The 55,000-nt window shown below is 43.9% G+C and overlaps 2 protein-coding genes across 4 annotated transcripts; both read right to left on the bottom strand.

Annotated features, from left to right (window-relative positions):
- Positions 1–8,680: 8,680 nt before the first annotated feature.
- On the bottom strand, positions 8,681–12,024 carry LOC143140048 (ADP-ribosylhydrolase ARH1-like). The gene is made up of 4 exons (XM_076300877.1): positions 11,944–12,024; positions 11,113–11,456; positions 10,434–10,797; positions 8,681–9,085 (listed from the first exon to the last, which is right to left on the bottom strand). Exons 2-4 carry the CDS (start codon positions 11,429–11,431, stop codon positions 8,683–8,685), a joined length of 1,086 nt encoding a protein of 361 aa, XP_076156992.1. The 5' UTR covers positions 11,432–11,456; positions 11,944–12,024; the 3' UTR covers positions 8,681–8,682.
- Positions 12,025–24,655: 12,631 nt separating this feature from the next.
- Positions 24,656–51,815, bottom strand: LOC143140324 (interleukin-1 receptor type 1-like). Of its 3 annotated transcripts, XM_076301116.1 has the most exons (13): positions 51,723–51,815; positions 45,954–46,035; positions 45,663–45,722; positions 44,909–45,110; positions 43,443–43,605; positions 40,622–40,769; positions 38,729–38,794; positions 35,385–35,499; positions 34,891–35,021; positions 33,694–33,834; positions 33,083–33,235; positions 30,866–30,882; positions 25,825–26,128 (listed from the first exon to the last, which is right to left on the bottom strand). In XM_076301116.1, exons 2-13 carry the CDS (start codon positions 46,024–46,026, stop codon positions 25,952–25,954), a joined length of 1,446 nt encoding a protein of 481 aa, XP_076157231.1. In that variant the 5' UTR covers positions 46,027–46,035; positions 51,723–51,815; the 3' UTR covers positions 25,825–25,951. The 3 variants fall into 3 exon arrangements, with proteins under 3 accessions (XP_076157230.1, XP_076157231.1, XP_076157232.1); XM_076301115.1 differs by lacking the exon at positions 30,866–30,882 and having other exon boundaries at positions 24,656–26,128; XM_076301117.1 differs by having other exon boundaries at positions 25,988–30,882.
- Between the last annotated feature and the right edge of the window lie 3,185 nt (positions 51,816–55,000).

Genomic DNA, 55,000 nt, shown 5'->3' with positions numbered 1-55,000 from the left:
TCTCTCTGTCTCTCTCTCCCCCCTCTCTTTCTCTCTGCCTCTCTCCCCCTCTCTCTCTCTCCCCCCTCTCTTTCTCTCTCTTTATCTATTACTTTATCTAAACTTTTTCCCACTATTCAGAGTAGCCAATAATACTACTTACTTGCTCCCTCAACCTAATAAAATGATATTTTCCGTGTAGGCTTCACGTTTACTACATTAATTACTCTGTTAGAGTTCAGTGCTTTTTGTTTAACCCTCACTAAAACGATGGTGATGATGACAAGGTTTACAGGCTGTGAAAACCATGTGGCTGCGCTAGTAAACTTTTTTGAACGAAAAAGCTGTTGGGCCTGTGACGTCAGCGTTAACAACCGAATGACAGCATGTATGTGATTCAGGGGTACCAGGAACAGTGGCTATAACAGCATGAATGTGATTCATACAGGACTATGACAGCATGAATGTGATCCATACAGGACTATGACAGCATGAATGCGATTCCTACAGGACCAGTAGCTATGACAGCATGAATGTGATCCATACAGGACTATGACAGCATGAATGTGATTCCTACAGGACTATGACAGCATGAATGTGATTCCTACAGGACCAGTAGCTATGACAGCATGAATGTGTGTCGTGGCAGATATTCAGACTCGGGCCAAAAATTAAGTCCAAACACCTTGCCTACAACGTAACAAAAATACACCATTATAAGTGCTGAAGTCAAAAACTTCTCCCAAAAAGAAAGCGCAAAAGTCCGGCAGAGTTCCGTGCAAAAATTCCTTTAATGACTACATAGCGCAAAGCCTGAGTGGATCGCACGATCGCACTCCCGAACAAAGGTAGAACTCTCTTACTTATACCCCTCCAAAATGCTGACACAACACTACCCCGAACGAACTCTTCACCTTAAGTTTACGGAAAGTTCAGGGGTGTACAGTATAGAGTGATCACAGGTCATACATTGTGCATGGGTTAAATATCGTTCGCCCCCCTGCACTCTCCAACTGGTTGTTATGCGTAGAGCTCGCCCTGTGTACGCGTTATCTTGCAGCTTCAAGGCCGACTTTGGTTTCTTCAAAAGGCCTAGGCTAAGGCAGCATGAGACACAGTGCAACAAAATGAGACACAGGGCAGCAAACAGAGACATAGGGATACAGAGCGCACGTAGGGGGAATTCTGGTAGAATAGCTTCAGTATGTTAATAGTATTAGTTAAACTTGTTATTTAAAATGTTATAAGAGTATTATGGTTAGGAATAACTTCAGTGTATTACTTGATTATGATTAAGGTTATATGAATACATGCTTTACAGTTTCAAACTCGTTCTCTAATCATGATGTCTACAACCCATAGGATAATTTTATGTGATTCCTACAGGACTATGACAGCATGAATGTGATTCGTACAGGACTATGACAGCATGAATGTGATTCCTACAGGACCAGTAGCTATGACCGCATGAATGTGATTCGTACAGGACTATGACAGCATGAATGTGATTCGTACAGGACTATGACAGCACGAATGCGATTCGTACAGGGCCAGTAGCTATGATGACAGCATGAATGTGATTCCTTCAGGACTATGACAGCATGAATGTGATTCCTACAGGACTATGACAGCATGAATGTGATTCGTACAGGGCCAGTAGCTATGATGACAGCATGAATGTGATTCCTACAGGACTATGACAGCACGAATGCGATTCGTACAGGGCCAGTAGCTATGATGACAGCATGAATGTGATTCGTACAGGGCCAGTAGCTATGATGACAGCATGAATGTGATTCCTACAGGACTATGACAGCATGAATGTGATTCCTACAGGACCAGTAGCTATGACAGCATGAATGTGATTCGTACAGGGCCAGTAGCTATGATGACAGCATGAATGTGATACCTACAGGACTATGACAGCATGAATGTGATTCCTACAGGACTATGACAGAATGAATGTGATTCGTACAGGGCCAGTAGCTAGGGTTGGGGTTATGGTACTGCAGGGCCAATAGCTAGGGTTGGGGTTATGGTTTGGCTGGTGCTCTGGGGGGTTGGGAGGGAAAGAGCCTCTACCTGCTGTTTATTTTCATTGCTACAGACGTGGAACTGAACCATCCCACTCAACAGGCGGGCTCTCTCCAAACAACACACTGCTGCGCACTGCAGACACCCCAGGAGAAGAGTGTGTGTGTGTGTGCATGTGTGTGTATGTGTACGTGTTTGTGCATGTGTGTGGGTGTGTGTGCGTGCGTTCGTGTGTGTATTTGTGTGAGAGTGGGTGTGTGTAAGTGTGTGTGTATGTGTATGTGTGTATAACAAAGAATTAAACGAGCCCACTTAGAGTCGCTGCTACTTCACCAGTGGCCGGTTGCACAAAGCACCTTAAGTTTTTTCCCTTAAGTATGACCCTTAAGACTTAATTTCTCCTCAGGTAAGGGATTTACTTAAGGGTGGTGCACAGAACACCTTAAAATGTTTCCTTAGTTAAGGAGAAACGTCAAGGGATTTACTGCGCTGAAAGGGATTTTCCGGCATGAAAATTCTATAGTTTCCACGGAGATTGTTCAACAGCTGTAGCCTACAGCTAACTGCCTTTGCCGCGATGCTGTTAGTTAACCCACCGAACACAGTGCTTATATCTTATCATTCATCTTACCTTAATAATATTAGCGGAAATTATCCAGGTAGCAAGTAAAACATGTTCATGTAAAACATGAACTGAACAATACTAGTTGGCAAGTTAGAAATGATCCTGACTGTCATCAGTGCACCAACGTTTTGCCTAGCGAACCGAACCGAAGCTCATAGGCTAACAAGACATCCACATGAATTGTTAACGTTAGCCTACGTAAACCAAACAATAACAATACGGCATGTTTCTCTATTTGACAAGCATATTAACAGAGAGGTTTTATTTTGAATGGTCAAAAGTAGTTAATAAACTTAATTTATCAGCATCAATTCAGTTAATAATATGGTTAAGGTAGAGTCAGATGTCCCTTAGGGTTTTCCCCTTAGTTAGACTACTAAGGTCTTTTGTGCAACAGTTTAAGGGATTTCTTACAAGATAAGGACAAACCCTTAAATACTAAGGGAAAATGTTAAGGAACCCTTAAGGAGAAAACTTAAGGGTGTTTGTGCAACCGTTTTTATTTTAAGGGACCCTTAAATCAGATTTTAAGGGAAAAACTTAACTTAAGGTGCTTTGTGCAACCGGCCACAGGCCCTCATCTCTCCAAACAACATCCTACTGACCCCACAGTGTGTGTGTGTGTGTGTGTGGGTGTGTCCGGAAACTAAACAAACTAAACATACATGCAAGGGTGTGTGTTTGTATGTGTGTATATGTGTGTGTGTGTTTGTGTGTGTATATGTGTGTGTGTATATGTGTGTGTGTGTGTGTATGTATATGTGTGTGTGTGTGTGTGTGTATACCCTGCTGTTCAGCCTGCACACTTTTCCCTGTGTGTGTTTACACACACACACACACACACACACACACACACACACACAGGGAAAAGTGTGCAGGCTGAACAGCAGGGAAAGACTCTTGGGCTCTGAGTTCTTCTGCTGTGCTGTGCACCCATCCATCTACTCTAATGCCATAATCATACTACGGCATCCACCAAGGGACAAATTACAGAGTGCCCCATCCCAGCCATGCCCACTTATTTTCCAGCTCCACCAAAACAGCCAGCCGCAGAGTATGCTGGGAGCCTACCCAGGATGCACCTGTGCTCTGGCCTAAACAACAATGCTTTCTGGGCTCAGTTATGTGTGTCCCGTGTGTGTGTGTGTGTGTGTGTGTGTATGTGTGTGTGTGTGTGTGTGTGTGTGTGTGTGTGTTTACTGTGAAACACAGCACCTGTCCCCCTTGGTCCGAAACTCAAAAGTGAAGCATCTCTGTAAATGTGTCAGTAGCAGCAATACAACATCATTGTACACTGTACACAACTCTTTACTCTGTGTGTGTGTGTATGTGTGTCCTGTGCTATCTGTTTGTGTACGTTCTGTATGTGCTGTGTGTTTGTGTGTGTGTGTCTGTGTGAGCGTGTGTGTGTCCTGTGCTATCTGTTTGTTTACGTTCTGTATGTGCTGTGTGTGTGTCTGTGTGAGCGTGTGTGTGTCCTGTGCTATCTGTTTGTGTACGTTCTGTATGTGCTGTGTGTGTGTCTGTGTGAGTGTATGTGTGTCCTGTGCTATCTGTTTGTGTATGTACTGTATGTGTGTGTGTGTGTACTGTGTGTCTGTCCTGTGTCACTGTATGTGTGTTTGTGTACTGTGTGTGTACTGTATGTGTTTGTGTGTGAGAGAGTGTCCTGTGCTATCTGTTTGTGTGTGTGTCCTCTGCTTTCTGTTTGTGTACCCGTATGTGCTGTGTGTGCGAGAGTGTGTGTGTGTGTGTGTGTGTGTGTGTGAGTGTGTCCTGTGCTATCTGCTTCTGTATCTTTTGCATTCATCTATCCTCTACATTGCTTTACTCTCCCTGTAGGGTACTTAACCCTGGTCATGTGTGTGTGTGTGTGTGTGTGTGTGTGTGTGTGTGTGTGAGAGAGAGTGCGTGTGTGAGTGTGTGTTTGTGTGTGTACGTGTGTGTGAAAGAGAGAGAGAGCGAGAGAGAGAGAGAGAGAGGATGTGTATTTAGAGGGCGTTTCATCTGAGCCTAATGTGTGTGTTTTGACACTTGCTGCCAATAATGGCAATAAAAAACACTTATATTTTTTCCGCATTCCAAATGAATGGAGCGTGTCTAGACAGTGAAAAGATGCAAAGCAGCAAATTGTACCGTGTGCATAATTTATTTCCACATATTGTATAAGCTTTATAGATTTGATGTGAAACTATAATTGAATATATCATATATTTTTGTTATATATTTTTTCGGTAACACTTTATTTTTATGTGTCACTGTTACAGTGTACCTACCTAATTAGGTACAGTGGTACAACCTGTGTAACAACATGTACTATCAGGTATTATCATTGTACTTGCATTATGTATTTGTGGGTACCTACATATAGTTGTTACATTGTAATACTGAGTGCTTTTACAAAACTTTGCCAATTTGCCTAAATTTTCATCAGAGGCAAAGAGCTGACCTGAGACCTGCTGGATGGGGTAAATCTGGTCATGATAGATTTGGTATACAAACCATTCTTAGCTCCAGTCAAGGCCTCACTGTCTTAAATGTACATGTAACAGCTGTGCTGCTACAACCTTGTTACTCTTTGATATAGTGGAATAAACCTATTTAAACCCAGTTAATTACTTAAATGTACATACGACATGTATGTTATGTCTTCGATGTCTTGGAACAGGTCACTATACAGTATGCCAAATGACACACATTCCACTCAGATAGCTAGGTGGCTACCAGGCTCATATATCACTTTTAATTGCAAACAGAAAATATCTAGCTAGCATCATGTCATTATATGCCATGGAGCTGGCAAAAGATAATTATGAGAGTTGTGTAGAAACAATGCACTTGAAGTGACAGTGCACCATTTATAGACTAAATGTACCGCAGAGCGGTACAAAATATGACCGCCGCCCAGTCCAGCACATTTTTTCCACAAAAAGAAATCACGCTGAAAGGCCTATATGATTCTAACTGTCTCACTAAATTGCATTATCCACACTCAATTCTTGGTATCTGCTAGACAACAAGTACCAAAACATGATTAGTTCATAGATTTCACATGTAAAATTCATTTTATACAACCCCACCTCCATCTTGCCTGTTCATAATTCTGAGAAATTCTTGATTGTTTGTGTTATGTTTATGTTATGTGTGTGGGTGTGTGTGTGTGTGAGTGTGTGTGTGTGTGTGGATATGTGTGTGTGTGTGTGCCTGCGTATGTGCATGCAAGCGTACATATGTCTACTGTGTGAGTATGTGTCATACGTATGATTACTGTGAATGTATGTGTGTGTGTGTGTATCTGTTTGTGCACATGTGTGCACATGAAATGGGTTAACATGACCCCTGGAGGCAAACATACGGAAAAAAATGGTCATCCTAGGCCCTACAGTTCTCAAGATATTCACAGAGAACTGTGTCTGCCCTACCCTCCTGTCGGGGGGTCCAGTCCAGCGGGGGGGCTACAGATCAAAACGAAAAATGACGGTTCCATGCTATCCATGTGGGGGTACATGCCCACCAAGTTTTGTGTACCCCGGTCTTTCAGTGTCCCGGGAATCCTTGTTGGTGTACGTCATTAAATGTACACATAAATTATTTTATTGTAAGGCCCCCCATGAACGAAAAGTACACAAAACTTGGCATGCATTCGGAGGGTGTCATAATGATCCTACACTTTTAATTTCGTGCAGTTTTGACCTTGTCAGCCAGAGATATTGTGATGAAAACACCTAATTTTTTGCTTTTTAATTTTTAACTAGGTGGCGCTATACATGAAATAAGTGGTAATGGGATGGGTTGACGTGCCCCCTTAAGACCAACATACATAAAAAAAGGTGGACCTCCTAGGCCCTACGGTTCTCGAGATATTCACAGAAAACTGTCTATGGCCACCTACAGGCCAGTTGGTGTATAGTAACATAAATTAATTTATTGTGTGGCCCCCCATGAACGGAATTCCACAAAATTTGGCGTGCATACAGAGGGTGTCATAATGATCCTACACTTCCAATTTCGTGCAGTTTTGACTATGTTAGGTCACAGATACCTGGGATTACAACACCTCATTTTTACTTTTTTGTGTTTAACTAGGTGGCGCTATACATGAAATGAGTGGTTATGGAATGGGTTGACATGGCCCCTTGAGATCAACATACAAAACAAAAATGGTCCTACTAAACCCTACGGTTTTCGAGATATTCACAGAAAACTGTGTCTGCCATACCCTCCTTTCGGGGGGTCCAGTCCAGCGGGGGGGCTACAGATCAAAACGAAAAACGATGGTTCCATGCTATCCATGTGGGGTTACATGCCCACCAAGTTTCGTCTACCCCGGTCTTTCAGTGTCCCGGGACTCATTGACGGAAATTTGGACATGCGAAAAAGAAAAAAAAAAAAAAAAAAAAAAATCTGACTAAACCTATATGACCGCCGCTTCGCTGCGCAAAGTTAAACTACATTAAAATTGTAGTATTTCTTAAGAAATCAACATATTAAAATAAAATGACTTAATTAATGGGGGGGGGGGCACCACAAAGCAGTTCTGCTTTGGGCACCAAAATAGCCAGCAGCGGCACTGGTTCTTACCAACATTTCAAGACCATTTACTTTATGACGGGTCGGGATATATATATCCTTGTAATCCAGACTAAAAGGTACAGAGGCATGGATTCACAAGGGGGTGGAGGATGTGATATTTTTGACCTGACACATTTGCCTACATAAAAGGCCTTACATTGGAACTATTTGGGCTGTGGTTCTCTTGTGACGCTGCAAGGTAGATCTTGCGTTTGTTAAGGGCCAAGGTCAGGGATCTTGGGCTCAAAAAGGTTGGTGAACACTGCAGTAAATGGTTGCTTGTGCTTGGCCAATAAACAAGATAATTAATCAATGACATTTTGTGAGACGTTACAATACCTTTCCCTAGCGTCTCATAATGTTATTTGCATACATTGCTCAGTCTTTGGTAAGATGACATTTATATGGTAGGTGGTAGGTGGTATTTTGATACTTATTTTGTGTTAATGTACCAAGGTTTTTTCATAATAAAAAAAAAAAAATGAAAATGAACCGCGGTAGAGTTAGCCTTAATTTAGACATTCACTTGATATTCAAGAGAGGTCTAGCTATGTTTTCAATATCAGGTGAATATCTAATTTCAGGCAAACTTTACCACAATGTTGGAGGAGACCTTGAGCAGGGTACTACAAGGTAGCATGCTATCAGGGATGTCATAGCACAGTAGTCTAGGCTAATGCATTTTCTCCCCTTGATGTCCACAGCACAGTAGTCTAGGCTAATGCATTTTCTCCCCTCGTTGTCCCTTCGAGGTATATAGCATCCGTTCCACACAGGAGTACGACACCATCAAACTATAACCAAAGTCCTTTTAGGCAAGTCCCTCCACTCGGCGGCCATATATATGTAGATGAATATGTAGATGACTCGGCGGTCATGTTGTAATATGTAGATGAATATGTAGATGACTCTGCGGTTATATTGTAATATGTAGATGAATATGTAGATGACTCGGCGGCCATATTGTAATATGTAGATGAATATGTAGATGACTGCCGTGTTGGCGTTACAAAGGTCTCTGGACGAGAGTACACATGTAATACATACCTTTGTCCACTGGTGGTTGATTTGGCGCTGTTTCAAGTTTGCCATTGAAAACGGAATGAAATGTAGGCCTACCTGCAAACAATGTAAGATAGGTCTATGCTGACTGCATCTGTGCTCAAAGTATTCTAAACATTTATCAATTAATTGTTAATAGGTTTCAAAAGGAAGGGTATGAACATCCAAGGTAAATTATACCAGGTGCTAGGTCTAAGGTGTCAGCAGTTTAAAGAAGCATAGAGACCTGCACACTGTTGTGGAAGTTCCCAGGCAACTTTTTATTATCGCAATGTTTATATCACAATAAAAAATATTTACTGACATACACCGAGTCTCTGGCCCTCTCTTAGAGCCAGGCATAGTGAGCTGGCGCTCTCAAGAAAAAGTTTGGGCACCACTGTCTTAAAGCACAATCCAGAATCCTGCCATTATGAGAGTGGCAAACCCCTCAGCTTGTAAAGCTTATCTGCCACGTTAGATAGGCGGCTGCAGTACTCGAGCTTTTGGTAGTTTTTGGGGGGCACGTTGTGAAACCCGTAGAGGGCACCCCACCAGGCAGCAGCAATGGCAGCAGTGGAGTCACTATCGCCTCCGTGGAAGAAGCCGTGATTGGCCAGCTCCGTCCACGAGTCCCCAGCTCGCAGCAGTGCGTCGTAGGCGATCATGGGTGCGTCGTGTCCGCTGGCACCGCCTGTTCCATCGAAGCTGACTGACCTGTAGAAATCCTCCCTCGCCATCACTCCATAGTCATCTGGGAACTGGGGTTCGCCGGTCCCTTCAAGGATTCCTCTACGCTGAAGGTATTTTCTCCAGCTGTCCCCAAAGTAGTCCCTAATACAAAATTAAAAATGCAAGGGTAAGATCTTACAATTAATAATAATGCATATATTATTTAGTATAACAGTACAACTGTCACAGGGTGACTAAATGGGGAAAGAACAGTGTGGGGGGAATTAAGTATGGGGTTGACACTGAGCTTATGTGGGGGACACTTTTGGGGGAACACCAAGATGGCCGCTCCCTAGCCGGGAGATTGTTTATAATGTCTTACCTTATTAGACAATCTCTGGTCTTACAGGTGTGTAGCGGGACATGTGGTGGGGGTGATTGGTGCATGGGTTCAGTGCAAGAAGAGGCCTGGACGGGGACAAGACGTGTCGCCCACAGCGGCTAAGCCGCGGACACGGATCTTTTGGAGGCCAGTTGGGAGTGTTGCTGCATTGGCTCTATGAGCCACGAACGCTACGAGCCTCGAACGCTATGAGCCACGAACGCTGAACGCTGAAATCGTTCACCCCTCGCCGAGTTTAGTAACCCTCCTGTACCTCACCCTGTAACCCTCCTGAACGCTGACCGTATTGCCTGAGAAGAGAACACTTTTAAATGATTGAGTCGTTCCTGTGGCGTCCATTGTGTTTGCTCTCCCTCCTACATAGATATATATACTGACTAGATGTCGCCTTCTGCTTCTCAGCTTGCGTCAACACCGCCGCCATCTTGGAGCGGGGATCTGAAGCTCTAAACTAGGTCTCCCTTACTGTCAGTGTTACCTATTTAGCGACGTTTGGCCATCCCCAGCGATAGAAAACCTTTTTTGTGATTAGCGACAAATTTGGGAACGTCTCACAATGATGGCAAACTCGGTTTCGTCGTTGTTGAAACATAAGAAAATCACCTTTCTCATGGCTTTGTCATTTGTGAATTAAGCTACATCTCGTTTGCCCAAAAGATATACCACCAAGAGTGGAGATGGACGAAGCGCAGTATGGAGAATGGACATTTTATGAAATTTCATGTAGCCTATGTCTGTTAATTTTCTTGCTAACCATGTGTCAGCAGCACCTAGCCGCTAATATCATTCAAAAGCACCGGTTCCAGTCTTTCATTTGACATCTGTGTGATTTATGTGAGATACCGAGAGCAGTTCAGAGGTAAATAGATGTGAATTTGGACGCATAATATTACAAATTTTTTAGGGGGCTTTTGATCATCTTAGGGTGGCTTTAACCCCCCCAAAATTAGCCTAACGACGTCTCTGATGTTTGTATCTCGGCTACATTGAAAATGAGGGCTGCCTCTAGGTCATTTTAAACTGTTATGAACTAAACTCCACATGGCACCTTCAAATATATAAAAATATACAATCTCATTAATTTCCCTTTTCAGGCTGAATTCTCACCAATGTTTCAGGTTTTCTTCAACACAATACCCCTCCTGCTGCACATACTCCTTGGCCTTCTCCAGCACCTTCATCAGACCCTGGCCCCAGGCCTCTACCCGTGGTGTGCCCCTCACCGCGTAGGCTGTGAACAGCGCAGCGGCCAGCGCCCCCAGGTAGCCCGTGGGGTGGTGGTGGGTCATGCGGCCGCTCTCCACACTCACGGCCACCAGGAGGCGCTCCTGCTCAGGCCCGGGGAAGCGCAGACCAACACACATGGCCCTCATGGCAGCACCACAGCCCCCACCAACTTTGTTGAAAGGGATCCTCCAGTCTCCCGTCTGGTTTGCTGCTAATTGGACAGTGCCACCAATGCATGTGGTACCTGGAGATGTGAGAGAGTAGAGGTAGCCTAATGGTTTTACTACAGTGAGGATGTTAAAGTAACACACTGTAGAATAATTGGCCATGACTGAGGTATAAATCGTACCAGTGGGAGGTCAAATAATATGTTTGTATAAAAAACCTTCAACAAATTGGTAAAACTCATAAAGCAAGAAGCAGCTTGGTGTCATTGTCATTTCCCAGTGATTTCAAGTGCAGCACCTAGTCTACATCTACAGGTTTCATTCTGATCTTTCCCAGTTGAGATTAAATCAGAAAAAGGGCTTAACATCATTCTTTAAATATATATTCTTACCTGGGGCCCTGCCATCCATATCATCCATACACTGTATGTACTTTTTGACCAAGGTGCCATACAAGTCTTTTAATGATGCGTCTTTTCCAGTCTCCACTAAGGCTTCAGCTGTTGCAAGGTGCATGACAGTGTCATCACTAATCGGAAACTCCTTAACATCCAGGTTCTCCAAGCCCCCTATCGCTGATACCTGCTTATGGATTGTTTCACCATTTGACTCAAACTCCCAGTTGCCGTGGTTGAACCCCAGTGCATCACCAGCTCCACTCAGGATCATGCAGGCTTGGTACCTCTTTTTGAGAGTGGGTGCCTTAGCCATGTTCAGCTTGCCTCTCGAAAATGATCTGTTTAAGGAGAGACATTCAGTAGTGAGTAATTTAGGCAGTATCTGTGGCAGTATCACATACTGCACATACTGTACGCTTTCAAACAGTAACCCCTGACTATTGATTCAAACTGTCTAATGGTGTTGCCATTTTATGAGAACAACCAAGTAAACAAGAGCAGTCAAGCAGCTGCAGATCGCTTGCAATGTGAAACAAAGTCAAACCAGATTCCAGGCTCTGCTCGCTATGGTGTGTAACACACTATACATACAACCCTGGGTGGATCATTGCAATGCTCAGGTATGGGATCACACACAAACATAGAAGTAATCTGATTTACTAAAAAAAGTTTAACTGTTGTTTAAAGTAATAATTTTCCTAAAAATGTGTAAAATGTTACACATTACATGACATTTTTAATAGATATTTAAATTAGGCTATTACTTCTCAACTCATTAATAATTCATGTCCTGTGCTGTTAAGAAAATTAACGTCTTGTTCTCACCGTTTAGAACACCAAAGCTCTTCTCCTTTGAAAATTTGCAGTAAATCACCCCAATACTTTTTTTTAATTACAATATGTACAGACATACACGCATACACACACACAGAGAGACGGACAGACCTTCTGAAGTAGGAAAATTCCAACAATTACATTTCCTGGACCAAAGTCCACACAAGTATCCTACGTCATCTCATTAACATGCCTCCTCTACTCCAAGAAAGTGATAAACACACCCAGACCAACATAAGGGGAGCAGAAGTGGGATCGTGTAGTGGTGCTAGAGCGCACACACACACACACACACACACACACACACACACACATATCAATGACTAGAAATCACACACACACACACAACACACATTCATTAGGCTATTACATGGCAAATTAGTCTATATATATGTCCTGAAAACCTCAGTCACAAACAGTACCTGACTAGAAATCAATCAACAAATTAAAATTTATGTTGTTTATTTATTTACTTACTTGACCTGGACTTGTGTGAAAATTGTGTGAAATAAGCATTCATCAGAATCAAGGTTACCATTATCACACTCAATATATTCCAATTGTGTAATTTCTTCTCCCATCTAGCGGTGAGCTGGTATATTGCAAGAGACTCCGCGAAAGGCAGAGCTAGAATTTCAGGTATGTCCCTCCTTGGCTACTGTATTCTAAAGATGGAGGCCGAAACATGGCTGCCGTCATGTGCGACTCAGTCCTATGTATTCTAAATGGCAGATTCTATGCTTACGAGAATACTTTGATTTGTTGGTGGAAGTAATTACAGATGAATGAAAAAAAATAAAGAATAAACCCAAAAAATTGCAATGTAGCTTTAACCACTGTGTTTCCAACGCCCCAATACTTTCAGTTGTGATGCGAAATGTTGGGAGTTGGAAGTTTACTTTCCGTAACTAGCTAGTTATTGTAAGATAGGCACGTCTAAAATTATTTACAGATTCAAATCCTGTTATTGTTCATGGGTGTGCGGGTGTCATTTTCCACACACAGGCCTGTGTACCCCAAAATATGTCATAATGTTCCAACATTATATGTTATTATTAATGGCTAGACGTAGGAGCACCTTGACAACTGGACAAAAGAACAGTAAAAAAACAATGTATTGGCACAAAATGCACCTTTCAGTCATTTTTATCCACAAATGGGTGTTTCTTTCAAAATCTTAACCACTTCCACGACTGATATTAGCAGAAGTATACTATGGACAGACAGTGTGACCACATCAGGCCATTCTGTAACATCATACTAAAAACAATGTGAAAAAAGTTGAGTGATCACATATTCTTAACAGACATAGTCAGTGTTGTAAGTAAAGGTAAAATTGTTAGAGAGAGCTCAAATAAATTCTTAGAGCGCAAATGACTGACCCCATTTGGCAAAGGTTATATCTTTGCTATACCTCATTCCAAGCAACAACCTCCCAACAACATGCCCAGAACCAATTTGAACATCAGAAATCACCCTAAACTTAACCACCAAAGTTTTCCGTCAAACGCTGTCCACTCCTGCACATTAGAATATGCCATATGAATTCCACATACATGTTGCCAAATGGTCTTCTTACATTATGTAGATGGTGATGCCATAAGGAACATTATATAGATGGTGATGCCATAAGGAACAACAACTTTCTTTGCACTGATGAAGGTCTGAGGACCGAAACGTTTGTCACCTCACTTGGTAGCACATTGGTTGATGGATTAAACACTTTGTTTATTTATTTTTCAACGGCAAACAATGGTGTGCGAGTTTTCTTCCATGATTGACTATAAGGAACCATAATAAACCAGAGTTTGCATCAATATTTAACCTCATACTAATGGCAAGAAATTGCCTTGTTTCTGATGTCCACTGCAACACATTTCAAGTAGTGTTTAGGATTATGCTAAACCATTCATTTTCAGAATATTGTGTAATGCTATCATGCAGTATCAATGCTAACATGCATATTTTACCAGGTGGTGCTATATACTAGCCTGGCCACACCCATCTTTCCTCTTTCAGGGAGATACTAGTCTGGAACCACATATTCAGTTTCCGTCAAACAAAAAAAAAAGTCAGGCCAATTATTATTATTATTTGTTTTATTTATTAGGGACCAAGTACAATTTTAAACATAATTGTTGTCCTTTGATGCATTGTACCAGCCAATGTAAATTTACATCTGCAGTCCCCTGGCAGGGCACAATAAAAAACATACAAACAACCCCCCCCCCCCCCCCCCCACTACACACACACACACACACACACACAAACACACTTTGTCAGCACCGTGTCAGTGGTTGCAGATTTGAGTGGTTTTCAGAAAAATGTAAAACTCTTAATGGAACTCCAGCTCTTTATGTCATCTGTTATAGACCTCTGAAGTTCGCCTACAAAAAAGCAGCCATCTTTGACATCCGGTATCTGGCGATTTTTTCTATGGGAAAATAACATGGGGATTTTGAATTATCGCATCTTTTAAACTCTCGCGGGGATGAAAAAGTCTGAAATGCAGACGTTTTCCTGAACACACTTTTGTCCTCTGCCTTCGAGTGGATACTGTGATCTTCGGTACGTGAAGGAGGCCCACTTAGATTATTGCTACCTCAGAGCTAACTTGCAATGCAACTTGCCATAGGTACTGTAGTTAGCTTCAATTAACATAGGCATCGATGTCCTTATATAGGCAAAGATGGCCGTTTTGGTTCTTTTTTGTAGGCGAATTTCAGAGGTCTATTGCATTCCACTGTGTAGTGGCTTTAAAGGAAAAGGCAGTAAAACTTTATTTTCATGTGTCGCTGTTACAATGTACCTACCTAATTAGGTACAGTGGTACAACCTGTGTAACAACATGTACTATCAGGTACTATCATTGTACTTGCATTATGTATTTGTGGGTACCTATAGTTGTTACATTGTAATACTGAGTGCTTTTACAAAACTTTGCCAATTTGCCTAAATTTTCATCAGAGGCAAAGAGCTGACCTGAGACCTGCTGGATGGGGTAAATCTGGTCATGATAGATTTGATATACAAACCATTATTAGCTCCAGTCAAGGCCTCATTGTCTTCAGTGTACATGTAACAGCTGTGCTGCTACAACCTTGTTACTCTTTGATACAGTGGAATAAACCTATTAAGAGCAGGAGAGATGGAGAGAGCAGGAGAGATGGAGAGATGGAGAGAGCAGGAGAGATGGAGAGATGGAGAGATGGAGAGATGGAGAGAGAGAGCAGGAGAGATGGAGAGAGAGTAGGAGATGGAGAGAGCAGGAGAGATGGAGAGATGGAGAGAGCAGGAGAGATGGAGAGAGAGCAGGAGAGATGGAGAGAGAGTAGGAGATGGAGAGAGCAGGAGAGATGGAGAGATGGAGAGAGCAGGAGAGATGGAGAGAGAGCAGGAGAGATGGAGAGAGAGTAGGAGATGGAGAGAGCAGGAGAGATGGAGAGATGGAGAGAGCAGGAGAGATGGAGAGAGCAGGAGAGATGGAGAGAGAGCAGGAGAGATGGAGAGAGAGCAGGAGAGATGGAGAGAGCAGGAGAGATGGAGAGAGAGCAGGAGAGATGGAGAGAGAGTAGGAGATGGAGAGATGGAGAGATGGAGAGAGCAGGAGAGATGGAGAGAGCAGGAGAGATGGAGAGAGAGTAGCAGATGGAGAGAGCAGGAGATGGAGAGAGAGTAGGAGATGGAGAGAGAGTAGGAGATGGAGAGAGCAGGAGAGATGGAGAGAGAGCAGGAGAGATGGAGAGAGAGCAGGAGAGATGGAGAGAGCAGGAGAGATGGAGAGAGAGCAGGAGAGATGGAGAGAGAGTAGGAGATGGAGAGATGGAGAGAGCAGGAGAGATGGAGAGAGCAGGAGAGATGGAGAGAGCAGGAGAGATGGAGAGAGAGCAGGAGAGATGGAGAGAGAGTAGCAGATGGAGAGAGCAGGAGATGGAGAGAGAGTAGGAGATGGAGAGAGAGTAGGAGATGGAGAGAGCAGGAGAGATGGAGAGAGCAGGAGAGATGGAGAGAGAGCAGGAGAGATGGAGAGTGACGCTGAGGGCAGGCTGGAGCATGTGGCTTGTGTTGAGCAGGGGAGCAGCATGTCACGTGGCAACAGCAACATACCCAAAAATGTCCAAAGTGTGCGTTCCCCCAGCGTGAGGTAGCAAGGCCGTGTGTATGTGTCTGTGTGTGTGTGTGCGTGTGTTCGTGTGTGCATGTGTGTGTGTGTGTGCATGTGTGCGTGTGTTCGTGTGTGCATGTGTGTGTGCGTGTGTGCATGTGTGTGTGTGTGTGTGCATGTGTGTGTGTTCGTGTGTGCATGTGTGTGTGTGTGCGTGCATGGGTGTGTGTGCCTGTGTGTGTGTGCACGTTCCCCCAGAGTGATGCAGCAAGGCCCTTTTACAGAGCAGAGCCCCAATCACACTGCAGGTCAGTAGTCGCCCACAGGACCGTCCGAAACAAATCAGACCACAGAACGGAACAAACAGAAACAGAGCACAACACAACAGTGTGTGTGTGTGTGTGTGTGTGTGTGTGTGTGTGTGCATGAATAAATTACTGAGTGAGTGTGCATGTGTGTTTGTGCGTGTGTGTCTGTGTGTGTGTATGCGTGTGCATGAATAAATTACTAAGTGTAAGTGTGTGTGTGTGTGTGTGTGTTTGTGTGTGTGTGTGTGTCCGGTTGTCTGTGAGGATTCATGACCATGGTGAGTCAAGGCTGTGGAATGAAGCTCTTTTTAGGGATGATGCCTGACTGCACATCCTCCCCACCCCCTTCTCACACACACACACACACACACACAGACACACACACACACACACACACACACACACACAGACACACACACACACGTACACACACACACACAGACACACACACACATACACACACAGGCTCTGTGCTCCGTGCAGAGTTCCAGCAACTATCCCATGAGCACTGTGGTGTGCTGTGATGGGTGTGTGTGTGTGTGTGTGTGTGTGTGTGCTGTGATGGGTGTAGATCTCCTGCAGGTTCAATAAAGTCTAGTACACTAAGTGAGATTTTAGTGGGAGTGAAGTTTCTGGGTGTGTGTGTGTGCCCCACCTTTTCCATGTCATGTGGACACACACACACACACACACCTAAAAATGTCATATGAACATGGACTCTTCCCACTTTGGGGGAAGAGTCCATGTTCACATGCCCATGTCCATGTTCCCATTGACCCTGATAATGAGGCAATGTTTGATAGTTCTTGTGTGTGTGTGTGTGTGTGCGCATGTTTAATGTTTGTATGTTCTTTTTTTAAAGGCATGAACTTTAAAAAAAAATGTTTGCATGGTAGTTCATGATAATTCCAGCATAAGGTCCTTTTTTGGTCGATCTACTAGTTTATTGACGCAAATAAATCCCTACAAACTTTTTTGAAACCGAAAGTTGACAGACGTGGGAGGGAACTTTTTACCTCGGCAGCCTTCACCAATGATCACACAATTCCGACTGCCTTCACCAATGATCACACAATTCCGACTGCCTTCACCAATGATCACACAATTCCGACTGAAACTGCTTCCACGTAGGATACTCTTGTGTTTCCTCTCGTATCGGCCCTCCCTCCTCCCTCCTCCCACCTCCCTCCTCCCTCCTCCCTCCTCTCGTATCGGCCCTTCCTCCTCCCTCCTCCCTCCTCTCGTATCGGCCCTTCCTCCTCCCTCCTCCCTCCTCCCACCTCCCTCCTCCCACCTCCCTCCTCTCGTATCGGCCCTTCCTCCTCCCTCCTCCCTCCTCCCTCCTCTCGTATCGGCCCTTCCTCCTCCCTCCTCCCTCCTCCCTCCTCCCACCTCCCTCCTCCCTCCTCCCACCTCCCTCCTCCCACCTCCCTCCTCTCGTATCGGCCCTTCCTCCTCCCTCCTCCCTCCTCCCTCCTCCCACCTCCCTCCTCTCGTATCGGGCCTTCCTCCTCCCTCCTCCCTCCTCCCTCCTCCCACCTCCCTCCTCTCGTATCGGGCCTTCCTCCTCCCTCCTCCCTCCTCTCTCCTCCCACCTCCCTCCTCTCGTATCGGGCCTCCCTCCTCCCACCTCCCTCGTCTCGTATCGGGCCTTCCTCCTCCCTCCTCTCGTATCGTATCGGGCCTTCCTCCTCCCTCCTCCCTCCTCTCGTATCGGGCCTTCCTCCTCCCTCCTCCCTCCTCTCGTATCGGGCCTTCCTCCTCCCTCCTCCCTCCTCCCTCCTCTCGTATCGGGCCTTCCTCCTCCCTCCTCTCGTATCGGGCCTTCCTCCTCCCTCCTCTCGTATCGGGCCTTCCTCCTCCCACCTCTCGTATCGGGCCTTCCTCCTCCCTCCTCTCGTATCGGGCCTTCCTCCTCCCTCCTCCCTCCTCTCGTATCGGCCCTTCCTCCTCCCTCCTCTCGTATCGGGCCTTCCTCCTCCCTCCTCTCTCCTCTCGTATCGGGCCTTCCTCCTCCCTCCTCTCTCCTCTCGTATCGGGCCTCCCTCCTCCCTCCTCCCTCCTCTCGTATCGGGCCTTCCTCCTCCCTCCTCTCTCCTCTCGTATCGGGCCTTCCACCTCCCTCGTCTCGTATCGGGCCTTCCACCTCCCTCGTCTCGTATCGGGCCTTCCTCCTCCCTCCTCTCGTATCGGGCCTTCCTCCTCCCTCCTCTCGTATCGGGCCTTCCTCCTCCCTCGTCTCGTATCGGCCCTTCCTCCTCCCTCCTCTCGTATCGGGCCTTCCACCTCCCTCCTCTCGTATCGGCCCTTCCTCCTCCCTCCTCTCGTATCGGGCCTTCCACCTCCCTCCTCTCGTATCGGGCCTTCCACCTCCCTCCTCTCGTATCGGGCCTTCCACCTCCCTCCTCTCGTATCGGGCCTTCCACCTTCCTCCTCTCTCCTCTCGTATCGGGCCTTCCTCCTCCCTCCTCTCGTATCGGGCCTTCCTCCTCCCTCCTCTCGTATCGGGCCTTCCTCCTCCCTCCTCTCGTATCGGGCCTTCCTCCTCCCTCCTCTCGTATCGGGCCTTCCACCTCCCTCCTCTCGTATCGGGCCTCCCTCCTCCCTCCTCCCTCCTCTCTCCTCCCACCTCCCTCCTCTCGTATCGGGCCTCCCTCCTCTCTCCTCCCTCCTCTCTCCCCGGTCTTGCCTCCTCTGGTTGCAATTAGATGAATGAGACGTTCTCGATGGTGTCGGGCTTTGAACGATTTCCAGGGCACGAGCTGGAGGGCCGAGGGCCGAGGAGAGAGTCCGTATGCAAATAGACGTTTGAGAAGACCCCGCATCTGTCTCTCCTTCCAGGGTCACATGCTTCTCTAACCTAGCGGTCAGATGCCCTCTGCAGGTCATCTCAAGGTCAAGTTTATTCGCCTTATTCACCCTGCGGCCATAGACCTCTGAAGTTCGCCTACAAAAAAGAACCAAAATGGCCATCTTTGCCCATATAAGGAGATCCGGTTGTTAATTGAAGCAAAGATGGCTGCTTGAAGACAAAGATGGCTGCTTTTTTGTAGGCGAACTTTAGAGGTCTATAGACCTCTGAAGTTCGCCTACAAAAAAGCTGCCATCTTTGACATCCGGTATCTGGCGATTTTTCCTATGGGAAAATAACATGGGGATTTTGAATAATCGCACCTGTTAAAGTCTCGTGGGGATGAAAAAGTCTGAAATGCAGACGTTTTCCTGAACACACTTTTGTCCTCTGCCTTCGAGTGGATACTGTTATCTCCGGTAAGTGAAGGCGGCACACTTAGATTTTTGCTACTCCAGAGCTAACTTGCAATGCAATTTGCCATAGGTAGTTAGCTTCAATTAACAACCGGATCTCCTTATATGGGCAAAGATGGCCGTTTTGGATCTTTTTTGTAGGCGAACTTCAGAGGTCTATTACGAGGCTGAGGAGTACACTTGCCATTACACCTCAGTCCAGCAGATGGTGATAGTAATACACTCCGTTTGCAAACTGCTAAAAAAAAAACTCACTGAAGAAGAGGCCAGTGCACCCTTCTTTTTCGGTGAGCTTTTTTTTGGCAGTTTGCAAACGGAGTGCATTACCACCACCATCTGCTGGACTGAGGTGTAATGGCAAGTGTACCCTTTAGCCTCGTAATGGCCGCCGGGTGAATAAGGCGAATTGTTACATAACCTACTTGATAAAGATGGCACATCAATACTAGTGATGACATGCATCGACTCATTGCCAGCTCAACAGAGTAAGATAAATCAAACTAATGCATAGAATAATGCAAAATAGTCATTCAAGTCTGAAACGCTGAAAGAAAGATGTAAGAAGATACAAACCAATAAAAGGATGATGTGTAAAGGGATGTGTAAAATCTTTAAATAAAAACTAAATCTGTGGCTGTACTGACAAAGCATTTTATCTTACCGCTTGGGGGACTCCTAAATCTCACTAATAGTTTATAAAACAGTGGCATGTGTCTTAGACACACTTCACACTCCTCAACCACAGACTTAAAAGCCCCCTTTGTTTCTTGGTAAGAAGGATGTTAGAGTAACCTGTTTGTACCTGTTAGTTATCAAGAAATGAAACAAACAAACACACACACACCACCTCTCTTTCACACTCTCACACACACACATACACTTCACCACCTGTGTGTGAAGGGCTGCCGTTTGTAACTGGGTCCGGCCAAAACAAAAACCTCAGGGCAAGGAAATGGAAATGGGAAAAAAAACAAGCAAACCACAAACACTACACTCTTAAAACGAATGTGTTGTTGTGTTGTGTTGTTTTCAACACATTCATTATAAGAGTGTACATGCTTATGGTTCTTAGCAGACGCTTTTGTCCAAAGCAACTTACAATGATGTCAATAAACATTACACTATAACATGAAGCCTTATCAAAAATACAAATATAATTGACTAAATAAAAAAAAAAATCTGAACACAGAATAATGGCAATAACCTTAAATACTGTATATACAAACCACAACACAGTGTCAAAACTGCTAGTAACTGGTTTGCTTAACATGGTATTACTGTGCTTGACCGGCCAGACAACTAGTCTGACCTGAATATATAGATGATATAGATATATGATGGTTTATTGTCAAGAGGAAAATGAGAGACACCAGACTCAACAATACAGACGACCTTAAGGCCGCTATCAAAGCAGCCTGGGCTTCCATAACACCTCAGCAGGGCCACAGGCTTGCCTCCATACCACGCCACATTGATGCAGTAAGTTGTGCAAAAGCAGCCCAAGTATTGATTGTATAAATGAACTATTTTAGATTAGTCAAATTAGTCAGATTAGTTTATTTCTTTCCAAAGGTCGACATTTCTGGATTATAACCTCTTTAGTCTAACATTTTGAGATACTAATTTTTGGTTTTCATGAGCTGTAAACCGTAACCATCAAGATTAAAACAAAAATAGCTTTAAATATTTCACTTCATATCTAATGAGTCTAGAATATATGAAAGGTTTACTTTTTGAAATAAATTAGGGAGACATTTTCATGATATTCAAATTTTTTGAGACCCAACTGTATGGTGATAGCTAGAACGTACACTATACTTATACTTTAATACAGTAACTATACTATATAATTATACTTATTTACAGTAACGCATGCAATATAACTTTGAACTTCATTTGCAGTTAATCTTTCTTTCCCAGGCCATAACATATAGCCCTTTAATCAATTACTCTAAACAAGTTGTAAGTCTAATGCCAATGTTTGAACTAACCTAAATGATGGTGCACTAGTGCTCTGTGAATGTTGACAATGTTGACATTTTTTAGTGTCATGTGGTTCTTTCATTATGTACTGAAGGTGAGTCAATATAGTATGTGGGGACTGCATTTCAAGGGTGTCTGGTAGACCTTAAGCAGCATAGCATTTGTCTGGCATGATGATGGTTGCACTTTGTGGATGTGCACAATTGGTTCAGAAACTGTTTGAAGTGGTACTCTCAACATTTTAACATGTTCATCTAGGTCAAATGTATGATATTGTATATTGGGGCCGCATTTGAGGGGTGTCTGGCAGGCCCTTTGCAGCCAGTAATTTGTCTGGCATGGTGATTTTCGGGTTCGGTGGGATGAGCTTTTTCATTTCAAAGTAGTGTCATGTGGTACCTCCTACTAACATTCATTCCAGCAGCCGCAACTGTCCGACTGTATTAACGTCATGAAACATACCCTTATCTGGGCCATAAACGTAATGTCAAAGCCCAATCCCAATTTTCTGTCTTACCCCTTCCCCTTAGTTTTGCGTGTTCACGTGAGAGGAAGGGTATCCCAATTCACCTTATTTACATGGCAGCCATTGTGTAAACCAAAATGAGGCTGCAGGGTACAGTGACTATATCATTAATACATTTTTGCCACCTACAGGCGAAAGCATAGAACACAACAGTCCAATGGTTAGTGTACCCTGTAGCCTTGTTTTGGTTTACAATGGCCGCTGCATGATAAGGCGAATTCTCTTTTGGATCAAGGGGTAGGGGCTAAGGGGAAGGGCTAGTTACCTCTTAAAGCATACCTGTCAACACTCCCGTTTTTCCCAGGTTTCTCCCGTATTTCAAGGTCATCTCCCAGCACCCTCCCGTTTTGTTATTTCTCCCGGAAAACTCCCGTAATTTGCATGGCCATCAAACTTCATTTTAAAATCATTGATCCATTCAGGTTGCCAGATTGTGTATGAAATACACCCTACACATACACGATCACTTAGTTTCAATTTCATAGGCTAAAACCTGGCAACCCAAAACCCAAATAAGGAAGTGGGTGCCGAGTCTCGTCGTAAGCAAGCGGGCTAGTTGAATGGCCTACTCCAGAACTAACTGTTGTGAAATTGTTTAACTGATTAACTGAGTTAATTGATTAACACATCACATAAACTGTTATTGAGTGTTGTTGATACACTGAACTTGTGCCCTCGGAACCAAATCTGACAGCAAGCAGCTTTGGAGTTTTGGAAGTAGGCTGCAGGCAGGCAGCTGGTGGATACATAACTGGCATGCGTAAGGTAATGGTAAGGTAAAAGCAACGACCGAAATGCAGTGTTGAAACACGTGTATGAAACGTATTAAATATGCAAACACAGATCCGGTATAAACACTGACCCCCCCCCCCCCCCCCCGAAAAAAAATCTCCCGTTTTTGGAAAGCTAAATGTTGACAGGTATGTCTTAAAGAGGCCCTACGCAACAATTTTAGCAAAAATGACCTTAATTATGCAGGTTGAGAGTCGTTCTGATTGTTCTACAACACTTTTTGGGTCGTTTGGTGGGTGCTTCGTCTCCCCCTAGTGCTTCTCCGCGGAAAAAACGAATATGCAACTTTCTGGTCCCGGACCGAAGAAATCCGGATGTGACTCGGCGGAAGGCCTCGAAAATGTAGTAAGATTGTAGTTTCTAAGAAGACCGCAAAACGGACTCTGACTTGACTTTGTTGCTGCTGAAATTGTAAGTAGCCTACCCTTGGGTGAACTTCGTTTTTGTAATGTGGTTTGATAGTCTCTTGAACAATGTGTTTGCTCGACCGTTTTATTGTGAGCCCTGTATGTTTAGCTTGGTTTCTTGATGGCTAGCTTGCTAGCTAGTGGGGGTTTAGCGTAGCAGTCACTTGCTACCGAAGCTACAGGGAGAGCTATGTCGTGAAAAATGCGAGCCAAAATCAGGCAAAAACCCAGAAACAGCGAAGGAATAACCAGACTTGCATAGGGCTTCTTTAAAAGCAAGAATTTCTGCGAGCTTACTTGAAACCTTGGGGTAAGCGAAATCAAGTGGAAATACCCAACATACACCGCTCACACTGATAAAACAAGCACACCGAGATATTCATTAATGTAAAATGTTGGCATTAATAAGGATTCTAAAATTCAAACTTTATTACATGTACATACTGTAATTACATTTATAGTCATAAAATGCTAAATGTATTACATGCACTGTAATTACACTTATACATAGCCATATTCTACTGCTCTTTATACTGTACATACTTATTTTTACTACTCTTATAATGTACCTATTACTACACAGCACATATCTGTATACTGTTCACACTGAATATCCATATGTATTCTGATTTTATAATATTACTATTAATATTGCTGTCCCTCTGCCAGGATTCCTGGCCCGTGCAGCCTAGCGACCCACTACTTGCCCTACGACAACTCCTAATCCCCCTGGACAATTCCATTTCCTACACTGGACTACTTGAACTTTCTGACACTAAATAGGATTCAGGATAATAGGATTTTGCGAACGTAAACAGCACATCATCATGGCCGATTTCTACGAAAGCATTTTACATATATCCATGTCTGATGCCCCGCAAATTTGCAGCATACATGTCCGAAATTGGCAGCAGCGAAATTCACTGCACTTTTTTACCACTCATCTGATATGAATGCTGCATAACCTACTGCTGCCGACTCCTCACAACTGCTACAGGTAGCGATTACCTCTGATGCCAAGTAACGACCATTTAGGATATGTTGTAAAATATCAAAGTTGTGGGACGTTTACATAGCTTAAACTGTACCTATGTTTATTTTGTCCCGTTTTGTGCCTGTTTTCATTCATTCTTCATTTAGAGCTGACAATGCAACGGTATTTGACAGAAGACAGATGTAGGTTGCTAGTGACAAAATATTAGCTTTCAGTGTGGTAGGCTACGTGTTGAGCCAGTTGCTTCAAACAGCCTACTGTATAGGCAGTAGCGAAATACTATTTCACTGACATAAGATTAGCAAATAAACTCAAAAGACATTTTGGTTACAATATATGTAATTAGAATGTAAACTGTCTTGTAATTGTCAATTTGTCAGTAACATTTTGAAATCAGCAAGCAGTACTTTGTGGCCAGTTGTGGTAAGTTCGCTGGCTATCATGAAAGAAAATGACTGGCAGACACCTCACAAACAACCTCAGACTTATTTTCTGGTTACAATAACTAGGTCATTAGAATATACGGTGTCTATTTCTTGATAACCTTTACAAAATCTAAGCAAGAAAAGGCCAAACAAATAACATCAATATTTCAGCGCGGCATTCTATGAAGTTCGCCATTCTGACTACCGTTTCGGTGGTGGGTGAGGCAGAACTTTGAAAGGTTCATGACGACGTCGAGGTAACGGTGTATACATTGCGCTTTCGGGACATTATCTTCCAGTTGTGCGGAAACGGGGGTCTCGGCGTCTCGAACATTTAATGGCTTTACACCATTTCCAGAACTTCTCAACATGCTTAATAGTGACAACTCAACCGTTACACTATCACGTGAATTGCCGTTTCTACATCTACAACAGCGCCAAAAACAAGCCTTCATGTCTTGGGTGAGTAACGCAGACACAGCCTATTCTAAATATCAATCACTATCTCGTTCGCCAACTTGGATACCATGATGCACCTGAATGTGGCTAGGGGGCTGCAGCTGAGTCTGTCTCAGCCATCACAGGAAGCGTGCGAATATGGAGACGGACATGTTTGTTTATGCTTAAAGTGTTATGGAGGGACCTGTAACAGTATGGGAGCCATGTAGATCTGTCAACTTGTCAATGACTCTTCCCAGAGTATTTGGAACTTGCCTGGCTGGCCTTTCGGATTCAAAGAAATGTCTGTGTCAGACAGCAGCGATGTGTGTGTGTGTGTTTTCACAAAGTGTCCTTCGTGGTGCTGGCATGCGGTATCGCAGTTCCTTCCAGAAGCGTTGTTGAGCTGGCGAGTGTGTGTGTGTGCGTGTGTGTGTGTGTGTGTGCCAGCGGAGTGGATGTGTGGAGCGTGCGAGGAGCTGCAGTGGGGGGGGCAGGCTGGACCCCCCCTCTCCCGTCTGGACGATGACCACCTTCAGCCCAGAGCTCACCAGAGCCTCATACTGACCCAACGTGCGCTCAAAACACACCTGCTCTGGGTGCAGCTCAACACACACCTGCTCTGGGTGTAGGTCCAACTGCAGGGGGGAGGCTGGGTGTGTGTGTGTGTCTGACTGTGTGTGTGCATTTGTGTGAGTTTGTGTAAATGTAAGTGCCATTCTTTCCTGGTGTGTGTTTTTGTCCCAGTGTATATCTATCTGTGTGTCAGACTGTGTGTGTATTTTTGTTTGAGCGTCTGTAAGTGGGATGGTTTCTGTGTGAGCAGGCGTATGTGTTTGTGTCTGCGTGTGTGTGTCCATGTGTGTTCCATCCAGCACGATGAGAAGTCGGCGGCTCTTCGCCAGAGCCTTGTCGATGACGTCAAACACAGCTGCAAAGGATCATGGGAAAGATAGTAAATTAATTAAAACACTTTCTTATTCCATGCCCACTGAGGGCTGGCATAGACTGCGTTTCAATTCAGGGGCTGCGTGCTTCATGGGTCACAAGCTGTCTCAATTCAGGGGCTGCGTGCTTCATGGGTCACAAGCTGTCTCAATTCAGGGGCTGCGTGCTGTGATAGAAAATTCTTCAAAAGGAAAGCAAAAATTGGCATTTTTATCTGCATTTTTATCTGCACTTGCATAACACAACAGAGTTTTGTGCTGTTTACATTGTAACAAATGTTTTGGTATTTTCTGTCAATGATGATGCACGCAGCCATGTTTTTAAGCCCAAATGAGAGGTCTAGAACGTCTCATTTACCAACACGTTGTTTGTCCTGGTTGTTTGAAGTCATAGAAGGCCCCACTTTCTTGGATTGACAGAGAGCGCCTTCTTAAAGCATGCAGCCTCTTCACAGACACAGACAGATGGTAACTCTGCACACTAGCTGTTCCTAACATACCCAACACATGCACACTAGCTGTTCCTCTATAATACCCAACACATGCACACTAGCTGTTCCTCTATAATACCCAGCACATGCACACTAGCTGTTCCTAACATACCCAACACATGCACACTAGCTGTTCCTCTATAATACCCAACACATGCACACAAGCTGTTCCTCTATAATACCCAGCACATGCACACTAGCTGTTCCTAACATACCCAACACATGCACACTAGCTGTTCCTCTATAATACCCAACACATGTACACTAGCTGTTCCTCTATAATACCCAACACATGCACACTAGCTTTTCCTCTATAATACCCAGCACATGCACACTAGCTGTTCCTAACATACCCAACACATGCACACTAGCTGTTCCTCTATAATACCCAACACATGCACACTAGCTGTTCCTAACATACCCAACACATGCACACTAGCTGTTCCTAACATACCCAACACACATGCACACTAGCTGTTCCTAACATACCCAACACATGCACACTAGCTGTTCCTATTATACCCAACACATGCACCAGGGATGGAAATTAAATATTTTTTCTACCTGCCACTGTGGCTGGTGGAATCCAAAATCTACCAGCCACTCAACTTTTTTACCAGCCAGAGAGAAACTAGAGAACTAGAGAAACGGCATGAAAATGTGATATCATGATTATAGTAGGCTACCCAAAATGATCATGGTAATCGGCATTATTGCAATACGACTAAAATGTGCTGAGTTTTGCCCTAAACCTACCAGCTGTCCTCCAAGCACAGTAGCAACAAAACTAAAGGTCAACAGGACCACATTCATATGCTATAGTGTCTTGTCATAAAAGTGGTGTGGCTCCTTTAATAAGACTCCGTTTGTGTGAGTTCTGGAGCATCCTATAATCCAACTCTCCAACTTGATATAACTATACTGTACATCATCTGATTTAAATATTTACAGGTATCAAGACTATATTTAACATTTAGCATTTATTTTCTATTTGGCCTGTTATGAAATCATGCACTGAACAATTTAAGCACAGCTCACCTTTAAGAAACGTAATATGCATAATATGCAATTTTGTGAAACTACATTGGAAAAACTCTGGTTGTACAGTTATCTAGGCGATATTGTTAACATTTATTTTGTATTTGGCCTTATCATGTATGATAAAAGCCCAAAGTTGGAGACCATGTAGACATTTGCTTCAATTTGAAAACCGGATTACTCTGGAACGGCTATAACTTGTATAACGGAATGCTTTACACCTTTGTGTTCGGTAAGTTCTGCTGTTTATTCTGATATACGGTTTGTAATTTCTTGAATTAAAAGTTTGTGAGATATTCCACCACGACGAATGGGATGTCCGTCTGTCTGCCTCATAGGTCTAAATAGCAGCGTGTCGCGGGCCGGATTGAAATAGCTACAGGCCAATTCAAAAGAGAACTATTTACGTGAGAATATTAGCCTGTGAAGATATAACGCAGATCCGCAGATCTCTCTAGATTTATGTTTATGCTGTCATCCTGAAATAATCTAGCAGTGGCATATGAAAGTATAGTGACAGTTTCTTAATGGTAGTGAAGTGAAAGTGAAGCGCTGCACCAGTGCCTATAGGCTATGCTGCGGTGGCGGCTCACTACGAGTTGTAGAACTTCAAATCAGCGCGATTTACCCTTATAGGCTGGTAACGTTAGGCTACATGATCCCTACAGACACTTTCTTATTTTTTCAATAAGTATGAAAATTAGACCGGATCTGACTATTTGTGGTATGCTAGCTCTACCCGCCACAGTGGCTGGTAAGTTGACCAAATTCACCCGCCAGCGCACAAAACTACCCGCATTTGGCGTGGGGCGGGTGGTTAATTTCCATCCCTGACATGCACACTAGCTGTTCCTAACATACCCAACTCATGCACACTAGCTGTTCCTCTATAATACCCAACACATGCACACTAGCTGTTCCTAACATACCCAACACATGCACATTTGCTGTTCCTAACATACCCAACACATGCACACTAGCTGTTCCTAACATACCCAACACATGCACACTAGCTGTTCCTCTATAATACCCAACACATGCACACTAGCTGTTCCTAACATACCCAACACATGCACACTAGCTGTTCCTCTATAATACCCAGCACATGCACACTAGCTGTTCCTCTATAATACCCAACACATGCACACTAGCTGTTCCTCTATAATACCCCGCACATGCACACTAGCTGTTACTAACATACCCAACACATGCACACTAACTGTTCCTCTGACATACCCAACACATACACACTAGCTGTTCCTAACATACTCAACACATGCACACTAGCTGTTCCTCTATAATACCCAGCACATAAACACTAGCTGTTCCTCTATAATACCCAACACATGCACACTAGCTGGTCCTCTATAATACCCAACACATGCACACTAGCTGGTCCTCTATAATACCCAACACATGCACACTAGCTGTTCCTAACATACCCAACACATGCACACTAGCTGTTCCTCTAAAATACCCAACACATGCACACTACCCGTTCCTCTAATATACCCAACACATGCACACTAGCTGTTCCTCTGACATACCCAACACATACACACTAGCTGTTCCTAACATACTCAACACATTCACACTAACTGTTCCTTTATAATACCCAACACATACACACTAGCTGTTCCTAACATACCCAACACATACACACTAGCTGTTCCTCTATAATACCCAACACATGCACACTAGCTGTTCCTAACATACCCAACACATGCACACTAGCTGTTCCTCTATTATACCCAACACATGCACACTAGCTGTTCCTAACATACCCAACACATGCACACTAGCTGTTCCTCTATAATACCCAACACATGCACACTAGCTGTTCCTCTAATATACCAACACATGCACACTAGCTGTTCCTCTAATATACCAACACATTTACACTAGCTGTTCCTAACATACCCAACACATGCACAGTAACACTAGCTGTTCCTCTAATGTACCAACACATGCACACTAGCTGTTCCTAACATACCCAACACATGCACACTAGCTGTTCCTAACATACCCAACACATGCACACTAGCTGTTCCTCTATAATACCCAACACATGCACACTAGCTGTTCCTCTGACACCACTGTTACAGTAGATGAGATGAGTAGAGTAGAGATGATTAGAGTAGAGATCGGTTGAGTAGATATGAGATGAGTACAGATGAGTAGATATGAGATGAGTAGAGATGAGATTAGAAGAGTAGAGATGAGTAGAGATGAGTAGATATGACATGAGTAGAGATTAGTAGATATGACATGAGTAGAGATGTGTATATGAGATGAGTAGAGATTAGTAGATAGGAGATGAGTAGAGATGAGATTAGATGAGTACAGATGAGTAGATATGACATGAGTTAAAATGAGATTAGAAGAGTAGAGATGAGTAGAGTAGAAATGAATTGAGTAGAGTAGATTAAAGATGAGTAGAGTAGAGATCGCTTTGGCAGATATGAGTCGAGTAGGGATGATTAAAGAAGAGTGGAGATTAGTAGAGCAGAGATAAATAGAGTAGATTAAAGACGAGTAGAGAAGGGTAGAGTAGAGATGAATAGAGTAGATTAAAGACGAGTAGAGAAGGGTAGAGTAGAGATGAATAGAGTAGATTAAAGGGCTCCTGTGTAACATTTTCAGTTGTTTGTTAACAAAATCAAAATTAAGAGCTTGTTGATTGTTAACAACCACATTAAGAGACAACTCTAAATAAGGATTTAGTTCATTAAGAACCCCGAGGTTACAGGATGGCAGGTGTGTGTTAGTGGCCAGCGTCCTGAGATGATTAGTCATTGTTCAGCGTTCTACGATGATTAGTCATGTTCAGCATCATTAGATGATTAGTCATGTTCAGCATCATTAGATGATTAGTCATTGTTCAGCATTATTAGATGATTAGTCATTATTCAGCGTCCTACGATGATTAGTCATGTTCAGCATCATTAGATGATTAGTCATTGTTCAACATTATTAGATGATTAGTCATGTTCAGCATCATGTTCAGCATCATCAGATGATTAGTCATGTTCAGCATTATTAGATGATTAGTCATGTTCAGCATCATTAGATAAAGGGGTTAATGTTTGATTCTGTGAGATTAGTTCCATCTGTTAGTTTATGTAACCAGCCAATCAGCAGGACGGATAGACGATAGAATCATATCAAGGATCAAAAGGAAATACCACAAACCTTAAAAGTTGGTCTATCTGAAATGACATGATATGAGAGTGAGTGCAATGACACACTGTGGCTCTAGATGGCGCTGTGGTACTATGGTAGTCACTGCCTTAGAGACCACAGGGGGGCTAAATAGCGTGAATCCATCATGTGGTCGTTGTGACTAGTGGATTTTTTTATTTTATTGTACAGCTGGTATTTATTATTAAAGGCACACTATGCAGGTTTTTTATGCAAGGCCAAGCCTTCAGCCTGTTTGAGTTATGTTGAGCTGAGGCCTTTGAGTTCAGCATACATGACCACAACCCCCGATCCAGACACGAAAGAAGAGGAGGGGGGATCCACAAAGTACCTCTCCCCTTCATTTCGGTGGGCGATGCTAGGCTGGCTACTTCAGGCCAAAACACACCTGAACATTTCCACACGCAAATAATGTGTTGATGAAGTGATGCACTTTACCTATGCCCACGAAACCGAGCTGCACCAATCACATCGGTGTATCTGATATAGGTGGGCCAGAGGCGAGCTAAACAGATGACGACAGCGCTGCAATGTTGAAGTCTGGAATCAGTCAGTAAACATTGGTCGCAGTGTTATCCAATTGCGTCAAAGTCCGGAATCAGTCAGTAAACATTGATCATAGTGTTATCCAATTGCGTCAAAGTCCGGAATCAGTCAGTAAACATTGGTCGTAGTGTTATCCAATTGCGTCAAAGTCCGGAATCAGCAGTGAGATTTTCAAATGCATGCTTGGTGCCGCACCTCGAGTTGGGCCATTACATTAGTCATGGCCAGACCCTTAATCTTTCTAGATCTCCAGGGTCTGGATCCAGGCTAGACAATTCTGGGTTGAAAACGTATCTGAATCTCAGAAATAATCACGTTATGCAGTCAGCTTAAGATGGCTGCAGGCGGCTACATGAAATCGAATATCCCTAATTTGTCTGGACGTCAGCACCTGGTGGTCGGGGGCCATTAAAAAATGGATGCCAACTTGGAGGCCTTCAAATCCTGACACCCTGGTTTAAACCATTAGAAAGCTAGATACCGCATTGTCCGTCGAGTTCTATTAGGTGGCATACGTGAATGCGGCCGTCATATTGTTGGGGGCAAACATCTTACTGTCTATGGACAACACTTCGGCAATCATAGACACCTGTCTCACCCGTCGGCCTCCAGTGAGTGTTGCCATGATGGTACTGCTATTTACATACATCCTGGAGCCCAATGTGGTACCTAGCTTTCTAATATCTATGGTTTAAACCATATAAAGACAGAGGGAACCCTGCTGTAGAGCGCCATCTACAGGCAGAGGGGATCTGGCACTGTAGCGCCATCTACTGGCAGAGGGAACCCTACTCTATAGGGCCATCTACAGGCAGAGGGAACCCTACACCCTACTTTGGGCAGCCGTGGCCCACTGGTTAGCACTCTGGACTTGTAACCGGAGGGTTGCCGGTTCGAGCCCCTACCAGTGGGCCGCGGCTGAAGTGCCCTTGAGCAAGGCACCTAACCCCTCACTGCTCCCCGAGCGCCGCCATTGTAGCAGGCAGCTCACTGCGCCGGGATTAGTGTGTGCTTCACCTCACTGTGTGTTCACTGTGTGCTGTTTGTGTTTCACTAATTCACGATTGGGTTAAATGCAGAGACCAAATTTCCCTTACGGGATCAAAAAAGTATATATACTTATACTTGTATACTTATACTTACACTATAGCGCCATCTACAGGCAGAGGGAACCCTGCACTATAGCATCTACAGGCAGAGGGGACCCTGCACTATAGCACTATAGCATCTACAGGCAGAGGGGACCCTGCACTATAGCGCCATCTACAGGCAGAGGGGACCCTGCACTATAGCGCCATCTACAGGCAGAGGGGACCCTGCACTGCACTATAGCGCCATCTACAGGCAGAGGGGATCTTGCACTGCACTATAGCGGCATCTACAGGCAGAGGGGACCCTGCACTGCACTATAGCGCCATCTACAGGCAGAGGGAACCCTGCACTGCACTATAGCGCTATCTACAGGCAGGACTGACAGGAGTTCAGACTACCATTGAACTGTGGAATTAATGTTTTTTCAGTCTAAAATATATAAATATAGCATTTTACATGAGTACATGCTGCCTGTCTAATCAATCAGCAAGCATATTGTACCGTCAGTATGTGTAAATTAGCATGTGTGTGTGTGTGTGTGTGTGTGTGTGTGTGAACGCATGAACGCACCTTCACCTGGGAGGTCATCTCTGCCTCTGATGAAGAGTTTGTAACCATAGTTACTCTCCAGAACCTCGGGGAGAACCCGAAGAGCAAAGGTCATTGCCATGGAAACGCTGTTCCCACTTGGGTAACTAACATATGCATCATAAAGCTTACCATCTGGGAGAGAGAGAGAGAGTGAGAGAGAGAGAGAGATAAACTGAGAAGGGATGAGAGAACTAGATGTATATATGTAACCATGTACTGTGTGTATCTGACTGACCGAGTGTGTGTGTATGTCTAACTGACTTTATGTATGTGTGTGTGTGTGTGTGTGTGTGTGTGTGTGTGTGTGTGTGTGTCTGTCTCACTGTATTGTTTTGTGCAGAGGGCAAAGTGAGCGATATAACAGCGTGTGTGTGTGTGAGAGAGAGAGAGAGAGAGAGAGAGAGAGAGAGAGTGAGTGAGTGTGTGTGTGTGTGTGTGTGTGTCTCACCGTATTGCTTGTGCAGGGGGCAGAGTGAGCGATATAACAGCGTGTGTGTGTGTGAGAGAGAGAGAGAGAGAGAGAGAGAGAGAGAGAGAGAGAGAGAGAGTGAGTGAGTGAGTGTGTGTGTGTGTGTGTGTGTGTGTCTCACCGTATTGCTTGTGCAGGGGGCAGAGTGAGCGATATAACAGCACCAGTTCCACTCGGCAGCGCCAGCACAGATACACACACACCAGCAGCAGCCCACAGGCCACCCCCAGGGCCACCACGCAGTAAAACAGCTCCTGATTGGCTACACACACCAGAGACACAACACACCATTGGTGGGAGACTGACCATGAATGTAGTGTGTGTGTGTTTGTTATGTGTATGTGTGTGTTACCTGCGTGCGTGTGTGTGTGTGTGTGTGTGTGTGTGTGTGTGTGTGTGTGTGTGTGTGGTACCTGCGTGCGTGTGTGTGTGTGTGTGTGTGGTACCTGCGTGCGCGCGTGTGTGTGTGTGTGTGTGTGTGGTACCTGCTTGGAGGAGGATCTGGCTGACGTCTGTGTGTGTGTGTGTGTGTGTGTTACCTGCGTGTGTGTGTGTGTGTGTGTGTGGTACCTGCTTGGAGGAGAATCTGGCTGACGTCTCGGCACAGGCTGTTTGTGGCCCAACACTCTGTGTGTGTGTGTGTTACCTGTGTGTGTGTGTGAGTGTGTGTGTTACCTGCGTGTGTGTGTGTGTGTGTGTGTGTGTGTGTGTGTGTGTGGTACCTGCTTGGAGGAGGATCTGGCTGACGTCTCTGTGTGTGTGTGTGTTACCTGCGTGCGTGTGTGTGTGTGTGTGTGTGTGTGTGTATGTGTGTGTGGTACCTGCGTGCGTGCGTGCATGCGTGTGTGTGTGTGTGTGTGTGGTACCTGCTTGGAGGAGAATCTGGCTGACGTCTTGGCCCAGGCTGTTTGTGGCCCAACACTCTGTGTGTGTGTGTTTGTGTGTGTGTGTGTGTGTGTGTGTGTGGTACCTGCTTGGAGGATAATCTGGCTGACGTCTTGGCCCAGGGTGTTTGTGGCCCAACACTCTGTGTGTGTGTGTGTGTGTGTGTGGTACCTGCTTGGAGGAGAATCTGGCTGACGTCTTGGCCCAGGCTGTTTGTGGCCCAACACTCTGTGTGTGTGTGTGTGTGGTACCTGCTTGGAGGAGAATCTGGCCGACGTCTTGGCCTAGGCTGTTTGTGGCCCAACACTCTGTGTGTGTGTGTGTGTGTGTGTGTGTGTGTGTGGTCCCTGCTTGGAGGATAATCTGGCTGACGTCTTGGCCCAGGCTGTTTGTGGCCCAACACTCTGTGTGTGTGTGTGTGTGTGTGTGGTACCTGCTTTGAGGAGAATCTGGCTGACGTCTTGGCCCAGGCTGTTTGTGGCCCAACACCGGAACGGAATGTTGAGATGTTCCACACGGACCTCAGAGATGATCAGAGTCTTCACAACCCTGGACTCAAGCACTCTGATACACACACACACACACACACACACACACACACACACACACACAGTGTTATTGAGTTGCGGTTTGTATATGTTTATGGTTATTGTTATCATTATTCTGTTCAATTCTGTTTCAACTTACACACAGATTATTCAACCTACACACAGATTATTCAACCTACACACAGATTATTGGTATTTATCTATTTGTTGGTATTTTAATGTAGGCTACATTGTTCATGTTCAATGTTCATGATGTCGTTGTAAGTCACTTTGGAAAATAGCACCTGCTAAGAACTATAAACACACACACAGAGAGGGAGGGGGGATAGAGAGAGGGGGGTGAAGAGATGCGGAAAGAAAGAGAGACACAAAAACTCACTCTTTAATAATGGAGAAGTGTGTGTTCTTGAAGATTAGTGAATCCCTCATCCTCCAGGACACGGAAGTTACTGTGTTTCCAGTAGACACCTCACAACGCAATTCATGACACGACCCTACACACACACACACACACACACACACACACACACATACAAAACACCTCACAACGCAATTCATGACACGACCCTACACACACACACACACACACACACACACACAACACCTCACAACGCAATTCATGACACGACCCTACACACACACACACACACACACACATAACACCTCACAACGCAATTCATGACACGACCCTACACACACACACACACACACACACACACACACACACATACATAACACCTCACAACGCAATTCATGACACGACCCTACACACACACACACACACACACACATACATAACACCTCACAACGCAATTCATGACACGACCCTACACACACACACACACACACACACACACACAACACCTCACAACGCAATTCATGACACGACCCTACACACACACACACACACACACACATAACACCTCACAACGCAATTCATGACACGACCCTACACACACACACACACACACACACACACACACACACATACATAACACCTCACAACGCAATTCATGACACGACCCTACACACACACACACACACACACACACACACACATACATAACACCTCACAACGCAATTCATGACACGACCCTACACACACACACACACACACACACACACACACACACACACACACACATACATAACACCTCACAAGGCAATTCATGACAAGACCCTACACACATACACACACACACACACACACACACACACACACACACACACACACATAACACCTCACAAGGCAATTCATGACAAGACCCTACACACACACACACACACACACACACACACACACACACACATAACACCTCACAACGCAATTCATGACACGACCCTACACACACACACACACACACACACACACACACACACACACATAACACCTCACAACGCAATTCATGACACGACCCTACACACACACACACACACACACACACACACACACACACATACATAACACCTCACAACGCAATTCATGACACGACCCTACACACACACACACACACACACACACACACACACACACACACACACACACATAACACCTCACAACGCAATTCATGACACGACCCTACACACACACACACACACATACATAACACCTCACAACGCAATTCATGACACGACCCTACACACACACACACACACACACACACACACACACACACACACACATACATAACACCTCACAACGCAATTAATGACAAGACCCTACACACACACACACACACACACACACACACACACACATACATAACACCTCACAACGCAATTCATGACAAGACCCTACACACACACACACACACACACACACACACATACATAACACCTCACAACGCAATTCATGACACGACCCTACACACACACACACACACACACACACACACACACATACATAACACCTCACAACGCAATTCATGACACGACCCTACACACACACACACACACACATACATAACACCTCACAACGCAATTCATGACAAGACCCTACACACACACACACACACACACACACATAACACCTCACAACGCAATTCATGACACGACCCTACACACACACACACACACACACACACACACACACATACATAACACCTCACAACGCAATTCATGACACGACCCTACACACACACACACACACACACACACACACACACATACATAACACCTCACAACGCAATTCATGACACGACCCTACACACACACACACACACACACACACACACACACACACACACACACATACATAACACCTCACAAGGCAATTCATGACAAGACCCTACACACATACACACACACACACACACACACACACACACACACACACATAACACCTCACAAGGCAATTCATGACAAGACCCTACACACACACACACACACACACACACACACACACACACACATAACACCTCACAACGCAATTCATGACACGACCCTACACACACACACACACACACACACACACACACACACACATAACACCTCACAACGCAATTCATGACACGACCCTACACACACACACACACACACACACACACACACACACATACATAACACCTCACAACGCAATTCATGACACGACCCTACACACACACACACACACACACACACACACACACACACACACACACACACACATAACACCTCACAACGCAATTCATGACACGACCCTACACACACACACACACACACACATAACACCTCACAACGCAATTCATGACACGACCCTACACACACACACACACACACACACACACACACACACATACATAACACCTCACAACGCAATTAATGACAAGACCCTACACACACACACACACACACACACACACACACACACATACATAACACCTCACAACGCAATTCATGACAAGACCCTACACACACACACACACACACACACACACACATACATAACACCTCACAACGCAATTCATGACACGACCCTACACACACACACACACACACACACACACACACACATACATAACACCTCACAACGCAATTCATGACAAGACCCTACACACACACACACACACACACACACACACATACATAACACCTCACAACGCAATTCATGACACGACCCTACACACACACACACACACACACACACACACACACGTACATAACACCTCACAACGCAATTCATGACACGACCCTACACACACACACACACACACATACATAACACCTCACAACGCAATTCATGACAAGACCCTACACACACACACACACACACACACACACATACATAACACCTCACAAGGCAATTCATGACAAGACCCTACACACACACACACACACACACACACACACACACACACACACACATACATAAAACCCCACAAAGCAAGTCATAACACGACCCTACACACACACACACACACACACACACACACACACGTAACACCTCACAACGCAATTCATGACACGACCCTACACACACACACACACACACACACACACACACACACACACACATACATAACACCTCACAACGCAATTCATGACAAGACCCTACACACACACACAAACACACACACACACACACATACATAACACCTCACAACGCAATTCATGACAAGACCCTACACACACACACACACACACACACACACACACACACACACACACACACATACATAAACAACGCCTGTATAAAATCCCACGTCCCACTCCTAACGTAATTGGTTGATTTGGGCTGTCACTCACCGAGCTCCACCTCTCGTGTCCCATTAATAGGAAGGATCACCTGCGGCCTACTGAGCTGTTTAGGAACTGCAACACAGAGGAATACAAAACACACACTCATGAAAACACACACACACACACACACACACACACACAAACACACACACACTAGTTGCTAGGTTACGGGGACGCTGGCGAGACACGCCGCTCCGTCTGGCATCATGTTTTTGTTTGTTTTTATGAAATGTTCGTAATTTTATGTAATGTCATGTTTATTTTTTGTATTGGTTTGTCTAGTTAAATGTTTTCCCTATTTATTTACGCTATTTTTGATAGTTTTCGTGTTATTCTTAGTCCTTTTTACTCCTAAGTCAGCTGATGTCGTTGACATTTGTCCATTGGGAGCTTGCTATGGCTAGCTTTTGCCCTAGCTGGGCATCGGACATCCTTCCATCTATCCGTGAGCGGTGCAGCACTTCACTGTCTGGTCGAGGGGATCTCTCGGGACAGCTGGACCTAGGCTACTCTGCGAAAGATCTGCCGTGGCCGCCGAGCTGTTGCTGACCTGCGAGCTGCCATGCCAACTGCAGACTAACTGGGCCTCTGACATCCTTCCATCCATCCGTGAACAGTGCACTTCACTGTCCGGTCGAGTGGATCTCTCGGGACAGCCGGACCTAGGCTCTACTCTGCGAAAGATCTACCGTGCCCGCCGAGCTGTTGCTGACCTGCGAGCTGCCTTGCCGACTGCAAACTAACGTTAACGGTGAAGAGCTGCATTCTCACGGAGCAACAAAGTCGCTGTTAAGTCCACCGAATTGCGGATCTACACGATCGCTCAGTACTTTGGACTGTGCTTCCATCATCTCCAGACTGCAGTCTAGCAGGCCTAGCTTCTAACGTTAACGTTATCTCCAGACTGCCAGTGAATTCACCGGGTTGGTCAGTTGCTAAAGAACTTTGTTGGCATTGCATCGGTTGTAAAGACACAGCTCTGTGCGCAGTTTTCACGGATCATCATTGCCCTTGGACATTTTCAGCTGGTTTGGAAATTGGACTAATTTTAACATCACTTTTTCCCCTTTTAAAATATATTTTCTTTTTTATTTGTTTATTTGTTTTGTTGTCTGTCTTGTATGTCTTGGTGTCACGGGTACGCTGGCGACTACGCCGCTCCATCCGGCATCTTTTGTCTTGTTGTTATGTGTCTTGTTTGTGGAGCGCTTTGGATTGCACTATGTGCATGTTAAATGCGCTTTAAAAATAAATCTGACTTGACTTGACTTGACACAAACACACACACACACACACACAACCCAGTAATGTCCATACATCACAATCGTACTCACACACAAACACAAATGCACACACGTAAAATGGATCAATGTAAAACACATGTTTCTCAGTGTGTTTGAGTGTGTAGTTTAGATTGAGGGTGTAGTTTAGGGTGTAGATTATGGTGTAGTTTAGCTGGTGTTTAGTTAAAGGGTGTAGTTTAGCTGGTGTGGTCTAGCTGGTGTTGAGTTTAAGGGTGTAGTTTAGCTGGTGTGGTTTAGCTGGTGTTGAGTTTAAGGGTGTAGTTTAGCTGGTGTGGTCTAGCTGGTGTTGGGTTTAAGGGTGTAGTTTAGCTGGTGTTGAGTTTAAGGGTGTAGTTTAGCTGATGTGGTTTAGCTGGTGTTGAGTTTAAGGGTGTAGTTTAGCTGGTGTTGATTTTAAGGGTGTAGTTTAGCTGGTTTCTGGATTTAGGGTGTAGTTTAGCTGGTGTGGTTTAGCTGGTGTTGATTTTAAGGATGTAGTTTAGCTGGTGTAGTTTAGCTGGTTTCTGGATTTAGGGTGTAGTTTAGGTGGTGTCTGGATTTAGGATGTACTGTAGGGTGTAGCTTAGGGTGTAGTTTATCTGTTGTCTGGGTTTACCAGAAATGGAGACTTGGGCGGTGCTGGCCGAGGTGTAGTTCTGTCCTTCCAGGCTGAAGTGGAGCAGGCAGGTGTAGTTCCCTTTGTCATGAAGCGACACCTTGGGGAACTCCAGGATCCTCTCAGACCTGTTCAAAGGCATACAGTCCTACATCACACACACACACAGATAAATACAAACATCAATTAAAAAAAAACATTTGGAATGCACACCAGCTTAGTATCAGGGTTTAAGTAGGTATATATACTCTTTTGATCCCGTGAGGGAAATTTGGTCTCTGCATTTATCCCAATCCGTGAATTAGTGAAACACACTCAGCACACAATGAACACACAGTGAGGTGAAGCCCACACTAATCCCGGCGCAGTGAGCTGCCTGCTACAACAGCGGCGCTCGGGGAGCAGTGGGGGGTTAGGTGCCTTTTTTTTTTATAAGGTTTATTTTTATTTTTATTGCTCAAGGGCACTTCAGCCGTTCCTACTGGTCGGGGTTCGAACCGGCAACCCTCCGGTTACAAGTCAGAAGTGCTAACCAGTAGGCCACGGCTGCCCCACATGGTACATGGGTTTCATGTACCAGAACACAAATGGTGGTTCAACACCAGGTAATACACATGAATGAACACCGGCAGTTTCAACACCAGGTAATACACATGAATGAACACCTGCAGTTTCCTAAGAGTTGCACTTTTGACTAAACAGTATGGATGCCATGCTATTCTTTATTCAAGCACTGCACCTCATCAGTGAGTGGATGTGAGTGGCTTTCTGAGATGATCATCCCACTGGGTATCAGACACAGCTTGTCAAAAAGCTTATCGAAAGTCTGCTTTAGCCAGACTGATCAGTCAGCTAAGGATGGCTTTAGCTGAACAGTTGGCTAAGGTTGGGCTAAGCTTGACAGGAACATTTGGCTTAGCTTTAGCAATGGTACAATCAGTTGGCTAAAGTTGAGTTTAGCTTTAGGTGTGGTACTATTACTTGACTAAGATTGAGTCTAGCTTTAGATGAGTAGCTGGCTAAAGTTGAGTTTAGCTTAGCTTAGCATTTGGCTAAGGTTGAGTTTGGCTTTAGCTTTGCAGTTGGCTAAGGTTCGGTTTAGCTTTAGCTCAATAGTTGGCAAAGGTTTGGTTTAGCTTTAGCTGTGGTACTAAACAGTTTGGCTTTCAGCTGATGCCAGGGTGGAGTTTGACTAGTCATCACAAGGGTCATGTAGCCTATAGGAAGGGAAAGTGAAAACCAGAGCCCCAAGTTGTTTCATTCCTATCGAAGAGCAGCTTCAATGTTAAGTCCCATAGACCTAGTCAGAGCCCGTCTACGGAGAGCCTCCCCACTCTCTATTAATCCCATACAAACCGAATTTGGCTGCAGTTCACCAGAGTTCACCTAGATGGCGATCGCGGGCAAGTCCAAAATACATGGGGTCCTATGGAGCTACATGGCTACATTTATTGTTTTCACTTATTTAACAACTGAAACCCTCAGATTTTATTTTTTTTCGCAAAATGGATATGGATTAACAATCAAAAGTGAAATAATCCGGGAGTCATGTCCTTTCGTTTTCTTATAGGTTGGGTCGTTGTTGCCCATAACACGCTAGCATTGTGCTAATAAATGACGTCATTGACACGTTTGAAAGGCTTTTTAGAACAATTAAGTGACTTTAAAAAATATAATACTCAACCAAGTGTATTGTCTTTGCCTCCCCTTTCGAATACAATATTCAAATTACTTGAAAAAAAATTATATCCCGAGAAAAGTGGATTTTGAGGGGTACAGCTCCATAGACCTCCATTCATTCTGGACTCGCCTGCGAGCGCCCTCATGTGGAACCACAGAAGGAACTGCAACCAATTCAGAAACTGGAAGTTTTCCGAGAGTGGAAGTTCTCCCCTTATTAGACATTCTCTGACCTAGTTTTCAAAAAAAATATTATGAAGCCATATGAGCAAAGTTAGCCATCAAAAATATTATGAAGCCATATGAGCAAAGTTAGCCATATCTTTCAGTGTGTAAATGAAAATAATCTACTAACTGTGAAAATGTCAGACCCTATTTTGCCTTCTTTTTAAAAAAAACAACAAAATTGCTCCTTTTGTTTATAACTAAGCCACGTGACTTTACCATTTGACGTTACTCACCGTAGCATGGTTTGTTTATTAGCCTGGTCAGCCTTGACACTTAACACATACTGCCAGCTCTTCATGTTACCCTAACATAAAGGTAATCACCACGCGGTTTACATCGCTCTCTATCATTACAAAAATATCTTAACCCATTCAAGCAAATTGCCATTTTGATCAGTTAGAGATGAGGCGCCCAAACCGGTGACATCACATGCAACTGTAGTTCGTTATCACCATGTTACCAAAAAAACTCAAAACAATTCATATGGTCCTAGAAAAAAAAGTACGACCAGTAGAAGCAATAGAGGTGACCCCAGTGCATATCATATGGAAGGCATTCAACTAAGTTCCCGATGTGGACCGAGATGGACCCATCCACTCCACTCGGAATGCAACCAGTAGGGTGCGATTTATTTTACTTTACCTCCCTATAGGTGGTGGAGAGGGTTAAAGGTCAGGGGCTTGGGCAGGGTTGGGGTGGGGGCTAGCCTACCTTTAGCCAGGTGATGAATAGGTTAGCGCCATAAAAGAAGATGTGGTCAGGGTTAAAGGTCATGGGCAGGGTTGAGACTAGCCTACCTTTAGCCAGGTGATGCGCAGGGTTAAAGGTCATGGACAGGGTTGAGACTAGCCTACCTTTAGCCAGGTGATGCGGTCAGGGTTAAAGGTCATGGGCAGGGTTGAGACTAGCCTACCTTTAGCCAGGTGATGCGTAGGTCAGCGCCATATCTGAAGATATGCTCTTGTCCCATGCGATCCAGTCGACCAAACCCATCCAGCCTCAGGTCTTTGTCACGGTTAAACTCAGGACATACACCACTGCCCACACGCAGCCTAGCATGCCACAGGTCAGCATCCCTGTACACACACACAGCTACTGCATAAGGGTCATTCTATGAAACGGGTGCTTTTTACACTATAACACTTTTAAAATGTTCATCAAAAGTAAACGTCTTTTCAATTCACAGCATTTAAGATATGATCACCCATGATCACATAATATATGTGACAGGGTGGTAAGACTTAGCTTGACGGACCCCCCCATAGTAATAAAAAAACAACAAATAAACTGTAAAAGACTGTTTTTTCTGCCTAGTTTCTTGGGTGCTCTACAGGTAGACATTATTAAAAATTGTCTTTGTAATTTGATATCAAGTAATAGTATGTCATTTAAAGACAAAACAAGTTAAAGTGACGGGGTGGTAAGTCAAACCAGGGGACGCAAGAAAATCATAAAATATTTACCAAAAACATGATTTTATTCTTAACAAATATGTCTAATGTTATCAGGAAAATATATTTAATTCTGGCTATAAGAAAAGTTTGTTTCATGTACATGGTGATATTTTAGAAAATGTCATGTCGGTAAACCCGGACACATGGAAATAGCCATGCACTTGTGAAAAATTGTTAAAAACAGCGTGATACTCTTTAAGAATAGTATTTTTTGTACATCATGTTAACAAGAACTCTTGGATTCTTAGCTTAAGGCTTTAGAAACACACTTTGGCTCTAGTTTGTGCCTATGCATTCCTGTTTCATAGAATGACCCATAACCAAGACCTTACTGTAGATCAGGGGTTCTCAAAGTTTTGATTGGTGAGGGCCAATTCAGGAACCCAACATTGAACTGAGGGCCGCCAAAGGGGCGGGGGGAGAAAAAGAAAAAAAAAACCTGGAAAACAAATCCCATTTGTAATCATTTTAATGACCAGGTTACATCTCTACAGTTGACTGTAGACTGAGTTACATGCGTTCGGGTTTGCGATTACGTTCATCACAACACAATGAGTCAGAGAGCATGGTATTGAGGCATTGGAATGTGCGAGTAATTTAATTCACAAGCAGTAGAAAGAAGAGTAAAGCAGCACAGCTACGTAACACAAATAGAGGGGCAGCCATCTTTGTTTTCAAATCGTAAAAACTCTCCGCCAAACCTGGGGGGTCCTCCAGCTTGTACGAGATCTCGTCAGACGACTTGAAATGGGCATGTTGTTGCGTAATTTGCGTAACTTCCGGGTTTTCAGACAACTTAACTACCGGTAAGATGATTACGATGGACAACGGGATCACAGGATTAGTGTCTCTGTGTGTGTGTGTGTGTGTGTGTGTGTGAGAGAGAGAGAGAGAGAGAGAGAGAGATGTGTGTGTGTGTCCATACCTCCTCTCACAAACGTAGATGCCGCTGTGGGAGGAGTCAGCAGGTAGGAACCACAGAGCTCCGCCCCTCAACTCCACCCCGGCAACGGCCGTATCCAAGGGCGGAGCCCCCTCTCGTCTCCAGGTCACATTCTGACTTTCATCAGCGTCGCCACACGGAAGAGCGATCACATAACCAACAGAGGTATAGTAGTCTTCATCAGCTGAACACACACACACACACACAGTCACCACACGGAAGAGCGATCACATAACCAACAGAGGTATAGTAGTCTTCATCAGCTGAACACACACACACACACACATTCACCACACGGAAGAGCGATCACATAACCAACAGAGGTATAGTAGTCTTCATCAGCTGAACACACACACACACACACAGTCACCACACGGAAGAGCGATCACATAACCAACAGAGGTATAGTAGTCTTCATCAGCTGAACACACACACACACACATTCACCACACGGAAGAGCGATCACATAACCAACAGAGGTATAGTAGTCTTCATCAGCTGAACACACACACACACACACATTCACCACACGGAAGAGCGATCACATAACCAACAGAGGTATAGTAGTCTTCATCAGCTGAACACACACACACACACACAGTCACCACACGGAAGAGCGATCACATAACCAACAGAGGTATAGTAGAGTTAATCTACTAAAAACACACACACACACACACACACACACACACACACACACACACACACACACACACACACACAGGCTCTTACTCACTCTCTGGTGTGTGTGTGCTGGCACTGATGGTGGCAGGTTGGGAGGTGGGAACAGTTTCTCCTGATGAAGACAAACACATCAGAACTGAAGCATTGTGGGTAATGAAGTCATGCTAAAGCATTGTGGGTTATGAAGTCATGCTAAAGGGGGTTGTGGGTAATGAGATGAGATGAGTAGGCGAACTTCAGAAGTCTATTATTCAACTGTGTGTGTGTTTGACTATGTGTGTGTGTATGTTTGTCCGTGTGTGTGTTTGTGTGTGTGTATGTGTGTGCAGTGAGTAGAGCATACCTTTAGCACCTTTAGGATGTTCAGCCAGCAGCAGCAACAAGCCCATACACACACTCAGCAATCTCCACGCCATACCATACACCTGGGAGACAGACACACACACACACACACAAACACACATACACACACACGTTATCATGAACTACCATGCAAATAAGTTCATGCCTGTTTTGTTCACGCATTGTATAACAAGTATTCATTCATGTCTCAAGAACATACAAACATTAAACATGCACACACACACACACACACACACAAGAACTATCAAACATTGCCTCATTATCAGGGTCAATGGGAACATGGGCATGGACATGTGAACATGGACTCTTTCCCCAAAGTGGGAAGAGTCCATGTTCATATGACATTTTTAGGTGTGTGTGTGTAGTTAGTGTTGTAGTCAGTAAAGTAGTCAGTAAGTGCTGTAGTCAGTTAGTGTTGTAGTCAGTGTTGTAGTCAGTTAGTGTTGTAGTCAGTAAGTGCTGTAGTCAGTTAGTGTTGCTGTCAGTTAGTGTTGTAGTCAGTAAATGCTGTAGTCAGTTAATGTTTTAGTCAGTAAATTCTGTAGTCAGTTAGTGTTTTAGTCAGTAAAGTAGTCATTTAGTGTTGTAGTCAGTAAATGCTGTAGTCAGTTAGTGTTGTAGTCAGTTAGTGTTGTCAGAGTCCCTCTCAGCAGCAGAGTGAAGCAGGCCACTTTGTAGGCCAGGCCGCCTGTGCTAATCTAGGCTAGTGATGGTGTGTCAGATTGAGTAAGTACATGCACGCAGATGAGGTATGCAAGGGTATGTATCGACTTATCTAACTCTGGGGAATACGGTGAATAAGTAAATAAGGCCCAAAGAGTCGACGTGTTCTGTTAAGACATATCACATAACATAACCCGTGTTATTTGACTGAGGGGCCCTATTCAGATATCAAGGGTGCAGGACATGTGACTTCACGCTGAGGTTTGGGCTTCAGGGCCCCCTGAGCCCTTGGGCCCGGCAGGCCCATTCAGTAATCCATCCCCGCTAATATTTGGAACTAAGTGTCAGCCACACACACACACACACACACACACACACACACACACACACACACATACACACACACACACACACAAGGTCATCGAAATCAAGGTATCAAAATTGGCACCGTATCGAAACCCTAGCTCCAGGTAGTATCCCCTTCAAACTGGATTCACAATCACAAACAAACAGGATGTTTCTCACGGTGCACATACACACTTTCACTCAACCACACGAGAGAGATGTTGGATGTGGTTAAAGTGGTTAAAGCCCGTTGGAAAGTGGAAACTTCTCATACTGTAGAAACATCACAGTCATAAACAACCCCCACCCACCCCGTCCAACTACCCACTTTAACACGGGAGGACAAACTCCTGCTATTCAGTGCTGGATTCCCCCTTTAGGTTATTCATGGACGGGGGATTTACAGAATTTGGGGGGGGGGGGGGATATTTTTTTAAAAATGTATTTCATTTGGGGCCCTCACCACCTTGACATCATCAGTAATATTGAATATACTGTAGTGGGATCATTCACACCAGTGGCCATCCTAGATTATGCTTGACTCTCTCCACACACACACAAATACACATTCACTGAAAATTATGGCTTATGTGATATGTTTCTATTTAATATTATTCATATAGAGTGTATTTAGTAAATAATGTATAGTATTTTACTAGTAATTACTAGTAAATACATATTTAGTAAATGTAATGCTTCATATTGATTTTTAAACTATTACACTTAGGCATATCTTTAATGTGGTGTGTAGGTCTAATTGAGTGCCTGTCACTTTAAGAAATATGTGAGAGTAATTAGCTTTCAGTCTGACGGTTTTAGGCTAGTGAATAAAAGTTGCGCATAGTGCATAAGGATATGTGGATGCAATCCATTATGTTTTCTATGTCATTAGATACAATAAATGTTCAAAAAACGAACAAGTCGAAGACAATCTTTCTGGGATCAAGTGTTTTGCAATGTTCAAACGGGATAGTTACCAAGGAGCTCTCTCCAGATGTAAAAGTTTTCCATGGTTGCGTAGCCTATTTGCGTAAGCACAAAGTGGTTCTGTGTGTGTGTGTGTGTGTGTCTGTGTGAGGCTATGTTCAATTCAACTCGGTCCGGTCAATAGCACCGCATTCACACCACTTCATGATTATATTAACGTCATCAGACAGGCTGTAAAGTGTATGCGGGAATTTCTGGCATTATGATGGCTAGAATTGCAGGACTTGAACAAATTATGCGCAATATCCGCAATCCCGCAGTGAAATTTAGGCCCTGACACACACACACCCCTGATATTCAGTTCAGACGTATAAGGTAAAACCGACACACACACACAGATCTGATATTCAGTTCAGACTTATAAGGTAAAGCCAACACACACACACACACAGGTGCTACCCCCAAATCTTAGTCTACGATTGGCCATTAACATGGTCTAAGGCGGGACCTTTCTTGATGCACTTGCAGCAGTGTGAAGTGTCAGACGTCAGAAATGTAAGTGGCAAACACGCTTGCCTTTATTGGCCTGCGGCACAATTGAACTGCGGACCGAAAGGTTTCCCCAATCAGGAAATACTCCTTAATTCGCAACTTTGTGTAGGCTTAACTCTTTCCCGACAGCCCATAGAGAAATCAGGACGTACGTACTGATGACGGAAATGAATAAAAGTCATTTTTCTTCACTGAAACCCCGCGAAAACGTCTTTGTATGTCAATGAGTGTCTAAGCCAATCAAATAAATGGGTTTTCCTTGGATATGTGTTGAATTTTTGCTATTGGTTAGATTTTATATTTTGTGATTGGTTGTTAAGCGCCGATCGCGATATTTCAACATGGCGAGTAATGACAATCGACCGAGGTTCAGTGGTAGTAATGACATACTGTTCATCTGTTTTTAACAGTACATATGCCCATGTTGTCTAGTGATATGAAACTGTGTGGTGTGAGAGGGTAGGGGCCAAATCTGTAGTGTAACTCCGTGTGGGAGGTATCTGAATCTGTTGGGTCATTTTCAGCAACACTGACTCTGTTGGGTCATTTTAACTGTTCATCTGTTTTAACAGTCTAAACTGTGTTAACATGATTATTACACATTGACCAAAAAAAAAAACATGATTATTAACCAAAATAATATGTATGAGATGAAATTGTAAGTTATTGTTTTGATACAAATGTGATTGTATTGGTATTGCAACTAATTTTGATAATAAAACTATATAATGGTTATTTAGGCACATACAAAATAGTATGTTGTCATTTTTATTTTATTTAGTTGGGGTTGCCCTGCACAATGTTTGCTCACATCCTCAATACACTCCTTCATACCAACCTCAAGTTAAAGTTCTCAAGAAACTGATCATTAATCATCCAATCGGAAGACATGGAACCTGTTATGGTTGTCCTGCAACAAGTTACCCCACGTGAAGATTTAATTAATAATTTTCCCAGACTTGTTGTGATCATAATATTGGGATTCAGGAAGATGAAATTGCTCACATACACAATACACTCCTTCATACCAACCTCAAGTTTCTTGAGAAAATAAACAAATAGACAAAAAAGCAGGTCAAATTATTTTAACAGCTACAAAAATAGATGGCCATAGATATAAGTTATTGTGGGGAAAATGTCTTGGATGAGTATATTTGTATATATATATAGCACTAATGATTCTACAATTTCCAGTCTTTGATGCGGAGACAGCGAGAGTGAAAAAGAAAGTGACACGCCAAGAAAAGTCCCCCATTCAGCAGCCAGAGAACAAGGCAAGAAATGTTGATATATATTAAAGGAAAAATCCAGTATTTAGCACTTTGAGTCCCTTTTCTGGTTTGTTTTGGATGAACTAGAGTGGTGGACACCGAAATGTTGACGATTGGTCCTGTCTCGACTTTTCTGACTCGTTTTGAATCGCCTCTGACTACTTCAGAGTGGCTGCCTACAGACATGCACAAACATGTCCTTAAAACAACCCTTAACGTTAGTTTTCAAAACTGTGCAACTCACCCAGTGGTTAGTGGTTGGTGGTTAGGCAGCCACTCTGAAGTAGAGAGCGCACATGTATCCAGAGGTGGATTCCTCTGAAGTGGGGTGGACCCACAGACATGACAACTGGGCATCCCCTCTTCACAGAGATGCATCCTCTCTCTATCCTGATCTTTATATGACTTTGAAAGATGTTTTGCTACTTTAATTACAAAAAAAGACACTATTACTACACTTATTGTTTAAGAACATAGTTTCTGGAAATGTTTCCACCCAAATAATAGCATGTGAATGCATTTGAACATAATTAAAAGCTTAATTTCTTTCTTGCTTTTTTTCTCCACCATCTTCTACAATGTTTAATGTGGGGAATTGCTTTTATGTTAACCAATGGCACAAAATACTAAATTACATCAGTAATTAAATGAGGGTGCTGGTCAATCAGCTGTGACAAAAAAACAACAACATTAACAAGTATGAAATCATATTCAAATTATTCAAATATGTTCTTGATATGTAGTGATGAAGGTTGGCATAAACTCGTAAAGGGTAAAGATGTTAGCTGCTCATTCCAGATTGCTGATCGCAAAGTCCCTCTCCAGACTTCGGTCATACACCTCTGCGTGAAGTAAAAAATCGATTTCTGAGCAATCAATTTCACAATTCAGCACCTAAAGCTCGCGAGATCAGGATGGTCTCACGAGGCTACCTTCAGGGTGGACACTGCTTTGTAGCCTACGTCGGACGTAAAGAGCTTTCTATTAGTTGACTCCTGACCACGACAATAGATGTAAATAAATTTGGTAAGACTTACCTTTGGAGTCTTCGTAGCTCGCGAAGAATTAACGTTATCGCGAAACCCCCGAAGGAGGTTAACTTTTTAAGCTTAATCAAGCGGTGTTGCAAAAAAAAAAAAAAAAAACATCAGAAAACGAGTCCCAAAACACGGTTCCGTCACACTCTGCTTTATATGTTCTCATCACCTGCATCTAGCTAGCCTACAACTTCAACAAGAGGTTGAAACTTTTTTCCCCCGACAGTGTCACCAAGCATTGATTTACACATTCAGTGTGTAAAGTGATAATATAGCCTATACTGGGAGGTTCGCTTCCCTCTCCAAATTATTATGTAGGTAGGCCTAGTGAACATAGCCTACATTAGGATAAGTGGGGATTCGTTTATATAATAGGCTATTTATGCCATAAAGTGTCATAGTTTTGTCGAAGTGTTAATAATGATCTGAAATGCAATGGCTTCAATGTGTCATTTAATATTGACTTCTAGCACAGAGTTGATTTGACATTAATTAGCAATCATCAACACTTAAAAATGTTGCCTGGATGTTGCCTATAGGCTACTTGACTGAAGGAGAAATAATCAAATGGCTAGCTCAAGAAGGGAAGAGTTAGTTAAGTGAGTAGGCTAGTTCATGACCATGCAGTGAGTCATTCATGTGTCAGTTTTGCAGGATCGAATTCAGTTGCAATGCTAGTTTGAAACGTTTGCAAAAACACACACATATATATATTTTATTTTTTTACATATCTTTTGTCCGAGTGGCTGTAAGGTAGGCCTATAGTAGTCAAGTCAAGTTTATTTATATAGTGCATTTCATACACAGGTAATTCAACGTGCTCGTGGAGTAGCTAGGGCCTATATGAAAAGCGAAAATCCTTCAAATCCTTCTAAAACTTGATGTTGAATGTTTGACAACTCCTGCTGCTGTGCACCCGCAAGTAGCGTAGGTCGAGAAACCAGAAAGACCTACCGTTGTTTCGTTAGCGGCTCTGCGGCTCTCGCGTAGCCCTCACCCCCTACTCCGCGCCCTGTGCTCCTGCGTGTTGTCTTCTCTCGAATTCTAACCGGGCCTTTACGGTCTAGAAAGAGAAAGTCCCGGTGCAAATTCTGTGACCTGTCGAATTTTGTGACTCTAGAGGGCGCTGTTTTATTGGAGTCTATGAATGTACTGAGCTGTGCTGACGCACTGACGAGGCAATTCTGTTATGTGTGTAATTCTTCTAATAAACTTTGTAAATCTTTGAAACATGGAACATTGACCGGGTGTGGGTGTCTTACTTCACAGGCCTGTCTGTGTATCTTCGCTCTCTATACCATCTAGTAAAGCCAAAGCCTACCCCTCACCCCGCTAAAGCCTACCCCTCACCACGCTAAAGCCTACCCCTCACCACGCTAAAGCCTACCCCTCACCACGCTAAAGCCTACCCCTCACCCCTCACCACGCTGTGAACAGGACTTCAGCAGGACAGGTTACATATTTTGATAGGCTGTCAAATTGTGTCACTGTAACTCTGCAGAAATTGACTGATATTGTACATTGCCATTTACATCAGCAAAAAACACTTTACTTACATTATTGACTAACTCCTTGCCATTGTCTGATAATATCCTTTTTGGCACCTCAAACTGATATACAGTACAAACTTAAGGAGGCAGTTTGTGACCTCCACAGCATTTTTTCTGCAGTTACAGTGACATAATTTCAATTTCAATTCAATTTATTGTGCTTATAGAGCGCCAAAACATAACACATGTATCATGGCGCTTTACAGAATGTAGGCAATCAGAGAAAGAAGGAAAGAAAGGAAGAAAAGGAAAGCAAGAGAGAGGCCCATGGGTAACAGGGGCGAGGAAAAACTCCCTAGAATTGGAGATATATATAGGAAGAAACCTCGAGCAGATCGATCCACGACTCAAGGGCCTGACCCATCTGCCTAGGGTCAGTACATGACAGTAAGGTCTGTATACATGACAAATGCATATGATAGTCGGGTGTAGAGAATAAGACATGGTGTTAAGCACTTGAGCTGAAAGTTACAAGAGGTGGGATGATTACGTATCCGTTATGGTAATTCGTTATTCCTGATTTAGTGACAGAAAGTTCAATAGTCCAGCGTTGGGATTGTCCAGGGGAAGGGAGTTTTCGAGGGGCATGTGGTGGGTTGGTGGATGGGCCAGTAATCCGGGCAGAGTTGTCATAGGCTGGTGGTGGGTCGCTAGGCTGTACGGGCCAGGAGTCCAGATAGGGGGCAGTAATAGGGCAGTCGAGGATGGGACTTCAGGTGAGATGGGTGAGAGGAGGGCCAACACACGGATGGTTGATGACTGGTGATGATATACCTCACAAGTGAGGTACAGTAAGGGGGAAGAAAGAGAGATGTAGAGTGGGTTAGTATTACTGAAAATCAAAATGGTTAATGTCAATAAGTAATCAGTAGTACTATATATTGTTACAGTATACCATGGTGGGAATAGGCAAGAGAGGGAGAGTTGAGAGAGAGAGAGAGAGAGAAGGGGGGAGAGGAGAGGGGGGGGTTGTACGGCGTGACACATGAAAAGTCCATGACAGCACTATGCTATAGCAGCATAACTAAGGCATGGTGAGGGGTAGTCGACACCAGCGCAGGTATGGTCAGTGACCACCATCGCACGTGCGACTGGGGTGCCAGTCACACGAGGACTCAGCAGGGTGGTCCATTCCAAAAAACCCTGAGGTGGGTGAATTTCCACGCACCATACCTAACTATGGGAGGCAGTAAAGAGGTATGTTTTAAGTCTAGACTTAAAAATAGGGAGGGTGTCTGCTAGTCGAATTGAGGTAGGAAGATTATTCCAGAGGAGGGGTGCGCGATAGCTGAAAGCTCTGCCTCCTACTGTAGTTTTTGAGATTCTTGGAATTACAAGAAGGCCAGTATTCTGTGATCGTAGCGGTCTGGGTGGGTTATATGGGACTAGGAGATCTTTAATATATTCTGGTGCCTGGCCATTAATGGCTTTGTATGTTAGAAGTAATATTTTGAAGTCAATGCGACTTCTAACAGGCAGCCAGTGTAGAGATGCCAGGATAGGGGAAATATGTTCATATTTTTTAGTTCTAGTGAGTGTGCAAGCAGCTGCATTTTGTATAAGCTGTAAGCTCTTTAGACAGGTGTTATTGCAGCCAGCGTATAGAGCATTGCAATAATCAATCCTTGAGGTGACAAAAGCATGGATTAATTTCTCAGCGTCTGGTAGGGATAAAGACTTCCTTATCTTTGAAATGTTCCTTAAATGATAGAATGAAACTTTGGTTGCCTATCAACAAAAGGTGTTATTGTTATTTTTTAGGATTTGGGGTCAGTGGTGGGTAAAGGTGGGGTCTTTTTTTTTTTTGGGGGGGGGGGGGGGGGTTGTTTGGTTCTTGTTTCTTTATTTATAAGTTTTATGTTATGGGACAAATATTATTTTTGAGCTTTGATGCTAATGTTAATCTTCATTTAAGTGTTAGCCAACCCTACTTAAAGGGGCCATACTATTAAAAACTCACTTTTTCTGTGCTTTTGTAGGCCTACTTCCATTTAGGGCATGATATTTGTACTGCTGGTGTAACTGAAAATAAACTTATATAAAGTGAATTCTTTCAAAATTACACTATTGACATGTTATTCTTATCTCTCTCTCCACCATGACAAAACGTCAAATGTTTTGTAATCAATGTAAGCAGCTTGCCACTTGGTTCTTAGGACTGCAGGTGGATGGCGCGCATGTGATTTTTACAAATTAAAATAGACGTGAGTTCTGGGAGGTGCCTGATCATAGACTGCATATAAAATGGGGCTGGAACATTATAGTATCATATTATGTCTGTTACAGAGAATAGATGTGTTTACTGGAAACATCACTGTTTACAGGTTTTTACCAGCACCATTGAACCCCATGGATTCATCCGTACTGTGCTCATTACTTTCACCAATAATGATGCTGATCAGTCTTTATTATCTTAATAATAAGCCTTTATTATCTTCTAGGACAAATTGTTTTTTTACCGTCAGGAGACAGAATACAGTTGATACAGACATGCAGCACACATCATTTTTTTAAAGTCTACATTTCCATATTGTTGCGTTTTGTGTCCACTCTGGTGTCTACGGGGCTCCCGTAACACAGTAGAGATCGCTACTCCTGTAGGTGTGGGAGCGCTCGTCTTCGGACTGTGAGGATTTCACAGGGTAAAAGAGGAGGTATGCGTTTTGTGACTACTCTGGTGTC

This window comes from Alosa pseudoharengus, unplaced genomic scaffold, assembly GCF_046254945.1.
Source record: "Alosa pseudoharengus isolate Yale_2024_CS ecotype anadromous, Long Island Sound unplaced genomic scaffold, YU_APseudo_1.1 YU_APseudo_1.1_scf_23, whole genome shotgun sequence".
In the NCBI taxonomy this organism is placed as follows: Eukaryota; Metazoa; Chordata; class Actinopteri; order Clupeiformes; family Clupeidae; genus Alosa; species Alosa pseudoharengus.
Note: the sequence above shows the minus strand (reverse complement) of the source record. Positions and strands in the feature narration are given on the sequence as shown.

Bases quoted from the DNA above. Each gene is read 5' to 3' on its own strand.
- LOC143140324 (XM_076301115.1), bottom strand. From the start codon at position 46,026: ATGGCGTGGAGATTGCTGAGTGTGTGTATGGGCTTGTTGCTGCTGCTG. The intron at 45,111-45,662 runs GTGAGTAAGAGC...GTGTGTGTTCAG, and splicing joins CAGCACACACACACCAGAGA to CTGATGAAGACTACTATACC. The intron at 35,022-35,384 runs GTGAGTTTTTGT...TGTGTGTATCAG, and splicing joins CACTTCTCCATTATTAAAGA to AGTGCTTGAGTCCAGGGTTG.
- LOC143140048 (XM_076300877.1), bottom strand. From the start codon at position 11,431: ATGGCTAAGGCACCCACTCTCAAAAAGAGGTACCAAGCCTGCATGATC. The intron at 10,798-11,112 runs GTAAGAATATAT...TCACATCTCCAG, and splicing joins TATGGATGGCAGGGCCCCAG to GTACCACATGCATTGGTGGC. The intron at 9,086-10,433 runs GTGAGAATTCAG...ATTTTGTATTAG, and splicing joins GAAGAAAACCTGAAACATTG to GGACTACTTTGGGGACAGCT.